The sequence below is a fragment of the Rosa chinensis genome, chromosome 1, assembly GCF_002994745.2.
Source record: "Rosa chinensis cultivar Old Blush chromosome 1, RchiOBHm-V2, whole genome shotgun sequence".
Lineage (NCBI taxonomy): Eukaryota > Viridiplantae > Streptophyta > Magnoliopsida > Rosales > Rosaceae > Rosa > Rosa chinensis.
Genome location: NC_037088.1, coordinates 65707414 through 65777885, shown reverse-complemented (window position 1 = coordinate 65777885; position 70472 = coordinate 65707414). Strand labels below are relative to the sequence as shown.

At 38.8% G+C, this 70472-nt stretch overlaps 7 protein-coding genes and 2 pseudogenes across 8 annotated transcripts; 7 read left to right on the top strand and 2 right to left on the bottom strand.

Annotated features, from left to right (window-relative positions):
- Nucleotides 1-5068: 5068 nt before the first annotated feature.
- Nucleotides 5069-11013, top strand: LOC112172481 (annotated as a pseudogene).
- Nucleotides 11014-20772: 9759 nt separating this feature from the next.
- LOC112172472 (ubiquitin carboxyl-terminal hydrolase MINDY-1) lies at nt 20773-22524 on the top strand. Its single transcript, XM_024309831.2, has one exon. The coding sequence runs from the start codon at nt 20773-20775 to the stop codon at nt 22333-22335; it is 1563 nt and encodes a 520-aa protein (XP_024165599.1). The 3' UTR covers nt 22336-22524.
- Nucleotides 22525-29736: 7212 nt separating this feature from the next.
- Nucleotides 29737-30765, top strand: LOC112182465 (eukaryotic translation initiation factor 2 subunit beta). Its single transcript, XM_024320960.2, has one exon. It carries the CDS (start codon nt 29862-29864, stop codon nt 30591-30593), a length of 732 nt encoding a protein of 243 aa, XP_024176728.1. The 5' UTR covers nt 29737-29861; the 3' UTR covers nt 30594-30765.
- Nucleotides 30766-34986: 4221 nt separating this feature from the next.
- On the top strand, nt 34987-41804 carry LOC112182455 (ABC transporter C family member 10). Its single transcript, XM_040512455.1, has 12 exons — nt 34987-35280; nt 35935-37969; nt 38115-38435; nt 38512-38598; nt 38797-39384; nt 39471-39635; nt 39747-40041; nt 40123-40337; nt 40418-40723; nt 40798-40861; nt 40940-41179; nt 41272-41804. The coding sequence occupies exons 2-12, from the start codon at nt 35945-35947 to the stop codon at nt 41382-41384; spliced, it is 4419 nt and encodes a 1472-aa protein (XP_040368389.1). The 5' UTR covers nt 34987-35280; nt 35935-35944; the 3' UTR covers nt 41385-41804.
- Nucleotides 41805-42837: 1033 nt separating this feature from the next.
- On the top strand, nt 42838-48814 carry LOC112182446 (ABC transporter C family member 10). The gene is made up of 12 exons (XM_024320943.2): nt 42838-42977; nt 43147-45213; nt 45344-45664; nt 45747-45833; nt 45990-46577; nt 46674-46838; nt 46947-47241; nt 47328-47542; nt 47625-47930; nt 48025-48088; nt 48168-48407; nt 48500-48814. The coding sequence occupies exons 2-12, from the start codon at nt 43186-43188 to the stop codon at nt 48610-48612; spliced, it is 4422 nt and encodes a 1473-aa protein (XP_024176711.1). The 5' UTR covers nt 42838-42977; nt 43147-43185; the 3' UTR covers nt 48613-48814.
- Nucleotides 48815-48888: 74 nt separating this feature from the next.
- Nucleotides 48889-51000, bottom strand: LOC112182476. Its single transcript, XM_024320971.2, has 2 exons — nt 50571-51000; nt 48889-49220 (listed from the first exon to the last, which is right to left on the bottom strand). The coding sequence occupies exons 1-2, from the start codon at nt 50933-50935 to the stop codon at nt 49115-49117; spliced, it is 471 nt and encodes a 156-aa protein (XP_024176739.1). The 5' UTR covers nt 50936-51000; the 3' UTR covers nt 48889-49114.
- A 2442-nt stretch (nt 51001-53442) lies between these two features.
- On the top strand, nt 53443-55866 carry LOC121049923 (annotated as a pseudogene).
- On the top strand, nt 55663-61775 carry LOC112182429 (ABC transporter C family member 10). 2 transcript variants are annotated; one of them, XM_040512454.1, is made up of 12 exons: nt 55663-55845; nt 56110-58179; nt 58310-58630; nt 58713-58799; nt 58944-59531; nt 59621-59785; nt 59904-60198; nt 60286-60500; nt 60582-60887; nt 60982-61045; nt 61125-61364; nt 61457-61775. In XM_040512454.1, exons 2-12 carry the CDS (start codon nt 56149-56151, stop codon nt 61567-61569), a joined length of 4425 nt encoding a protein of 1474 aa, XP_040368388.1. In that variant the 5' UTR covers nt 55663-55845; nt 56110-56148; the 3' UTR covers nt 61570-61775. The 2 variants fall into 2 exon arrangements, with proteins under 2 accessions (XP_040368388.1, XP_024176702.1); XM_024320934.2 differs by having other exon boundaries at nt 55663-55953.
- A 406-nt stretch (nt 61776-62181) lies between these two features.
- On the bottom strand, nt 62182-66645 carry LOC112172455. The gene is made up of 3 exons (XM_024309809.2): nt 66631-66645; nt 63809-64044; nt 62182-62521 (listed from the first exon to the last, which is right to left on the bottom strand). Exons 1-3 carry the CDS (start codon nt 66643-66645, stop codon nt 62416-62418), a joined length of 357 nt encoding a protein of 118 aa, XP_024165577.1. The 3' UTR covers nt 62182-62415.
- Between the last annotated feature and the right edge of the window lie 3827 nt (nt 66646-70472).

Below are 70472 nucleotides of genomic sequence, written 5' to 3'. Positions count from 1 at the left end.
AATCAATCAATCATACTATAGTCATACACCGAATTGAGAGAAAAAACTTATGAGTTCATTAGATATTTATGACTCAATTCGAGAACATGCAATCTATCATACAAAGTGCTATCAGAATTGGTTGATATGATAGGATATGCAGCAAGAATAAATCTACTGAGATGTAGATACTTACTGGAATACATGCTAGTAACAACTTTCATTATCACCAATTAAAATTGACTGCCTAAGTTCATAAACATGCTTTCTCTGCACTTGGAAAAAGGAACAGAACAACTTCATGAGCAAGAAAGCACAACTCATAAACATGTTGATCCAATTTATAGATTTTCTCTCTTTTTTTCTCGTTCAATTTATGCACACATTAGCATACAAGATGCTTTATTTATAGAATGCTAACTAATTATATAGATCTCCCTGATTTAGTAGTTTTTTCACTTAGTCAACATAACTGGTGGTTTCTCCTCAGGGAAGTACAAGAATCACAAAGTCTATACTGCTGGTCAATGAAAAAAATTTCAAACCTAAATAACTGTGATTATAGTAAGCACATGGTACTACAAAAAAGACATTATTTCCAATCGTACCTCCAATACTTCATCAAACTCAACCAGACTCTTTCTTCAAGTATTTGATTTTATTATAAAACTGATATAGCAACAAGAAGTGAGAGCTTACCCTAAACCTTGTTTCTGCTCCACATATGACCAAATTTGCAGGCTTGTCATGTTAGATATTCGGGAATTGATCATGTTATATTGCAGCTTCTTAACATCCTGCAGTATAGAGCAAAATGCATAAGAAAAATGATTGTTATGAACTTCTGGATTATTCTAATTAGAAGATACCAAAACTATAAAGATGACTCACAATTATTGCATGTTTTTCATGTTCAACAAGTTTGGAAAAACTGAGCTCTCTCTGGTTAAGTCACTGATTACTCTGCCTCATAATAAGAAAGACAAAAGCCTATTTCAGTAATGATCTTTCAAAGCAAAGAAGGGAAAGAATGTGAAACTAAGATAACTGCTAAGTTATAAGCCACGACTCACAAGTATGTCATATTACTTAAGGCAGAAAGAGTAGAAGGAATGGGCCCTTCAAAGCCACTCTCTTGCATCTCTCTGGCGAAAATATTTTATAGCAATTAATATTACACATGAAGTGTTTGTATACAATTAAAAAGTATAGCAGAAAATTAAAGATCTCTTACATAGAATCACTTCAAACACTTGAAACCATATGCATTTTGATACAAAAATGTATAAGAACTTACACACAAAATTGGGTCACACAGAAACTGAAAGAGAAGAGTTAGTAAAAGTACCAAGTTGGCTTCAAATTAGCAGCAATGAACAACCAATATCCAATAGTCCTAGTAATCAAAGCATTCTTTGGTCCCAGTTTCCTAACCACCGGAGACAAGTACCAAGCGACGTTGTTCTCAAATCCTCCTCCTGATACCAAAACCCATATAAATTTAGCTACAAATCAATCAAAATGTTTTTTCAGTTCACCCCTTAAATTCGAAAAGACAAACTCACAATGTTGATAGTGCTTTCTAGATTCTAAGTGGCATCGTAAACAAGAAAGATCAACAAAAATGCAGAGATGATAACATAAACATCTCTGGTATGACTACTTCCCTCCTTGACCGGCATATCGTCGGCGATGAAGAGAGTCACTATCTGATGAACATAGCGTCGTGGACCTTCTTGTCACTGGCCCAACACAACGCCGCATCATCGAAACAGCACAGCACGTTCGCCTCCGCCGTTACGAACACCTTCGTCTTTTGTATCACTTCAATTGACCCTAGTTTGAGAGCGAGGAGGAGAGAGAAAGTGGATCTGGGGCACTCTATCTCCTTCATCGCTAAAGAGGAAGATGAACAATCTAAGAGAACAGAACCCTAAATCTAAGAGAAAGGTAGAGATAGATAGGGAACTAGATTCAAAATCTACCTTTAGTCTTGGTTTCTTGATTATCTTGGAGGGCGACTCTGTTCATCCTCAGCCATTAGATTGAGATTGAAAATTTAAGGGTACAAAAGGAGAAAAGGAAAATTGAAATTGGAAGAGTGAGAGATGAGAATGGTGGTTGGCAAAGCTGTTGAGAAGTTGAAGAAGAGATTTCAGTGCTAGGTGATTCAAAGACATCGATTTCGAAGAATAGAGTGAGGATTTAGGGAGAGAGTGATAGAGGGGGAGAATAGAGAGGATGTCGAGTCCAAGAATAGAGAGAGTATCTAAGTTTGTAAAACTGTGGAGTAGTGGATGACATATCCTATCCTTTTTTTTTTTTTTTTAAGTCTATGAGACAACGTATAATCAAAGATCTGTTGTATGAATGTAAAATTTTTTGACAAACAGGGGGAGGGAAATTTTGCCGCCTGTGTCTATGTGGGTTTCATTTGAGTGAAACTTTGCCGCCCGCAATTTTGCACCTTGTTCAGACAACAGAACTATAACAATCTGTTGTACAAACTTGTGCATCTTGCACTAGGTACACCTAGTAGGATTTCTCAAAATTCATACAACATTTCGTTATACAACAGATAATAAAAAACTGTTGTGTGGATAGTTCTAATTCCATTTTTGTGAGCTTGTTCTGGGAGGGAATTATGTGCTCATTTCCTTCCATTCTAGGCCTCTGATTTACACAACAGAAACTTCTTAACTCTGTTGTGCAATATCTTCCTAAAAAACAGGTTTTCAATTTGATTATATTCACACAACAGAAATAGATTTTGTACCGTTGTATGATAGAGTTTGTGTTAACACACAACAGCAGATTTGTGTTCTGTTGTGTGATGGGTGTTGTGTGTTTCTATTTTTGTAGTAGTGTATATTCAATCATATTAACTTGGAGTTCATCTTCTCAGACATGGATTGGGATCTCACGTGGAGAGTGTAGGACCATATTTCATATAAATGTTTATGTTTATGTTTCTGGCAGGAGCGATTCTTTGTTTTAAATACCGCAAGCACCTGAGGTTTTACCAATCCTGTTATTAATTGGTTGCACTATACGTGTGTGTAAAGAATTCATCAATATGTTAACACTGTAGAGATGGAGAAATTAAAGTCGACTTTCTAGTTGCCTGGCTCCCAAACTTGTTTGTCCGGTAGTCTCTATCTTCAAGATCGCATAAAGAAACAAAGCTGAGAGAAAAGACAGAGAAAACAAGTTGAAGAAGAGGAAATGATGATGGAAGAGCCGTTAGTTCCAGGATGAGTGCAGTTATATATTTTTGTACTTGATCCTAAACCATATTTTTGACCGTTCCTGTTTTTTTTTTTTTTAATCCCAAATTCAATACCCCGACACCTAAATCCCGTAATAAGGCTGTCACTCGGTCCGTTCGAATCTGTTATAGGTATTACCAACTTCAACCAAAGCTTTGGGTTTCAAAATCGAACTACCAATTACGTACCAACTAAAAGTTTCGGTTTTTAATCATATCTACTAAATTTGATATTTTGATTTTCGGTATTACCAACTTTTTTTATTTTTATAGAAAGTAGGTTCATTCATTAATATTCAGCAAGCAGTACAAAAACGAAACACCCTTATGGGGTCGATAGAAAGAATCGTTCCTTAGAACCTCCTGAAATCCTATTCTAGCATAATAAACCCCTAACAAATCCCGAGTACACCCACCTTTTACGAAATCCACGCACATTTATTCTAACAAAAACCAAAAACCTCGAAGCACACATAAAAGAATTCAACTAAGGCACTGGTTTTTGAAACCCAAAACAAAATTAAATTAAACTAGCCCTAGAAGGTCACACGTCACCTTCCATCTCTCCCTATGTACTAGAAGGATCCTTCACAGCCTCGTCCTCCCCCATCTGCATAGTACCTAGCTCCCTAACAACCGCAGTATCTGATGCTTCAATTAATTATTAGTCAAAATTTAAAGTTTTCCCCCTATGCTTATACTCGCATATCTCCTTCCTGTTCTGTTCATCTGTATTATTAACCTTATTTTTGCTACCCTTGGGGCGTCCACCTTTCTTCTTCTTTGATGAAACCAGTAACTTACCATTCTTATGTTGTAAGATCAAGGAAACACTCTCACCAACCTCTAGCGTCGAATCGGGGAAAGCCAAGTACTTCTTCCCAAAACGATCCAAATGAGACACAAGCCTTTCTTTTCCTTCCCTCCGGCACCATTTGCATGGAGGAAAACTCCACTCTAGCACAACTAGAACAACTATAGAATAATTAGAATAAACAGAGTTAGGTTTTTCAATTTTATAATCGAAAATTATGCAGGTGAATTAAACCAAAACGGAGTAGGCTGGAATGAACCAAAAGATTTGTAGACCAACACATGTCGTCACATTACATTGACCGCGTCAACCCGCATAGGACAGGGAAGTTGAAACTGTAAAGAATCCCTAATCAAATCATCTTCCTCACACCGCCAAATGGATGCAGGTTTCTTTTCTCAGCTTTACCCAATTGTTTTTTCGTTTCAAGTATTGCAATGATTTACGTTCATCTCTATATTTCGCTTTTCGTATTCAATTCTGCGCATAGCTTGTGGGTGATCGATTATATTTGGTTTTTTCTGGTTTCCCTATCGAATTCCATTCCGGGGATTTTATATAGACTAGCTAGTTAACCTTTATTCAGATGCATAAACCAAGGCTTATTCATCCCCCATGCTACATAGTTTGCCTTTCAATTTCAGCCATTGTTTTGTTTGCACCATAGAATTAGATTTCCCTTGGATGCTATAATCTAGCAATAACAAAGAGGCTTTTCAGGAACTGAATTGAACACAGATTTTTCGAGAGCACAAGCCAATTAGACTACAATGAATGTAACATTGTTCTAGGTAGCCTACATTTCAATCAAGTTCCCTGTCAGTGAAATTCTGAGCACATTTTACCAGCCAGTCAACACATTGTGTTGGTTCAGATGCTAATCTTAGCTTTACAATAATGAGTGTTCTGCATAAGATCGAGAATAGGTTACCTCTTCTTTCACGCTTTTGCACCTTCTAGTTTGCTTTTGATTTCCTCTTGTTTTCCGATACCTTGTATGGTTGCTGATGAGGAAAATTGAAACGGGGCATTTTTGTGTTCAGAGTGCTTGTAGTATGAGGCTGGTAGGGATGGAGGACACGGTGGAGCTGTTGGAGAAGAAGCTAGTGTCAGATGAGCTTAGAGGAGGCACTCACTCTTGCTCGTGTTTTCAGCCGTTACCTCAATTTGATGGGCATTGCTGAAGTTCATCACAGGTCACTCAACGACTTCATCTCTCTGTATTATTTTCTTTTAATACTAAATTTTTTGTTTTTTGAAAAGAAAAAAAAAGGGTTCAATTTCAGATATGTGCTGTGTGTGTTTATACTTGTTTGGAAATGAAATATGAAGCACCAGAGCTTCAGGAAATAGTAGTGTCTATCAAAGATTGACTTCTAACTTTGGTTCTACGGTTAAAATTGTGACATTCTTAGCTTCCGAAAAGATAACATGAAAAAACAAAAATTGGTTGAAATTCTTTCTGCTGTGAATTTTATAAGCATTTTGGTGAATTTAGAGAAAGTTGTTGATTTGTGCAGGGTTCATAGACAAAAGAATGTGGCATCCCTATCAAAATCTTGTGATGATATTTTTAATCAGCTTCTGCAGCGTGATGTTTCCCCAGACCACCTTTACGATACCGTTTGCAAGCAGGTTGGGTCTTTTCCTTCTATCCTTTGTCTTGATTTGTATGCCTAGACAGAAACTAGTGGGGAAAATATATCACTCATGTTGTTTAGGTTTCTGTAAAAGATAAAACTCAACCAATTAAATAATCTTGTTTTAATGAGATCAAGTTGTTGCTTCATTGACGTTGCCTCGTTTTATTAGCACACTGTTAAACATAAGATATGTGTGTGTGTGTTCTTAACCTTTAGTTCTTCTTGCTGCAGGAGGTCGAGATTGCTCTTACTGCACACATCCTACACAAATTAATCGCGGAACCTTACAATACAAACATATCAGACTTTCTGTTAGTGGCTAGTGACTTTGCTCAAATTTTAGGATGTTAAACATTATGATTAAAAGACGTGTTGAAAATTTGTTTAGACTAATAATATCAAGTTACTTGCAGCATCTTTTAAATTTAAGAGACCGATCTGATCTTACTAGTGAAGACAGAGATATGGTGATTGAAGATCAGGTATTGTTTTTCTAACCTTATTCTCTTCTTCCAAAACCACTTTACTGGGGCGTGGGGGATTGCATCTTAATGACATTGATATAGCGATATTCTCTAATTTTCCTTGTGTTTTATATTTTACTCTTGCTTTTATAGGTGCGAGAGATAACTTCTGTACGGCAAACAGATGAGCTTAGGCACTATAAACCCACACCAGTTGATGAAGCTAGGGCAGGTAAACCACTTCAACATTAGATTCATTGATATTCACATGCTTTGGCTCTTTGAAATCGTGTGTATCACTTACAGACAAAATAAAATTGTATATATTGTTTACCACAGGTTTGAACATTGTGGAGCAGTCCCTTTGGAAAGCTGTACCTCATTATTTACGTCGTGTCAGCAATGCTTTAAAGAAGGTTTGTCTTCAAATTCGTTTCTGGTATTGATCTGTTTCTAGTTCTTTATATGCAGATACTACTTTCTGCCTTTCTATACATCTTGTCATAATGTTTTCTTAATTTATTTATCAGCACACTGGGAAACTGGAAAACCACTTCCGTTGAAATGCACACCAATTAGGTTTGGGTCTAGGATGCGGGGTGATCAAGATGAAAATCCCAATGTGACAGCAAAGGAACTCATGGGTCTTATTGATATTTCATTCATAAATCTTCTCCTAGTGGTATTATTTACTCTCTTAAATCTAGGAGAGGCATTTCATGTCAACAAAAGACCTGAAGCATGAACTAATCATAACTTTGGGATATATTAGATCTGTGTTATACATAACTTAGTTTACTATATTGGTAATGGTGTTGGTAATTCATGGGGTAGTAAATCATGTTTTGAGGGGAATAAAGCAAGCCCGCGTACTTAGAATCAATTACTTAGTTGTACGGAGACATTGATGGATAAGCATGACTTAGTTGTGTAGAGTTTTAGACCATCAGTTTAACTTTCATTTATGCTATCCCTTCCCTGTTCTTTTCTTTAGGGTATGAGAGAGGAGGTTTCAGTTTTAAGGATTCCAGTTTGCTGCCAGATTTCATGATTAGATTGCAAACTTAAGATTATTGTTTATGTAGAATTTATAATGTTGTCAGACTGTCTAGCTCTTCTACACAATTATATCAACTTGCCTCTTTCTATTGCTTCAGGTCACAAAAGATGTCTCGCTTTTATCTAGGTGGATGACTATTGATCTCTATATTAGAGAAGTTGATAACCTGAAATTTGAACTATCCATGAATTGGTGCAGCGATAGCTTGTCAAAACTGGCACAAGAGATTCTAGAGCACGGTATGACATATTGTAGTTATTTTCAGTGGTCATTAATTTTGGCTGCTTGGTATCATGTGGAGACTACCAAAGCATAGCTTCCATTGTTTTTCTTTGACAATTTCCTTAACAGGTTACTCCTATGTTTCTGATTTTTTTTTATTGCTTGAACTTTAGTTTTAGGGGCTGGGATTATGTTGTTCTAAGACTCGGATCTTATTAATAGAACAATTTAAATCTCTAGATCACTTCTGTGTATGCAGAATAAAAAACGTTGAAAGACATATGAACACTCTTACTTTATGTTCTGCCAGACAGGATAGACCAGATGGTTAATTAGTGAAAGTAATTGAGTGAAAAAACTGGAGTCATAGTTTACAAAATTCTTTGTGTTTTATGGACCTATGGGAATTTGACTTCTCTTACCCCAACTCTTCTATGCGTAAGTACACACTGGTCATCCCTCCTGGTTTCTTAAGGTTTCAATTTATTTTTAATAGATGATGAATATACTTGTGAATCAATTTATAATGTTAATGTAATTGAAATTCTCTCTTCAGAATCTGCATCTGAGGATCACTAGAGTTGGGATCATCAGTGTTATAATAGGAATCAGGTAAAGTAACAACCTGCAACACTTCCAACACAACTTCCAGCTAGAGCTGATCAACCCTCTTGCACTGGTGAACATCCGATTATCCTCTTAAAACTACTTTTTTAAGAAAAAGCTTATAGAAAAATTGAGGATCTCAGAAGTTGTGTTACTCTTATATTATTTTTATATGCTGCCATCCCTTATTGCATAAATGAGAACTTGCTCAAGTATGTTACAAAGAGAACTGACATCAGTTCCAAAAAAGGCAGTGTGTATCACATGAGCCCTTGTAGTTATTTCCTTTTCAAATATGGAGGGAATCAATTTTCATAAATAAAATCTTAATTTAGCTGTACAATAGTGAGCTAGAGCTTTCTTTCCACCTGGAATCTCTATTAGCAGTTACTTTTTTTTCTCTTTGATTTTTTGCCTTCCTGAAGTGTTTATGTACCAGCTCCTAATGTATTCTATGACCAATGGTACTCATGGTTTCTCAATTCTTTTAAACTTGCCTCTTCATGCAGAATGCAATGTTGGTCATCTTCACTATCCCAGAATTGAAATGTTGGTCATTTTAACTGAAGATTGCATTTGGGCAGGAATCTGGTAGACATCCTGAATTCTGAAACACTTAATGCAATTACCAAATATTTGGATATGGGCACATACAGTGAGTGGGATGAAGAAAAGAAACTGGAATCTCTAACAAGAGAGCTCAAAGGAAAAAGACCACTAGTCCCACCTACACCTAGCATGGAGGTAAAGTAGTAGTGTTAGGACTTGGGATTACTATGCTCCAAAGTTCAGAATAAGTTACTTCTACCAGAATTTTTTTTTTAAATAAATAAATAAATCTGACAAGAATTCTTTGCTATATATCTAATGTCTCTTCATTACAACAATTAAATGAATTTATGGTGGTCATTATTTACCTACAGGGAATGAACTTTAAATAAGCACAAGTTGATCTAGCATGATGGAGTTATTTACTATTCCCAAAAGTTTAAGCTGTTAGGATTAAGGTCAACAATTTGTTTTATACTCTCAAACTCACTTCATAGCATGCGTTCAACTTAATTGAGAGTTTTTGCAATTGCAAGAATTCCAACTCTTCTTTTCTGAGGAGAAAGTCTTGGTTTACCACTATTGGCCAAAATCTTAAACTATAAAGGTGTGTTCAACAACTGTTTATACCTAGCAATTTCAAAGAGAAATGTAGATTTGAAAATAGAATTTGTAAAGTACCTGGTCTAAAAATTTGGAAATATAGTTCTGCCGAACCCAAATCCATTTTGGAATTTACTCCTAAAATGGATATTAGGTCAGTTTTAAGGTGTTATTTTCAAGAATAAAAAAAGCCAAGTTTTCTGCTCAACGACTTAAATGTATAGTGCTTGTAAAATCTTTCAGGGTACTCTACGATTAACTGAGCAAGGAGAAATGGTACAGTCAGAATTTGGGCTGCCACAGATTGCACTCAGACAGCTAGAGGTGTATTGCTTGCAACGTTGCGTCCACCACACCCTCCTCGAGAACAAAAGTAGTGTAACCTCATGGAGCAGATCTCAAAGATCAGTTGTCAGAATTACTGGAGCGTAGTCTACGAAAATCCAGAATTCCTTACTTACTTCTAGGAGGCTACACGCCAGGCTGAGCTTGGCTTCCTCAACATAGGAAGCCGCCCCTCAAGAAGAAAGAGCTCTACTGGAATTGGACATCTTCGGGCAATTCCATGGGTGTTTGCATGGACTCGAACCAGATTTGTTCTTCCAGCTTGGGTTGGAGTTGAACCAGCTTTAAGGTGGGGTTTGTGAGAAGGGTTTTATTTGAAACCTTTGTTAGAATCATTAGTATTCAGATCTTTGGTTGATGCCCTACTGACCCAGAATGTTGATGGGAACTCACATTTTTGACTGCTAGTATCATCTGTGGAGCGTAATTGTCTGTTGTTGTATCAGATGAATTCAATTCACCATGCCCTGCCGAAGAGATTTCTGCTTAAAGTTTTCATTTGGTAGAAGCAAAACTAGTATATCTGGAATGAGAGTAGCAGAGTCTAATTATGCTCCACCTTGTACGAGTTTGTAATTACTTAGGTCATTGCATATTTTTGACAAGTGCTGCTACTGGCCATTTGTTCTGTTGGATAGTTTTGGTGTTTAGCAGTAGATAGTAGTTTGGATGTTTAACAGGAGCTGCTATGCCATCTGTTCTGTTTCATTTTTATGCTCTCATCTTAAAATTGAGTTAAGTATATTCATCTTTTACACATTTCCTGCAATGCGATAACGCAATTATTTCATGGTATCTGCACAGCCATACCAAACAGTCATAGTGGCAGTCATTCATTGTTTTGCGATACATCATGTGTAGAGCTTGTCTGTGAGTTTCTAATTGTATTTGTTCATTTCAAGGTCTCTAATACATCATGTACCCTACGGACCAACTACTTGTATGTATTCTATGTCATGATCTCATTCTACTGTGCGCTAGTTCTTCAATCTTCATACTGCTTGCACTGGTAGATTTTTCTTGGTTTGAAAAGAAATTCAAAATCATTATTCTAGTTTTGCAATTGAAATTTAATGCTCACATCCAAATGTTGAAGCTTAAACTCCCAAGGTATGGGCATAACCAAGTTTCATCAACTTGTCATTCATATAGCTAATGTGTGCATGCCCGGTGGAATTGGCAGAGCACAATGCCATGCAGTATTTCATGGGGAAATAATATGGAGCTCAAGGAGGTGATGAGATTGAGCAGTGTAATTGAATGGTTGGGTGAAGCTGAATTTCAAATGAATAAAGACATTATAGAGCATATTTGTTTTCTTCAATCCTAACCTCATCTACTACAGTAGTAGGCACACTCAACACCAACAGGGTCTATGCCCATATATCTAACAATAAAAACCATAGATAGCTTCTGTTCCATCGACAAGCTTCATAATGTTGAATAGCAGCTCAAAACGCTCAACTATAGTTACCTAACACACTTGCCCTAAAGCTAGATTACGCATGCAAAATGAGATAATGAAGAGGATGGTGTATTATAGTTGATGGGTATGATTGATATGCTGTTTGAAATTGATGACTCAATCAGTGTCCATTTAACTCAAGTTTAAGACAATGGACGACAATAGGAATTAAAAACTGTATGCATAAATTGACATTGTTACACTCTAGAGTCTAGATACTTACATATCAAGCACAGAGAAACATGTGTGTGCATATGTATATACCTATCCAGCTATCCTATGTGATGTAAAAGCTTGATTAAAAGAAATCTACATACCTTGAAACAAAATTAGTACTAGAAATCTTGAAATACGGAATGCTTATGATTAAGTAAATAAAAGGGCTTACCGAGAGATGGAGTTACAGCACAAAGCAACCACCCAAAAAGATAGAACGAAGTTCCTCATTCGAGTAGTACTCGAACAGGCGATGACCCAGGGCTTTGACAGAGAATATTCCAGAAATCGAATAGGAAAATTCGAAGGTGAACACAAGAAGAGTTAGCAAATGCACGAATGAAAAGCATACTCTTCGACCTCCAAGATGAGCACAGCTGTATGAAGTTGCTAAAAAATCATCCAAGTTCTTAAACTCATCAGGCAAATCTATCTCATCTAGCGGTTGAATACACTTAGGTTCACCTTCATTGGACAGCTTCATGCTGGAGACTCGTATTTGGCAATATTCAAAATCATAAGTAAACAGTAGCTTCTCACAGTCGTCATCCTCCAAGTCTAAAACTAAAACCTCGTTGTAAAAGTCGGGGAAAACACTATGAAACTGCCACCAGGGTGGTTCTTCAACTGTAGTCCATGATCTCTCAGGGTGAGCCACGTCGAAGCAGAGCATCTTGACTACTCCCACCCTAGACTTTAACGGAAGTGTGATCAAGATCTTGGTGCCCACAACGGCACACGAGGATAAAGAAAGCCCTTTAGTCTCAATTGGAAGCTTCCTAATTTGAAGCTTGGGGAGAGGAGCCCATACATGGTCGGTTTTGGGGTCAAATACCTCAAAAGCCGCATATCCTATGTGATCGCCAGAGAGAGCGTATAGCTTGCCGTCGATCTCCCGCATCCAGGGACGAGGTTTTTCCGGTTCCAATTCAGGAATCATATAGGGGGTTTTAGGATTAGGAGTACCTCTGGTGCTGATGAACCTGGGGTTGGGTTCCACACTTTGATCAGTCTCCAAAACATATGTTGGTTTAGGTTTGTGTCCCATCCGCATATTGAGAAACCAGCCGCCGGCCAAAACAATTCGAGAGCCCAAGACACCAAAACCCATATGGCCGGGAACGTGTTCGCCGTCTAAAAAAGCAAATTGTCGTAGCACCTCGGTGGAGTTAGATTTGGGGGCTTGAGATTTGGGGCCAAATATAGTGATGGGAGTATCGAAAGGAATGAACAAGTCGCTCAATCTGATGACCTGGACACGGTATCCGGCTAAACCTCCACGGTAGATCTCGAAAGTGCATAGATACAGTAATGGTTCAGCCTCGTCGGGTTTCTTCCTTTCCCGAGCCTCGTAGGCTTTCCTACTCTCCTCCGCCCTCTTCTTGGCCCTCGCCCGAGACCTTGCTCCTCCGCCCATCCGTACGTCTATCCTTCGAAACCCTAACCCTAGATTCTGATTTCTGCTCAGCACGGCTTAAATCGGGCAGCCTTTAGAAATAACAAGCCAAACAGGTTACCACTGCATTTTCGACTTCACACTATTTATTTATTTCAGTATCTTCAATCCTCCCCGTCTACCTAGGTTATCTTGTACCTACGTACTCTGCTACTCCTTTGTTTATGCTCGACATCAGTGGCGGATCTACTAACAACAGCCCAACCCATACTTTTAAAATATAATATGTACCATATGGTAAATCTTTGTCTAAGGAGCATAAGCTGTAGTTCGTAACTTGGTACGTACTTCCCACATATTACTCCCATATTTCCAATATTTCCCTTTACCAAATATTGGTCTTAGACTCTCAGCAACTGAGTTCTTTACTATCAGAAATTTGCTCTAAATTTTCCTCTTATCGTTGAATCTGATTGTATACAAGCTGTATCTCCAGTAAACAAGAATGAGGACTGTTTCAGCTGATTGAGTTATATATTGTCTCTGAGATTAGGAGTCTTCTTACTTTGCGTATGGGATTCCCAGTACGTTCTTACCTTGCAGGTGAAGATAGATATGTTACTTCTAAGCAAGAAAGAGCATTATGATCTCTTTTGAGCAATGCAAGTGACATGATGATCTCATCACTGTAATGCATTTCTTTTAAAGATATATATGAAATTTAAAGATATAATTACTTGTTAATGACAACTCCCTGTATCTGGGTCATCTAGCTTACCAGTTTTTATCCATGGAAAATTCCTTATATTCCTCATGTATTGGAACCCCAAAAACAACAACCGTCTAGCTAGATCTAGAGGCCGGTTTCCTTTGTCTCCCAATCTTCAAAATTCCTTAATATTTTGTTTTGAATGTTCAACCTGTCATTTTCGATTAATTGATAACACCAATACCTCAAACTGTTGAAATTTGTCACTTCTCCAATGTGGGATCTTTCCCCTCCAACAATTCCCTCATCTACTTCTCCTCAAACTCATATCCTCCTAACATCTTTGTCCTATAAACATCTTCTCCCAACTTCTAACTCCTAGACACATTGTCCTAGCCCACTACTATCTAAAACTTCCGCACCAAATTACAACAGTGGTATCAAAGCCACAAATTCTAACAGAAACAACTCTTGATTCTGAACACAATGACCACTGTAAACCAAGCAGATAGCAAGGCACACAAAACCAGGATATATAGAACCAGAATGAAACAGATCAATAAGTCATCCGGCTTCTCTTACAAAAGCAAATTTGGAAAGCAAACCAAAATGAATACAGAAATTACATTTATATAAGCACATTCAGCTATTTGCACTGCAAATTTAATTGATCATCTACTTAAGAATGATGATGAATCCACATATGAGATATACGTTTTTCTAATCTTCCCGAGAAACACAGGGTGAAATAATGGGGTGTGTTTGTGTGTAAGGTGGTCCTAAATTCTAATTGGACGCTATAATTTTCATTGCTACATCAATTCATGTGAATATATGCCTCTCAACATGCAATAATATTGTTCTGGGACCAGTGAGTGTTGCTCAATCTCAAATCCTCAATGACTTTTGGTAGGTCTGAAAATAATAATTAAATTCCATATCTATACCATAAATCCATTGTCTTACTTGTCCTGGGACAGGTGAGTTGCTCAATCTCAATAACTTTTATGTTACCCTCATACATTTTTTATTTTTCTATCATGTTTCATGCTGTTCTATGTTTTTAAAGCTTTAGATCTGCCTTCAGCAGTAGTATGTGCATATTCAGTGATGTTTGCAAATTTGGTATCAGTCTTGATTCTGAATATTTACCTTGGGCTAATGCGCTATATGTTTGTATGCAATAGATAATCATAGATATTACAATGACCACTTTAAACCAAGTAGATATGCACACGATACCAATGTATGGAATCAGAATGAAACAATCATGAATAAGGTCTCAGAATCAAGAAGTGAGGAGATAGTGTTTGAGCCCAAAAGTAATTTTGGCAAAATCTTTTAGTGGGTTTGAGCTAGTGGGCCGATACCTGCGGCCCAAAAATGGGACTATACGGATTTGGGATGTGGTGTTGCTCATCCCGTGTTTCATAAGAAAGTATCGTCCTTAATTGAGCGCTTGTGGGAGCATAAAGATATATTCGCAATTAATACGTGAGTATCCTAATGCTCGCATCCAGCGATCGTATCGAGGATTTTCACAGAGGCAATTAATCCTTGCCTATATTCTAGCAGCGATAAAAGAGGATAGTTATCACCCATAATAGTATCAATGCTATCAAGAGTTGTGATTTAATTCAAGGCCAATAACTGTGGTCCAAGATATAGTATTCCATTCCCATTAGGGAAGTGAATCTACAATGAGCCTATATATAGAGGCTAAACACGATACAGAAAAGGACGTCTTTCGAATCAATCAATCCCAGCGATTACAAAGCCTCCCCGGAGCAAACCCTCAACCTCGTTGAAACCCGGTGACCGCCTGCCAGTCCTAGTCTCCTCGCGAGCCGACTGTCAGCCTCACCAGATCAACCCGGCGACCGTACTTCCAGTCCCAGTCTCCCCAGGAGCCGACTGCGAGCGCAACCGCCATTGTTACTTCCAGCGAAGCAAGGGTAACGCCCTCGCAACCCAGCGAAGCTAGAGTCACGCTTTAGCAAACCCGTGCTTCTCTCAACTTCCCAGTGATTGCTCTGCTTAGTCTACAACACTAAGTATCGATTCAGTGAACGCAAAGAGACCACAACCAAAGCCCTTACCCGCGTAAGGCAAAGAAGTCCTTTTCCGAAGGGCAAGAAAAGAACCCTGTGACGAGGTTGGTGCTCTCCTCGTCCACAGCGCTTGAAGAAGAAGTCAGGTCACGGGACTACCCCAACGACTGCACCCCGCGGTGCTGGCACGCCTGCGCAACCACTCGTCCAAAAGAGACTGTTTGCACACCAGCTGGTTTTGGAGCCAAACAGATAGTATTCATTTTCATACGGCGTTTGTGCAATGGTGGTTGGCAAAACTCAATTGGGTTTTGGTCAAACTGTGCCTGCATCCATGTGTACCTTCTCTTCTCTTTCACTTGTATATACGTACAATAATTTTTGACAAATTATTAAAAGCTAAGCAATTGTGACTTGTGAGTTAGAAAGCCAATTGATTATGGGACTGGATATGTGCCATTGATTCTTTGTGTGCTGGAAAGAAATTGCTTTCCAAACAAATTAAAGATTATTTGGCAAAAAAAAAAAAAAAAATTTTAAGATTATATATATTGTATGTTCATTAGAGCCATATTTGAATCTCCCTCCAAAACATGTTTTCTCCCACAACTCACTTAAGTGTGGTACTACAAAAGATCTATTGCATTGGTATAGAATTTATGATTTTCATACCTATTAAGTCACTGAGATTAAACAATATCATTATCGACAGGTGTATATATATATTTCACATGAGTCTATTTAGGATTGAAATTTATAGCCTCCAATTAAGCCAACCTTAGTTTACCCTGTGTTTTTTTAGAAAAGTAGTTTATGTCCACCATTTTAAGTATCTGATCATTTTACAATGCAATTAAATGGCTGAATGTGCATGAAGGCAAATTTGCTTTTGTACTGAGAACTTATTGATGACTGTTTCATTCTGGTTCCATACATTGGTATCGTGTGCATATCGATCTGCTTGGTTTAAAGTGGTCATTGTAATATCTATGATTATCTATTACATACAAACATAGCGCAAGGTAAATATTCGGAATCAAGACTGATACCAAATTTGCAAACATCACCGAATGTGCACATACTAATGCTGAAGGCATCTACTAAAGCTTTAACAACATAGAACAGCATGAAACATGATCGAATAAGAAAATGTATGAGGGTAACATAAAAGTTATTGAGATTGAGCAGCTCACCTGTCCCAGAACAAGAAATGCAATGGATTTATGGTATTGGTATGAAATTTATGATTTTCAGACCTACCAAAAGTCATTGAGAATTTGAGATTGAGCAACACTCACATGTCCCAGAACAATGTTATTGCATGCTGACAGACATATATTCATATGAATTAATGTAGCAATGAAAATTATAGCCTCCAATTAGAATTTAGGATCACCTTGCACACAAACGCACCCCATGCCATTATTTCACCATGTGTTTCTCGGGAAGATTAGAAAAACGTACATCTCATGTGTGGATTCATCATCATTCTTAAGTAGATGATCAATTAATTAAATTTGCAGTGCAAATGGCTGATTGTGCATATATAAGTGAATGTAATTTCTGTATTCATTTTGGTTTGCTTTCCAAACTTGCTTTTGTAAGAGAGGATGACTTATTGATCTGTTTCATTATGGTTCTCTATATCCATTGGTCTTGTTTGCCTATCTGCTTGGTTTACAATGGTCATTGTGTTCAGAATCAAGAGTTGTTTGAGGTATTAATCGAAAATGACAGCTTGAACATTAAAAACAAAATATTGAGGAATTTTGAAGATTGGGAAACAAAGGAAACCTCTAGATCTAGCTAGACGGTTGTTGTTTTTGGGGTTCCAATACATAAGGAATATAAGGAATTTTCCATGTACACATGAAAAATAAGAACGTACTGGGAACTCCATATGCAAAGTAAGAAGACTCCTAATCTCAGAGACAATATCTCAATCAGCTGCTTAACAGTCCTCATTCTTGTTTACTAGAGATACAGCTTGTATGCAATCAGACTCAACGATAAGAGCAAAATCTAGAGCAAATTTCTGATGGTAATTAAAGAACTCAGTTGCTAAGAGTCTTATGACCAATATGTGGTAAAGGGAAATATTGGAGTAATATGTGGGAAGTACGTACCAAGTTACGAACTAAGAGCAACTCCAACAGATTCCCTATATTTTGATTTTTATCTACTTTAGGGAAAAATAAGCCTCTTTTGTTCCAACAGATTCCCTATAACTATCTCTATTTTAGAGAAAGTGAGGAGAGAGAAAACCAAATTCCCTATGTTTACACCAAACTCCAAAATTTTAAAGAATAATATGGAGATTTTATAGATTACTTTAAACTAGGGAATCTGTCAGAGTTGGAGAAGAAAAATAGCCTAAAGGTTTGACTTTTGCTTCTCTATAATACAAAAATTATAGGGAAGCTGTTGGAGTTGCTCTAAAGCTTATGCTCCTTGGACAAAAGATTTACTATATGGTACATATTATATTTTAAGGATCCGGATCCTCTTCTAACCCAACAATCTACTTAAGCTTTGAAGGAGGTAACGCCACGTGGCTATAATGAGATCCAACGGTAATTAATGCAACAAGCTTACATGATTTTTTTTTCTCATATTTTTGAATTTTATTCTGTCTGTAGCTAAATTGTTGCTTCTCTATATACTTGTCTTCCTCACTTTCGTTCTTTTTTTATTGTTTCTTCTCTCCGTACTATAAGGCCTTTGGGAGGGAATACAACAAATCTTTCCTCAAAACCCATCATCAAGGCCTGAGCAACTCCAATGCTATCAGAAGATTGACCGCCGCCGCATGGTCAAAGAAGAAAGCTTGAACAAGATGTTCTGTGGAATTGATGATCAGTCTGGGTTTTGGCCATATGTCTGGAATCCCATCAATTGAATCCTAGTGATGCCAGGATCGCTGGGTTTGCCGGTGACCCGCGATCCCAATCGCCCGATCCGCAACGCGATCCAAATCGATAACTCCAGCGATCCCATTGTCTCAGCGCATCAGTTCTGGGTTTCACTCACCGAAAATATCCACGAAGCCTGGAGGCCATGAGGGCGGCGTACTGCATCGTCGCGACGGAGTGCACGGTCAAGTCTTCAAGAATCAAGACCAGTGATCAAGACTTCGTCAGTTCGTCGGTGTTCTTGATCAGACGATCTAGATTCTAGATCTATGAAAGCATCGAATCATGATTCGCTTTCGCTGAAAAGATTCAAATAATCCCCAACAGATTTCAAAGGAAACCATGGAATTATGGAAGCATTGAATTATTATCAGACCTTCATCGGTGGTGTTCTTGATCAGGGCTCCGATGATGCTGAGCTTTTTTTTTTTAGTTTATCCTCTTTTCGTTTTTGTGAAGAGATTTCATTATACTATTCCGAATTTCTGATAAAAAAGAAGAATAGAATATTTTCTATCCTAATTCCTAATTACCTCTGATATCTAATTTTACTTGTTTACCCTTTCACATTGATGTAGTTTTCATAGTACATGTATAAGGGTTATTTACGTCAAAAAGTTATATTATAATTCCTAATTACCTCTAATATGTAATATCTAATATGATTATCTATTTATTAATTTTTTTTTCATAATTATATTTATCATATGTAATTTATTTTTAATTAAATTTTTAACTAATATATCCTATTGTACCACGTACTATAGAGAATGGCGTTTCGCGTACCCGTACCGCAACTATCCGCGATCTTGGTAACAGATTCCTAACCAATCCAAGAAGAAAAATTTTCAACCACTAAAACCCATAAAGACGAGTCAAGAATTTAACAAAGACCATAAAAATTTGAACCGAAGTGGAACAGAGTGGAAGTAAAATAAAGTTAGATTTGGTCCATCAAAGAGCTAAGGAGATTAAAGATTAGAAGAGAGAGAGAGAGTGAACAGGCAAGGTCTTGTGTATTGGTTTTTGATGTCAATCACTACGTGGGGCTATTGTGGACCATTAGATGTTGTTTTTACACTTGTCATTACGTGATTAAAAGCTTAGGTAGATTGTTGGGTTAGGAGAGGATCCGGATCCATATTTTAAAAGTATGGGTTGGGCTGTTGTTAGTAGATCCGCCACTGATATCGAGCATAAACAAAGGAGTTGCAGAGTACGTAGGTACAAGATAACCTAGGTAGACGGGGACTCGGGGAGGATTGAAGATATTGAAATAAATAAATAGTGTGAAGCTGAAAGTGCAGAGGTAACCTGTTGGGCTTAGACTAACAAAAAAATTTCTAAAGGCGGTCCAATTTAAGCCCGCCTAGGAGCTATAAATACTGAGCAGAAATCAGAAGATAAATCTAGGGTTAGGGTTTTGAAGGATAGACGTACGGATGGGTGGAGCAACAAGGTGTCTGGCAAGGGCGAAGAAGAGGGCGGAAAAAGAAGGGGAGAGTAGTAGGAAAGCTTACGAGGCTGAATCATTGCTGTATCTTTGATGATCTCTTGGATGCCAATGGAGTGAAGATTAAAATTGTACCATGTTTTAGCAAAGTCTCACTTATATTAATGAACTGATACTTTAAGGTAAAAAATTAAAAATTAAAAATTAGTTCGATACAAAGGTAGAGTAGTCCCAAACTAGTTCACCAATTTATGGTGTCACTACCTCTGGATCGAACTAATTTATTTAGTATATAAGAGTATCTTTAGCAATGCTAGCCAATTTTAGCTAAAGTAGCTAAAATGTCATTTTGGCTAGCCACTTTAGAAGTACGTCTGTATCAGTGCTCTCTATTTTAGTTAATTTTGAATTTATATTATTTTTTAAAGAAATATTAAATAGTGTAAATGTATTTATAAATTACATAAAATAACTCAAAATGAATATTTTAAATTATAGAGAGTCTTATCTCACTTTCTATATTTAAGAGCGAGATAGCTAAAAATTATAATAGAGAGTCACTTAGTAGTCTGATGCAGCTATTAAAATAGATAAAAAACTAAACATGCTCTCTAAAATAGCTAACGAGCAAAAATAAAGAGTATGCTAAACATACTCTAAATACACTTATCTATATTATATACCTCGTACATAAAAGTACCGGATATAAATATTTACTACTCTCTTAACTCCATTACCACGGTCATTGATTTCAGTCTCATACATGAAAAAGATTTTACTCTTGAAAAGAATAAAACGATCCCAGGAGAAAAGATCCTATTCCTAAAATACATCGCATCCAATTGTGAAGGCACCACGATTCCTTGTGAATAAAGGATTGATTAATTACTTGTGCGTCAAGTATAGGAGTGTGCCTATTTAACTTTGCATGTTCTGTCATTCTCAGAAACTCTCTCTCTTGTTCTATCTCTTTCTCTCACCAAAAAAGCGCATGTAATCAATTTTGGGATTACAGCCATGGCTTCATCGTCTGAGGAACCACCACAGCAGCCACAGTCAGTGAAGGACTGTCTTTACAAGACCAAGCTCATTCAATTCTTGGACCGCACTGCCCCTATCGTCCTCCAGAACGACAATGGCCCCTGCCCTCTCCTCGCCATCTGTAATGTTCTCTCCCTGAGAAACAACCTGAACTTGAGTGCAGACACTACAGAAGTCTCTCAAGAAAAGTTACTCACACTCGTTGCTGAAAGATTAATTGATTCTATTGATAATAAAGATGCTGTTGCCGATGCTATCGATCTACTCCCTCGCCTTGCAACCGGAATCAACGTCGACATAAAATTCACAAGGATAAGTGATTTTGAGTCTACTCCAGAACGTGCAATATTTGATCTGCTAGACATCCCACTATATCATGGCTGGATAGTTGATCCCGTGCTAAATGAGACTGCTAATGCAATTGAGTCCAAGTCCTATAATACTCTTATGGGGGAGCTTGTTGCAATGGAAACACAAAGTATGACTGCAACACTTGGTGTACCTTCCCCAAGCCTTTCTAAAACTAGATATCTTGTTGAGTCTCCACATTCAGCTTCTTCTGATGAACCAAAGGTAATTAAAGCAGGAGACCGTGAAGAAGAAGCAGAGTTGTTAATGGCCTTACAAATGTCTATGGGTGAGCTTTCAACTTCAGTGGGTGATCCTGAATGCAGTAATTCTCATCAGTCAGAACTGTCTGTACAACAAGGGGAATTGATCAGGACTTTTTTGAAGAACAATGCTAGTCAATTGACTTACTATGGCCTTTTCTGCTTACAAGATGGCCTTAAAGAGCAGGAGCTCTGTGTTTTCTTTCGAAACAACCACTTCAGTACCATGTTTAAGATCAATGGAGAAGTTTATCTTTTGGCAACTGATCAGGGTTATCTGAATCAGCATGATTTGGTGTGGGAAAAGCTTAATGAGGTGAATGGAGATACATTGTTCATGACTGGCAATTTCAAGGAATTTAAAGTTGATAACCAATCACATGAAAATTGGACCACTGCCGACTACCTTGCCAGCATTGATAGTGCAGCTTCAGCAGGCTTCGATATAAATTCCGATCTGCAATTGGCAATTGCTCTGCAACAACAGGACAACTGTAGCGGAAATTCCACGAAGCTTGACGATGGAGAAAAGAGTGGTCTAGTTCTGACTCCTCCTCAAGTTCTTGAAGGGTCCAAGAAAAAAACTGTTCTTGTCAATTTCATGGAGTACTGTAGGGCTATGGTTAGGGAGCCGGATCATGTAATGAGTTTCATGCTTGCGGAATTGGACACGAGTGGATCGCTTGATGAACAGCTGAGGTTAGTTGTGAAGGGAAGATTTTTGCCTAAGAAGTTCGGAGCAATCTTGCGGAAATATGTCAATCAATATGTGATTTGCTTCGCATGCAGACGTACAGACACTCGACTTTCGAAAGAAAATCGGCCCAAGTACCATCTTATATGCGAGTGGTGTTGTGCTTCGCGATCAGTTGCTCCTATTAAAGCTGGTTTTGTTGCCAAAGTTGGAAACAGGAACAGTGCGGCATGATATGTTCTGAGACTTGATTATACTAACCAATGGCTATTACTCTTAAATCAGTTAAGAGCGAAATTTGAGTTTGAGTGAGGATCTAGTTTTGGTGTTTAAGTTTTAGTAGATTAAACCTTTGTTTACCTATTGTTATTGATCAATAACATGCAAGTGTGCGAGTATCTTTCTAATTTTTAGCTTTCGGTAAATATTGCTTTTCCAAACCTCTTTGGTTTGGTCACCCTCTTTGTATTTCTTGTTTTATTCTTGAATAAATGTTGAGAAATTATATTTGCACATAAGCTGAATTTTTGTTTCAAACGGTCATGGGATCATCATGATATTCTCTCTGTTCTGCCTGAATATAATTCATCTAGTCACTACTCAACTAGTGCGCGGTCGAGATCAGTTGCTTCTTATAGTGGTAGGAAGGAGACTGCTGTTTATGCTACCGACGAAAATACTGGCATGGAGTCGTGATTCGGTGCAAAGTTTTTATTGACAAACTTTCCAGAATCCAGATATTTCTTAGTTCTGTTAAACTCGACTTAGATGGGCTTGCCACTCTTCAAGTCCATGCCTTTGATAATGAAGAAAATGTGTTTTCGTCACTGGTGGGATTGCAATTCATGTGGCAGCTAGAAACCAATGAACCACTGCATCACCTTGTTCATGTTCCTCTTAAGGACTCTCCCCTGAGTATTGTGTGGAGACCTAGATGTCCAAATAAAACTTGAAGATAGTGGTGTATTCTCTGACATGTATGTTGTAAAAGGAATCGAAATTGGGCATGAGACTGTTTCTGTGCATTTGCTTGAGCCACAATACAAGCACATGGCTGATAAGATTGTCCTGACTGTAGCAGAAGCCATGTCACTTGATCCTCCCTCACCTGTACTTGTCCTCGTTGGCGCTGCTGTTCGTTATAATCTGAAAGTTATTCGTGTGAACAAGGCTCAAGTGCTAACTTGACCGTCTCCACATCATCAATGGTTTCATCAAACTCTTCAGTTGCTCATGTTGACTCTATGACAAACGCATTGAGCCTAGGGGTAACAAATGCCATAGTTGAAGATACAAGGGTCAATGACGCTGCTGTAACAACGAAAGCATCAAATGGTGCCTACCTTTATAGATGTGATGCATTCAGTTCCTTGATAAAGTGGAAAGTAGAGAGTGGGCCTGTCATCATTGTCAAAGGGGGGGGGGGGGGGGCATCTAATTTACACATGTTGGGAATGCTGAGTTCCATACATCAAGTTATGGTTCTCCATGTTCATGGGCAGATTTATATGCTTCCGCTTCTGGTGGAGCTACTTTTCATGCTACATTGCCTAATGAATATCACAACTTTGAAAGCTCTTTTCATGGACCTATTGTCTTAAAATCATCTTCACTTATTGCGGCATATCCACCACTGAATGGTCGTCAGGCTGGTGATGGAAATCATTATGGTGGTTACTTTTTTTATTTGACTCTTAACAGCTAGAAACTGATAATCCATTGGTAAAGTTGGATAAGATGTGCCTTGTCCCTGGAACGCATCTGGATGTCATGCTTCTTGGTGGTCTCGAACAGTGGAAAAATGGTGTTGAGTTTGTGGAAACTGTGGAGATCTTAAATAAAGAACATGGTCACATTGATGATGGTGCTTGTGTGAAACGGTTATCTGAGACCTATAGGAGTCTGTACAGAGTTTCACGTGAGATGCTTGGAACCTATAGTATTGTTTGTGGTAATCTGTTGGGGATGACCATCCTATGCCTGCAGTACGTGGCTGACGTGTCGTTGTCTCTTATATGTAGCATTCCTACCTCATCAATTGCTTTGATAGCTGATGAACCCGTAATTCAACTTGAAGTTATAAGAACAGCAATCCAGGCTGACCGTAGTTCAGGGAGAATTCGTGTCACTCCCATTACTGTGGCTAATGAGCGCACCATTAGATTAGCTGCAGTTGGCATCACTAGTAATGGAGAAGTGTTAGAGAGACTAAATCTTCTCCTGAAATCAAGTCATCTAATTCTTCTCCATTGATTTGTTCATAGGCTGTTTTGATACTGAGCTATAATTGCTTATCAGTTTTTATTCTAGCTGTAAATATAGTTTATTGCCTGCATTGTAACAGCAGCTTACTACTGCTATATATGTGTACAATTGTAAACATCAACTTAAGGAAAATCACTTTCTACATGGTATCAGTAGTTTTGGTTCTTACCTGATCCTTCTCCTCTGTCTCGATCCTATGGCTGCCCTCACCCCTTCCTCTGCTCCCTCTCCCAACACCTCCAACTTCATCAAACTCACCGAAACCAACTATTTGGTTTGGCTTCGTCAACTCAAACCATTCCTCAATGGCAATAATCTTTGGGGCTATATTGATGGCTCCAAATCTGCACCTGCACCCACCATCATGTCCACTCCCTCTGACACTCAACAAGCCACTCCAATTCCCAACCCTGAATATACAAAATGGTTTCAACAGGATCAGCTCATTGTCAGTATTCTCACTACAACGTTAACTGAAAATATTGCCCAACTCACCATTGGTTTCGAAACTGCCAAAGACATATGGGATTGTCTTGCTCGCCATTTCTCTCAGCGCTCTGTGGCTAGCGCTGCCAATCTAAAATTGCAGCTACTTGATCTTCACAAAGGAACCCAATCCGTTGATGATTATCTTCGCCATGCCAAATCTATTGCTGATTCCTTGTCCTCCATCAACAAACCTGTTCCGGATGAAGACTTGGTACTTGCAACCCTCCATGGCCTTGGTCCTGACTATCTCATGCTTCGTACTGCTCTCACGCAGAAATCTCCTCTCCCTGACTTTACAGAGCTGCGTGCCCGGATTCTTTCCTTTGACGCTTCTCAATCTCGCCCCTCTGATTCCACTCCGGTCACTGCTCTCTATCATCAAAGCCAAGTTTCTTCCCGTCGTGACAATCGCTCCCACACTGGCAGAAATTTTCCCAGAAACGGTCGCTCCAACAGTGGGCGCTCCTACCGTGGTCGTCCATCTCAGATTGCGGCTTCCTTTCCTGCGCAACAGATGCCCGTGCCCTCTCTAGGGCCATTTACATCTCCTGCTTGGGCTGTGCGCCCCTCTCCATCAAATGGGCTTCTCGGCCCAGCTCCAACGTGGTGTCCCAATTGCCATACCAACCAACATGGGCTGCATCAGTGTCCCCATCGATTTCCTGGGCCATCTACTACTGCACCTTTTGCAGGAGCCCATTTTGCTGCTGATCCGAATTGGTATCCGGATACGGGTGCAACTCACCACATGACCGCTATGCCTCTCAATCACTCTCAACCATATGGTGGCCCTCATAATGTGTATATGGGTAATGGGGATTCGATGCCCATTTCTCATACTGGTACCCTTCCTTTTTCCTTAGGATCTTCTCAATTCTCTTTATCTGACGTCTTCCGTATTCCCTCCATTCGTAAAAATCTGTTGTCAGTTGCTCGTTTCACAAAAGGCAATCGTGTATTTTTCCTTTTCGCTCCTGATTTTTATCAAATCTATTGCTTACTTACTGGTCGTCTCTTGTTTCAGGGCCCCTGTAAAGATGGTCTCTATCCATTAGATCTGTCCAGTGTGTCTCCTACTCCCCATGCTCTTACATCCACTCACTCCACCATCTGGCACAACCGTTTGGGCCACCCTTCGTCGAATGTTTTCGCCCGTATAGGGTCTTCTATTGGTTCTAAATTATCTTTTCGGTCATTTTGTAAAGATTGTGCTTTAAGCAAATCTCATCAGTTACCTTTTCAATCTAATAATGCAACTGCCACTACTCTATTTCACATAATTCATAGTGATGTTTGGTCTTCTTCTACTTCTTCAATCAGTGGTTTTAAGTATTATGTACTCTTTACTGATGAATTTTCTCGGTATACTTGGATTTATCCCATGCGTCGCAAAAATGAGGTTCTTACTCATTTTCAAACCTTTGTTGCTATGATCCAAAATCTGTTCCACCTTTCCATCAAATTTCTACAAAGCGATAATGGTACCGAATATGTCAGTTATGCTTTCTCTAACTATTGTAACTCCTTGGGAATCCAACAAAGGTTTTCTTGTCCTCATACTCCACAACAAAATGGCCTTGCCGAGCGTAAACACCGCCACATTGCCACCATGGCTCGTGCTCTTCTTCTTACTTCGGGTACTCCACATAATCTTTGGGTTGAGGCTGTCTTAACATCGGTTTATCTTATTAATCTTCTTCCTACTCCTGTCCTTGATTGGGATACACCTCATCGACGTCTCTATGGTACTCCGCCTTCTTATTCTTCTCTTCGGGTCTTTGGTTGTTCATGTTTCCCTCATCTTGGTCCTTATGTCTCGGATAAGCTCTCTAGTCGTAGTCTTGAGTGTGTTTTCTTAGGCTACAGCCCTAAACATAAAGGCTATCGGTGTCTGGATCCGAAATCTGGTCGTGTCTACGTCTCTCGGCATGTTTTATTTGATGAAACCAGTTTTCCTTACAGAAAATTGCAGGACCCATCAGTTCAAGTGTCAAAGGCTTTGGAGTTAACTCAATTAACCGGCCCTGTTCTCATCCAAGATGCCCACTTGCCCAGCGGCCCAAACGCTCGGCCCACCTCGTCTGTTCAACATCAATCCTCGACTTCACTTGCGTCAGACTTGGTCGCGCCTCCTCCATCTAATCCTCCGTTATCTCCACCGGTAATCACATATCACCGCCGACCCAGGCCTCCCTCCGCTGTTCCTGCTCCGTCGCCGCCTCCCTCCTCTGTTCCTGCTCCGTCGCTGCCTCCCTCCGCTGTTCCTGCTCCTCATGGCATCACCGGTCCTCCCATCAACACCACCGCTACATCGTCGTCCACTGTTGCTCCTGATCGGCTTCCCACCGACGGCCCTGCCCACCGGTCCAGTTCTCCCCCTCCGGCTACCAATTCTCCTTCCAGACACCAAATGGTCACGCGCCTCCAAGATGGTACTCAAAAACCCAGAATCCCAAGTGATGGCACAGTGCGGTATCCCATTCCTCGAGCTCTCCTCACCATGGTTGACTCGGTTGAACCTACTTGTTACTCTCAAGCTTCAAAGAAGGCTGAATGGCGTGCTGCTATGGTTGACGAAATCAATGCTTTGATGAAAAACAACACTTGGTCTTTGGTTCCCTCTTCTCCCACACAGAACACTGTTGGCTGCAAATGGGTTTTCAAAGTCAAGCGGAATCCGGATGGCTCCGTCGAACGCTTCAAAGCTCGTCTTGTGGCCAAAGGTTTTCACCAACAGCAAGGTATTGATTTCCATGAAACCTTCAGTCCTGTTATCAAACCTGCTACCATACGTACTGTTATTAGTCTTGCTGTGTCTCGTGGTTGGTCTCTTCGTCAATTAGATGTCAAGAATGCTTTTCTCCATGGTTTTCTTACGGAGGATGTCTACATGACTCAACCTCCTGGTTTCATTGATCAGTCTCACCCCACTCATGTCTGTAAACTCAACAAATCCCTCTATGGCCTTAAGCAGGCTCCTCGGGCGTGGTTTCAGAGAATGACATCTTTTCTGTTGTCTATTGGGTTTACCCAAAGTTTGGCAGACTCATCCTTATTCATTTTTTCTCATGGTCCGCACACTATTTATTTTTTGTTGTATGTGGATGACATTGTGGTCACGAGTAGCAATGATCGCCTTCTTCAAAGCTTCATTGATGCTCTTTCCCGTGGTTTTGACATTAAAGATTTAGGGCCACTCCACTACTTTCTTGGTCTGCAGGTTCACACCTCCTCTCATGGCCTTCACCTTAATCAAGTCAAATATGCTCATGATCTCCTTTCTAAACATGATATGTTGCTTACCAAGCCCATGAGTACCCCTATGTCTACCAAGGATTCTCTCACTGCCACTGATGGTGCGTTACTTGATAATCCCACTGAATTCCGGACACTAGTCGGTGCTTTACAATACCTCATGATTACACGTCCGGATATTGCTTTTGCGGTCAACTCGGTTTCTCAGTTTATGAGTCAACCTCGTCTACCTCATCTTATTGCCGTGAAGCGCATTCTTCGCTATGTCAAAGGCACACTTGGTCATGGTTTATCCTTTGCTCCTCAACATCAGCCAGTGCACCTCTTCGCCTACTCTGATGCGGATTGGGCGGGCTGTCCCGACTCCCGCCGGTCCACGTCAGGTTATCTTGTGTATCTTGGTTCGAATTTGATCTCTTGGTGTTCCAAGAAGCAGCCCACGATTGCCCGCTCGAGTGCCGAGTCGGAATATCGTTCCCTTGCTCATGCCTGTGCTGAAACTACTTGGTTGGGTTATCTGCTCTATGAACTTGGCGCTCGCATTCAGTTTCCCATCTTATTGCATTGTGATAATCTTAGTGCTACCTACATGGCGTCCAATCCTGTATTCCATGCTCGAACTAAGCATATCGAGCTTGATTATCATTATGTCCGCGAAAAAGTTGCTCTTGGTAGTCATCGGGTCTGCTTCATTCCCTCTGTTGATCAGCCAGCTGATCTACTCACTAAACCACTTCACAAGTCACGTCATCTTCTCTTTTCAAGCAAACTTGTTCGTCCGGAGCCGCCAAGTTTGAGGGGGGGTGTTAGAGAGACTAAATCTTCTCCTGAAATCAAGTCATCTAATTCTTCTCCATTGATTTGTTCATAGGCTGTTTTGATACTGAGCTATAATTGCTTATCAGTTTTTATTCTAGCTGTAAATATAGTTTATTGCCTGCATTGTAACAGCAGCTTACTACTGCTATATATGTGTACAATTGTAAACATCAACTTAAGGAAAATCACTTTCTACAAGAAGCTTTTGCAAACTCATCATCTCTTCATTTGCAGTGGGAACTTAGCAGTTGTGATGGGATGGCCTATTGGAATGATGCTGATAATTTACAGAGATCAAAGTACAGTTGGGAAAAAATTTTGAGCCTGCAAAATGTGTCGCGCGCGCCTGGGTATTGTTCGTGATACTGTTATTGGTTTCCACAATACCATGGTCAACATAATTGAGAGTTCAGAGAATGTTCTTACAGATGCTATTCGTTTGCAGCTTGTTTCTGGATTGAGGATTAGTCCAGAGCTTCATTTGGTAGTTCTTAATCCCTATGATAAGGTAAATGGTAAAACTGATATATATGGTAAAACTGATATGTGTGTGTGTGTGTGTATTAAAGATGCACTCGAAAAAGTCTGCCTAGCTACATGAAGCTTACAATGGCTATAATGAAAAACATGTAGAAGTTGTAGGCAGCAGCCAACATTGACCACTGTTTTCCTCTACTTCCAACATACATAATAGAAGCTTTCTTAAGACTCAAGCTAGCCAGTGAAGGCACTACGATTCCTTGTGAATAAAGAATTAAATAATTACTTGTCCGTCAAGTATAGGAGTGCCTATAAATAGGCAACAAAATAAACAGAGCAAATTAGCAAAGCAAAATTGAAGCACATAACAAAACAATGATGAAAACAAATTAGAAGCAGCAATATGCAGCAAAGCAGAGGCAGAAACATGCAGGGAGGAAAAGATCACAGAGATGGCAGCATTGAGAGAGTTTTGTTCAAGATCAAACATGGAAGACAACCACAATCTGAGAGAGCTTTGTTTCAGATCAAACATGGGGGATAACAATCTGAATGATAAGAAGGATAAGGTGGCTCAGGCTGCAGCCACCTTCGATCCTACAAAAAAGAAGAAAAAGAAGAAGGCAATTGCGATTGAGGAATCGAGTACTAGTACTGATGATTCCTCCATGAACAGCTCGGCTTTAGAGAAGACAAAAACTGGCGAGGCTGACTACGAATATGAAGAACTTCTTGATAGGTTGCTGATGAAGCTTCGTGACGACAATCCGAAGCTTGCGGATGGAGAAAAGTGTGGTCTAGTTCTGAGTCCTCCTCAAGTTCTTCGTGAAGGGTCCAAAAAAACTGTTCTTGTCAATTTCATGGAGTACTGTAGGACTATGGTTAGGCAGCCGGATCATGTAATGAGTTTCATGCTTGCTGAATTGGGGACGAGTGGATCGCTTGATGGACAGCTGAGATTAGTTGTGAAGGGAAGATTTTCGCCTAAGAATTTCGGAGCAATCTTGCGAAAATATGCCAATCAATATGTGATTTGCTTCGCGTGCAAACGTCCAGACACTCGACTTTCAAAAGAAAATCGGCTCAACTATCTTAGATGCGAGAGGTGTTGTGCTTCACGATCAGTTGCTCCTATTGAAGCTGGTTTTCTTGCCAAAGTTGGAAAAAGGAACAGTGCAGCATGATCTGTTCTGAGACTTGATTATACTAGCTACTAGCTATTACTAGTAAATCAGTTAAGAGCGGAGTTTGAGTTTGAGTGAGGATCTAGTTTTGTTGTTCAATTTTTGGCAGATTTATCCTTTGTTTACCTATTTTTATTGATCAATAACATTAAGTGTGCGAGTGTTTTCTGTACTTCTATTTTTTTTTTTTTTAAGAATGGAGTGGTTTCTCGTACTTGATACTTACATAGATGTAGAGATAAAAATAATATTGTATCCAAAATGAGGATCTCCATCCACTCATAGATACAAGATTACAAGTGAAGTTGACGAACGTGAAAAAATTGTGCAGAATTGATAGCATGTGCACTATAAATTTCCTAACAAATTAATATCCCATAAATAGGTTTCCTCTGCTGCTCTGCAAATCTCATTGATGGGAGCAATGATGATTTTCTCAGCAGCTTGATTATTAATATATTAAAAAAGTTTGCACTGTCTTGTTGTGTGACTTGTGTCTGATAGTTGTTCTTGGACTTGGTTTAATTGAGCTAGAAGACAAGGTGATATTCAATTGATGTACTCCTCTTTCTCTCATAATGCAGAGTTTGGTAGTACTTGGATATGATGCTGCAAGGGCTCATTGGTTTAATTATGAAGCATGGCGATGGTGGCTCCTTTTACATGTTGCTGCATAGTCACCTATAGTTCCTTAATTATATGGTGGACTTGTGACACTGGTGTAGTTTTTCAATCTCTTGGTTTGTTTCTCATGGCTAGTGCTAGCATATGCGGGTGTTATAACTTACAACTGCTATAGCCTACTACAGCCTTGTTTTGCTTTTTCTGTTAGTTTTTTCTCAGCTTTTATTTCACCTCTCTGGGAGGGGGTTTTGGTTGATGTCTCCCTCTCCATTTTTGTATTTTCTCTTATTCTTTTAATAAAATTTTAAATACAAAAAAAAAAATCCCATAAATAGGTGAAGGAGAACCACTGAAGTAGGCTCCTGCTGATTCTCATATTACTCATTTTGTTCTTAGAGAATTGAGAGGTCCAACATTTTGGGTTCTTGGCTCGCCTCGCTCTTATCTCTGGCGGGCCAAGTCCATAGATGAGCAAAATTCTACGACACAAGTTCTTGACATACGAAGACTCGATGAAAGGGATACAAAACAAAATGATCGATGATGATGATCTTTCGGTGGCGGTGTAGCAATTTGGCACTGACTATGACTATGACTTTGGGTCTTTGGCGCTTAATGGTCGAGTAGTCGACAAAGTAGTGCTAAATAATATACCACAAGATTTGATTGTCACAGAATGACAACTTGAACACGATTATTAGTTTTTTACAGAGACCGGCCGGGCCAAAAGCTAAAGAATGGTGTGCTACAAGCAGAAAAAACAAGACCATTGCATGGTGGAGAATAGATTTTGATCGATTGGGATTGAAAAGACGAACAATATTAATCAGCTTGTCTTTGTCGGGTGATGCGATAGGTATCAAACTGTCAACTCGTTCACGTTTCGATGGATCCGCGTGCAATGTGATGGTCTGATGGACTCCAAGTCTTCTGCCCGTGAGTCATCGCATGTTGAATAACATGCATCTACCACGTACTAAATCTGTTGTTCAGAATAATAATATGTGCTTGGTTGACTGGTTGCTATTTGCTGATTGATCGCGGGGGATGACGTTCGATCTGTTGTCATTGTTTTGTGGTTCTTTTCTACTTGGATATATGCGCTAATTGATTGTTTACTCAACTGCTAATATGCTTTTATGCTTATTACGTGCCAAGGTAGATCGATACTATTTTTCTATGGCCAAAAACAAATGATCGAGCCACCTGTTTGAGAAGGGTCCGACCTGCTTCAATTCTCAAGCCTCAGGCAGGGCTCTCCTCATTGGAATATCTAAATATCACTAAAAATATAAGATTCTATACTCCGACCATATAAGTGAACTAGCAAATTCAGCGGATCTCAGTCGCTGATGTTTATTAATAATTTTTTTTATAATAATAAAAAAATATACTTAATGTTATCTAATCTTCAATTTCTATTGATGTAAGTACACGTCAGCAGTGAATATTTTCTCTCATTAAAATTACTAAGAAGAAAGCTAGTTGATCCACTGAGGTTGATATATCCCATTACTCCTCCTTGATTACCCTAATTTTTTTTTTTTTTTCATTCATTGAACTTGAAAAGTGAGATGCAAAGGTGTTTGCTTTTTGTCACATCCATCCATCTATCAAAATGTTTATGGGAAAGTATTGATTATTACAGATTATTGTGTAAAATTTCATAGATTATTAGTGTTATTGTCACATTCACATGTATGACAGCGTGAAAAGTTATTGTTAGAGATGACTGTGTGAATAAAAATTATTTTTCAAATTATAATTTTGTTATTTTTGACAGATATCTGTGTATAAATAATTTATATAATATATATATATATATCAATAAAAATCAAAATTTTTGGTACATATAGAAATTTGTGAGAAGATCTTGCCACACTTATTTCAGTGATTAATAGTGTGAGCATGTTTTTATGTACGACTAAGTAATTCAGTTCATACAAATGTTTATATCTAACTACTTTTTTTGATGACACTGTATCTAATTATCTACAAATTTAAAATTTATTGATCTTTTATCAGTGTAAAAGTATATATGTTAAAAATCTGTCGGTGTTGCTCATTTGGCTAATAGTGACCCTCAAATTTAAACAAAAATAGAAGTAACTATAATCATTAAGTTTTCATCATAAAATAATTAAACGACAATGTATGCCCCACAAGTTATTTTTCTGTTTTGGGAAGTGCAGTTGGACCGGGCCCTTACTATATAATATGATGAAGACATGTGCCCACGTACATCTTCTTTATATCTATCTTGGGCTCAAAATGATAACGGTGTGACATATGGTTTGCTCACTTTCCACATGCACACTAATGGTACAGCTTTTCAAGAAAATATAATTATAAATTTGGTATTATGATTCTATACAAAGTTAGAAAACTAAAAACAAACAGCATGTATAAAATCTGCTTCTCGCGATATTCAAATCAACAGATGATATTTCTGATAAAGTTACTAATCTATACCATGTTTAAAAGCATCGATTCTATTTTTTTTTTATTGTTTGAGAATGAGAAACAACTTTTATTTAATAGACCGAACGATTATAAAATATGAAAAAAAATCAGTAGTGGAGAAAAGATCCCTAGCTTCAACTACCAATTATAGCTGTCAGTGGTGGGGCACACTGGGTCCCGTGCTCTAGTAAACTTTCAGATAGATATATATAATTAAGTGATCAGGTAGCACAGATGGTTTGAATAGTGCAGTGGTCTGCCATGCTACAGTTATATTACAGGTCCGGGGTTCAAATCAGGCTAATTGCAGAATTTTTTATTTAGATTTTTTCCAAGGTTTAATTCTAGCTTGCAGCACTAATTATTATTACTATTACTATTTTTTTCTATTACTATTTTTTTCATGTGGCTTGCTAGACATAATTTTAACAATATTCTTATCTTAAATTAATCTCAGTACTAGATTATAATATTTCTATCAATTTTTTTTAATCGGAATTTTCATTAAAAATTCTTATATATAATTCGAGTTCTAAATTTTTTCTTCTCAATTTCTAAAGGTCCTTACCTAGGATGAAATTCTAGCTTTGTCACTCGGTGTTACTTTTTGGTGATTTAGAAAATCTCCTAAAATAGAAAAGCATAGTTGCAACATGTATCGACTCTCAACTCAATCACAAATTTCTTGTTATTTTTCAAGATTTTTTTTATATTTTGATCTTATTATTTTATTTTTGTGCCCCAGTAACCCTATGTTTCTGGCTCCGCCCCTGATAGCTGTGATGATTGATGCAATCCATGAATTAATCGGGACCAATCTCAAGCCAATTATGACACTCATTCAATCAAGCTACAAAATCAGCAATGACATGAGACGCACAATTAGCTACTCGAGGAACATGAGAAAGGTTTCGAATCCCAACTGTAGTAAAAAACATTCTCACCATATCCACTAACTCTCCTTCGGTCCTTCCTCTGCAAAAAAAATCTTCATCTCCACTCGCTAACTTTTGACAGCTTTAAGTCAGCCTCCGGCCCCAAGCATCAATTCTGTTTGCCATAACTTAAAATGAGAAATATTACAAGGTATTTCATAATATTTTAGAGTATCAATACTTTTGAATCGTGTGAATCATTAACTTAGTTCCCGCTATGTATTAAACTTTCGGAAAGAGGAAAGAGAATTAGAGAAAATGCGGTTTTCTTTTCCAATAATTGTCCTCTTTCATTTATAACACGTGGGCACCTGATTTGCCCCATTGGAAGGTACACAGTAAAACCTGCGGGGCTGCAAATATAGAAGAGAAGAGAGAGACGTGAGCCATGACGCCATCTGATTCCGACTACGATCTTCATCGCTTTCAACCTCGTCCTCTGTTCCAGTCGGGTCAAATACTCTCACCTAGTCTCTCTGTTCTCTTCAAACCACCAAAGAGAATGAAACTTCATCACCTTCATCAACCTTCATTGTCTTAGAAATTAAAACAAACAAACCCAGACAAGAAAAAAAAGAAGGAACAAAGATTACAGATATTCTACATTCCTCTGTTTCCAAAGAAAGATTTGGTTGGTGAAGGCTTCGGGTATCTTGGGATTCCTGGTTAGTCCCAAGCACACCCAATTTTTTATTACTATTGCTTCTTCTTTATTATATTATACGCTGTGTATAAAGTAGTTGGTCTTGCTTTGAATGCTAGCCTCTGTTTTATTCATTGTTGTTGTTTATTGGTGCAGAACAAAAACGAGATTGTTTTCTTTCTCTTATTTTAAACGAAAGAAACGCCGTATGGGATATTTGATTTAAGCTTCGTGTGTAATGTGGGGCTGCTTATAACTTGCCCATCTCTGTTTCTTTCTTTCTTTCACATTCATTAGTATGGTTGAATTTCTCAGCTTCAACATTGCTGAGTGATGAATTGGGTTGCTTTGTAGGATCATAGTTTCTGCTTCTGTTGCTTTGTTTGAAGTTTTGAACTAGTTGAGCTTCTGGTTCTTATTCAGGTGCATACCCTTTATTATTTTTTTTAGCTTATTTTGATATAAAGCTAATGTGTTTCTGTTTTTTTTTTTTGGGTTGTAATTATGATAAACAATCTAGTTTTATGCCTCATCTGTAAAGTTCATCGCTTTTGTTTGGCCTTTTCAATTCCCACCCAAAAAGGCAAAAAGCTTATCTCTGGGGTTCTTGGGTTATTATATGTTTGTTAAGGCAAATTTTCTTACTTTTCTTCTTTAATTGCATGTCTTCTTACAGGATTAGAAGGATGATGGAGGATTTGTGGGTTCTGTATTGTGGGGAATCTGCTCCTTCCAATTTTGACTTTCTGGGCCATCCTTCTTCATGCACCAATCACTTGTTGATAATTTGCTTGGACATAGTTCTGTTAGTATTGCTCTTGTTCACTATGTTTCATAAGTCATCATCATCCAAATCAGCTCACATTCCAGCCCGGTTTCGAGGCTTTTCCAGTTTGCAAATAGTGTCTGCCATTGTCAATGGCTGTCTTGGATTTGTGTACTTGTGCTTGGGAACCTGGATTTTAGTACAGAAGCTGAGGGATTCAGGATCTGCTTTGCCTTTGAATTGGTGGTTACTTACTTTGTTTCAAGGGATAACATGGCTGTTGGTGAGTTTGAGTCTGAGCATCAGGGGAAAACTCCTTGCAAGGCAACCTTCGAGACTGTTGTCTATCCTTGCATTCCTGTTTTCTGGAATTGTCTGTGCTCTATCGCTCTTTGCAGCCATTTTTGGAAAAGAAATATCTGTGAAGATAGTTCTAGATATCCTATCTTTTCCAGGAGCAGCATTGTTGCTGTTCTGTGTTTATAAGGGTTATATACATGAAGAGGGTGATGAGAGCCTCAATGGAAATGGCCTTTATGCTCCTCTTTATGGTGAGTCCAATGTCACTAGTAAAGGTGAAGATCATGTTACTCCATTTGCCAAAGCTGGATTTTTTAGTAAAATGTCACTTTGGTGGCTGAATTCATTGATGAAAAAGGGTAGAGAGAAAACACTTGAGGACGAAGACATACCAAAGTTGCGTGAGGAAGATCAAGCAGAAAGCTGTTATCTGCTGTTCTTGGAGCAACTGAGCAAGCAGAAAGAAATTGATCCATCTTCCCAACCATCAGTGTTGAAGACGATAATCATATGCCACTGGAAGGAGATTTTACTATCTGGCTTCTTTGCTTTACTTAAGATAGTCACTCTCTCTGCAGGTCCTTTGCTTCTCAATGCCTTTATTTTGGTTGCTGAGGGAAATGAAAGTTTCAAATATGAAGGTTACGTGTTAGCCATAACACTTTTCTTTTCAAAGACCATTGAATCTTTCTCACAAAGGCAGTGGTACTTAAGATGCAGGCTTATTGGTTTGAAAATTAGGTCTTTGCTATCAGCAGCCATTTACAAGAAGCAATTGAGATTATCTAATGCTGCTAAGTTGACACACTCTGGTGGTGAAATCATGAATTATGTTACCGTGGATGCTTATAGGATTGGAGAATTCCCATTTTGGTTCCATCAGACTTGGACAACTAGCCTCCAGCTTTGTTTTGCTTTGGTGATTCTTTTCCGTGCAGTCGGCCTAGCCACATTTGCATCATTGGTGGTGATAGTTTTGACTGTTGTTTGTAATGCTCCACTTGCTAAGTTACAACATAGGTTTCAAAGTAAGCTTATGGTGGCACAAGATGAAAGACTCAAGGCATGTTCAGAAGCTCTTATAAACATGAAGGTACTAAAACTGTATGCATGGGAAACCCATTTCAAGAATGCAATAGAGAAATTGAGGAAGGAGGAGCATAAATGGTTATCTGCTGTACAGCTAAGGAAAGCATATAACACCTATCTCTTTTGGTCATCTCCTGTTTTGGTCTCTGCTGCAACATTTGGGGCATGCTATTTTCTCGGAATTCCATTGCATGCAAACAACGTTTTCACTTTCGTTGCAACTTTGCGCCTTGTTCAGGACCCCATTCGATCTATACCTGAGGTTATTGGGGTTGTCATTCAAGCCAAGGTTGCATTTGAGCGTATTGTGAAATTCCTTGAGGCACCAGAGCTGCACTCTTCAAATGTCAGGAAGTGCAACATGAAGAATGTAGCACATTCCATTGTTATTAAGTCAGCTAGTTTTTCATGGGATAATTTATCAAAGGCCACACTGAGAAATATAAATTTAGAGGTTAGCCCTGGTCAGAAGGTGGCTATATGTGGAGAAGTTGGCTCAGGAAAATCAAGCCTCCTAGCTGCAATTCTCGGAGAAATTCCAAATGTTGAAGGAACTGTAAGTTGCTATATTTCTTTCCCTTTGCAATTCCCACAGGCTTGTATTCTATTATCACAGTGACATCTCTGAATGCAGTCAATCTAGTCTTTTATTTTCTTGAAAAATAGATAAACATTGTAAAGTACTCTTTATTGACTTTCAGATTCAAGTTTTTGGGAGGATTGCATATGTTTCTCAAACAGCATGGATCCAGACAGGGACAATACAGGAGAATATTATATTTGGTTCTGCTATGGATAGTGAAAGATACCGAGAAACACTTGAGAGATGTTCACTTGTAAAGGACCTTGAGTTACTGCCCTATGGTGATCTCACTGAAATAGGGGAGAGAGGGGTCAATCTAAGTGGTGGTCAGAAGCAGCGGATTCAACTTGCTCGTGCTCTCTATCAGAATGCTGACATATATCTCTTGGATGATCCATTTAGTGCTGTTGATGCACATACTGCTACTAACCTATTTAATGTAACTACACCTTGTCACTTTCCCTTTTGATTAAGTACTTCTGGCTTTTGGTGAAAGCTAACTTTCACATTGGCAGGAATATGTTATGGAAGCACTTTCAGGGAAGACAGTCTTACTTGTGACCCATCAAGTTGATTTCCTGCCTGCATTTGATTCAGTCTTGGTTAGTCTAATACTCTAATTTCAAATCCAAGCTATTTTTCTCTAAAATCTATTACTCTTATGCTTGAATCAATTTAATTGAAATTTATATATCGTCAAAGGCTAGTCATTTTTTGTTCTATGTTTAATTTGTTGAAGATTACGATTAGTAGAAGCTATTGGTCCAAGACAATAATTTCATGTTAAATATTGTTCACAGTTGATGTTGGATGGGGAAATCCTTGAAGCAGCTCCTTATTATCAGTTATTGGCCTCGAGCCAAGAGTTTCAGGACCTTGTCAATGCACACAAAGAAACTGCTGGTTCTGAAAGGCTTGCAGATGTCCCTTCTGTCCAAAATTCTGGAACATCATCCAGAGAGATTAAGAAGGCTTATGTAGAGAAGAAATTGAAAGGAAACAAAGGTGACCAGTTGATTAAGATAGAAGAGAGAGAAACAGGAGACACTGGTTTGAGGCCATACAAACAGTATCTGAGACAGAACAAAGGGGTCTTGTACTTCTCAGCCGCTGTTCTTTTACACCTGACATTTGTTATTAGTCAGATAGCACAGAACTCTTGGATGGCTGCTAATGTTGATAATCCCAATGTTAGCTCATTGCAATTGATCGTGGTTTACCTGTCGATTGGATTTTCTGCAACATTTATTTTGCTGTTCAGATCTCTGTTAACAGTTGTTTTGGGTCTTGAGGCATCAAAGTCTTTATTTTCTCAGCTACTAAACTCTCTATTTCGTGCACCCATGTCTTTCTATGACTCAACGCCTCTGGGAAGGATACTAAGTCGGGTATGCATTTTAACTAGGAACTTTAATTATAGACTGCGGACTTAAAAGAACCTAATTGTTTTATGTACTGCATTTTGATTGTTTAGGTTTCATCTGATCTAAGTATCGTAGATCTTGATATTCCATTCAGCCTGGTCTTTGCTTGTGGAGCTACCATAAATGCTTACTCCAATCTTGGAGTACTAGCTGCTGTTACATGGCAAGTCCTGTTTGTTTCCATACCAATGGTCTTTCTGGCAATTCAGCTACAGGTATGCTATTTGAGCTTCTTTTATATCTTGTTGGAATTTGAAATTGAAGGAGCAAAGCATGTTCTTTTTCGTGGAAACTTCTTTATATGACACAGTATGTCTTCCTTTCAGAAATATTACTTTTCCACTGCAAAGGAGTTGATGAGGATCAATGGAACAACCAAGTCTTTTGTAGCAAATCATCTAGCAGAGTCTGTATCAGGCGCCATTACAATAAGAGCTTTCAATGAAGAAGAGCGCTTCTTGGCAAAGAATTTTCACCTCATTGACACAAATGCTAGCCCATTTTTTCATAGCTTTGCAGCAAATGAGTGGTTGATTCAACGGTTAGAAATAATTTGCGCAGCAGTTCTCGCCTCTGCAGCACTCTGTATGGTTTTGCTTCCAACTGGAACTTTTAGCTCTGGTAAGTTTTCCTAAATTTTTCTGGAAGCCAGTGATTGGACTTATAGTTATTATTCTTATATAAATTGCTACGTAACTGCAGGGTTTATTGGAATGGCGCTTTCTTATGGTCTTTCATTAAACATGTCATTGATCTATTCAATTCAAAACCAGTGCACTATAGCAAATTACATAATTTCGGTTGAAAGACTAAATCAATACACACATGTACCAAGCGAAGCCCCTGAAGTTATAGAGGGAAACCGTCCACCTCCCAACTGGCCTGTTGTAGGAAAAGTGGAAATACAAAATTTGCAGGTAAAACTGGTGTCTTTAGCATTGAAAACCAATCGTTTATGTTGACGAAGGTTACTGAGACTTATTTGATGTAAAAACAGATAAGATATAGGGATGACACACCACTTGTTCTTCGAGGGATCAGTTGTGTTTTTGAAGGAGGACATAAGATTGGTATTGTTGGCCGGACAGGCAGTGGGAAGTCTACACTAATCGGTGCTCTATTTCGTCTGGTAGAGCCAGCCGGAGGGAAGGTTATAGTCGATGGCATTGACATCTCTACTATAGGACTTCACGATCTGAGGTCAAGATTTGGAATAATACCTCAAGACCCTACTCTCTTCAATGGGACTGTGAGATACAATTTGGATCCCTTATATCAACATAAAGACCATGAAATATGGGAGGTATTACTCAAAATTATTTTGCTTGTTTTCTGTATTCCTTCTTGGTTGATTATTCTAATCAGGAAATTTTGAAGGTTCTTGGGAAGTGTCAGCTTCGGGAGGCTGTTCAAGAAAAAGAAGGCGGCTTAGACTCTTTAGGTAAGGTTTTGGTGTATCAGTTTTGCTTTTGAAATTGTGATCAGCAACATTAAGTGATGACCTATTTGCCTCCTTCAGTTGTGGAAGATGGATCAAACTGGAGCATGGGGCAAAGGCAGTTGTTCTGTTTGGGCCGTGCTCTTTTGAGGAGAAGTCGGGTATTGGTGCTTGATGAAGCAACAGCTTCCATCGACAATGCAACTGATATGATTTTACAGAAGACTATACGGACTGAATTTGCAGATTGTACAGTTATTACAGTAGCTCACAGGATACCGACTGTGATGGATTGCACAATGGTCCTTGCCATTAGTGACGGTAAGTTTCATTGGTTTAATGCACAGCTAAAGAAACACAATGTCTATTTACCTATTACTGATAGCGACTGCGAATGTTGTAAATCATTGCAGGGAAAATAGTGGAGTATGATGAGCCAATGAACCTAATGAAAAGAGAAGGCTCACTATTCGGGCAGCTTGTCAAGGAATACTGGTCTCATCTTCAGTCTGCAGAATCACATTGAACGCGACAATATTTCTTATGGACCCTTTCTGCTATATATGGTAAACCAGGAAGCAGGATCAATGTAAACTATAACAGCAATTGCTCGATTGAAAAAGCGAGGCTGGGAGAGGAATGGCGAGCAACCTGAGGATTAGGAGATCATATTCTGGGTTGTTTGAAGAAGGTTGCGACTTGCGAGTAGTCACTACCTCATTCCTACAAGGCCGATGACAAATAATCGGCTCTTAGCAGAGATCATTGCTAGTTAGAAACTCAAATCACTTATATATCAGCTCATAATCAGTCACCAAAAACAATGTAATCTCCAGTATATAGTGTATCCATGATGAATTGTATTGTATCATTTAATTTTACGTATCAAGAACCATGATGAAGAATGAAAAATGTAAAAGTATTTTTGAAACATTACATAGTCCTACAAATATAATACGAGTATCATGCCCCCTTGATCGAAAGTATTATGCGTGAATTAACTGAGCTAACATATATATTAAGCAAGTGATTAGAGACTCCATTCTATCAAAACTGAGGTTGCACCTCCTCACTAGAACAAGTTTTTAACCACGGTGAATGCTTCTCGAACCACTCTGTCTATTACATCATTTGAGACCCTGCATATTTTCGAGACATAATTTGCAGAGAAAAGAGAGAATATGACGTATAAATGCCGGGACATACGTAGGCCATGACGCCATTTGTGATTCCGACCCGGATCATCGTCGCTTTCCAGTTTTGTCCACATCGGCGACTCACTAGAGTACAAGCTCTTTATGACTAAAACAGCAACGCATGGCCACAAACCCAGACCCTATTCACCAATCCGTGTCATGATCGATCAGCCTCTGGACCCAATAACAATTAATTGTTTTGCATGAGCCAAAAAACTGAGATCCTCTTCAACAATTTGATTCGTTATTGGCCCTCACATGTTTGGTGAAATGATTGTCCCCTCACACATTTCTTCTTATTTCTTCTTAAATTACATAGAAATTTACTAGTAGTCTTTCAAGTTAGGTTTCATGTCCTCCCCTCTCTAGTTAGTCATTTTTTCTTTCTTCTTTTTTAATAAATCCGGGGGATGGATTTGTTCTCTCTCATTAAAAAATACTAGTTCAAGACGTAAATTCTTTGACTACTGAAAACTTGGTTGTCAAGCTGAAGCATAATAGTGGCATTTCTGGTAATAAGGACACCCACTTCTCAACTAGTTGTGTTATTTGTGTATTACCATATTGTCAAGTCGTTTGATTCGTTTTGAGTGCTTTGCCATATTGTCATGTTGCTGTAATTATTGGTACAAAACAAAAGCAAGTTTTGTTTTTCTTGTATTTAAATGCCGACTGGATCTTAACTCATTTTCACGTGTGTATTGTGGAACTTTTTTTTATAATAAGTTACTGATCTGGGTTTTCTTCCTCATTTGTAGCGGATGGTTGAATTTCTGAGCGGTAGAGCTGTTGAGGTCAGAGAGTTTGCTGAGTGATAAATTGGGTTACGTAGTAGAATCATAGTTTCTGACTTTCTGCTGCTACTGCTGCTTTGTGTGGCCTAAGAGAGATGACCTTCTGTTCTCTTGGGCCAGTTCTCTTTGGTATGCTCTTGACATTTCTCTACTCATTATGATAAAACGATACTGTCTTTGATGCTCTTTGGTTTTAGTTTTGATAACAAGCTTTCATGCTTTCTGGGTTGTTTTGGTAGTTTTGAGTTTGTCATGCAAATTTTCTTTGGTGTATTTTCTTGTGTTGCATACTATGCAGAGTAAGAAGAGCACTAGAGGTCTATAGTAACTGAAAAGGATGATGGAGGACTTATGGAGTGGATTTTGTGGGGAATCTGGAGGTTCTGAGGGTTTGAGTTTTCGGTTTCTGGTTCATCCTTCTTCATGCATTAATCACGCTTTGATAATTTTCCTAGACATAGTTCTTCTTGTGGTGCTCTTGTTCAGTATGTTTATCAAGTCATCAAAAAGAGTTCATGTTCCAGCACGATTTCTAGGCTTTTCGAGTTGGCAAATAGTCTCGGCCATTTTCAATGGCGGTCTTGGATTTGTGTACTTGTGCTTGGGAGCCTGGAATTTAGAAGAGAAGCTGAGGAATACACATACAGCTTTGCCTTTGAATTGGTGGTTACTTGGTCTATTTCAAGGCTTCACATGGTTGGTTTTGAGCTTAACTCTAAGCATCAGGGTGCAGCAACTTCCAAGACAACCTTCAAGACTGTTGTGCATCCTTGCTTTTTTGTTCTCTGGAGTTGTCTTTGCTCTATCGCTCTTCGCTGTCATTTTCAGAAATGAAATGTCATTTAAGATAGTACTAGATATCCTGACTTTCCCAGGAGCAGCATTGTTGCTGCTATGTGTTTTCAAGGGGTATAAGTATGAAGATGGTGATGAGATCAGTGACAATGGCCTTTATGCCCCTCTCAATGGTGAGTCCAATGGTATTAGTAAAGGTAATGATCATGCAACCCCATTTAGCAAAGCTGGATTGTTAAGTAAAATGTCATTTTGGTGGTTAAATTCATTGATGAAGAGAGGTAGGGAGAAAACTCTGGAGGATGAAGATATACCGAAGTTGCGCAAGGAAGATAGAGCAGAAAGTTGCTATTCGATGTTCTTGGAGCAACTGAGCAAGCAGAAACAAATTGAGCCATCTTCCCAGCCATCAGTATTAAAGACTATAATCCTATGCCACCGGAAGGAGATTTTACTATCTGGTTTCTTTGCTTTGCTGAAGATACTCACTATTTGTGCTGGTCCTTTGCTTCTCAATGCCTTCATTTTGGTTGCGGAGGGAAATGAAAGTTTCGAGCACGAAGGTTATCTGTTAGCCGGAGCACTTTTTGTGTCGAAAACCATTGAATCCTTGTCACAAAGGCAGTGGTACTTCAGGTGCAGGCTTATTGGTTTGAAAGTTAGGTCTTTGCTGACAGCAGCCATTTACAAAAAGCAATTGACATTATCTAATGCTGCTAAGTTGACACACTCAGGTGGTGAGATCATGAATTATGTTACTGTGGATGCTTATAGGATTGGAGAGTTTCCATTTTGGTTCCATCAGACTTGGACTACTAGCGTCCAGCTCTGTTTTTCTTTGGTAATTCTTTTCCGTGCAGTCGGCCTAGCTACATTTGCAGCCTTGGTGGTGATACTTTTGAGTGTGATTTGCAATGCTCCAGTTGCTAAGCTACAACATAAGTTCCAGAGTAAGCTTATGAAGGCACAAGATGAAAGGCTCAAGGCTAGTTCTGAGGCTCTAGTGAACATGAAGGTCTTAAAGTTATATGCATGGGAAACACATTTCAAGAAGGCAATAGAAAAGTTAAGGAAGGAGGAGCACAAATGGTTATCTGCAATGCTGTTAAGAAGAGCATATAGTACTTATCTATTTTGGTCAACTCCTGTTTTGGTCTCTACTGCAACATTTGGGGCATGCTATTTTCTCAAAATTCCGTTACATGCGAACAACGTTTTCACTTTTATCTCAACTTTGAGACTTGTTCAGGACCCCATTCGAACCATACCTGATGTTTTTGCGGTTGTCATTCAAGCCAAGGTTGCATTTGGTCGTATTGTGAAATTCCTTGAGGCACCTGAGCTGCAAACTTCAAATGTCCGGAAGTGCAACATGAAGAATGTAGCTAACTCCATTGAAATTAAGTCAGCTAATTTTTCATGGGAAGAGAATTTATCGAAGTCCATACTGAGAAATATAAATTTAGAGGTTAGACCTGGTGAAAAGGTGGCTATATGTGGTGAAGTCGGCTCAGGAAAATCAAGTCTTCTAGCTGCAATTCTTGGAGAAATTCCAAATGTGCAAGGAAATGTAAGTTGCTACTTTTCTCTGTTCTGTTAGCATATCAATCTTTCTAAATGGAGTCAATCTAGTTGTCAATATCCTTAAAAAGAACAATATACGTAAATATAACCATAGCATTTTCTTTATTGACTTTCAGATTCAAGTTTATGGGAAGATTGCCTATGTTTCTCAAACAGCATGGATCCAGTCAGGAACTATACAAGAAAATATTCTCTTTGGTTCTTGTATGGATAGTCAGAGATACCGAGAGACTCTTGAGAGATGCTCACTAGTAAAGGACCTTGAGCTGCTTCCCTATGATGACCTTACTGAAATAGGGGAGAGAGGGGTGAATCTAAGTGGAGGTCAGAAGCAGCGGATCCAACTTGCACGCGCTCTCTATCAGGATGCTGATATATATCTCTTGGATGATCCATTCAGTGCCGTTGATGCGCATACTGCCACAAACTTATTTAATGTAAATTTACTTTCCAAACTTTGGCTGTGCCTTCTTTGATTTACTTATTGCTTATACTGAAAGCTAACTTGTACATTGGCAGGAATATGTAATGGAAGCACTTTCAGGCAAGACAGTACTACTTGTGACCCATCAAGTTGATTTCCTGCCTGCATTTGATTTCGTTTTGGTCAGTCTTCTCTAACTCTAAATCTTTTGTATGCAAAATCAATATATTAGTTGTTGAGGGCTAGTCGTGTCCTGCATGTTCTGTGTTATTCATGCATGTTATCATTAGCAGAGATGTTGGCGAATGCAATGATTTTAAATTGAATTTTGTTAACAGTTGATGATGGATGGGGAGATCCTACAAGCAGCTCCTTATCAGCATCTATTGGCTTTAAGCCAAGAATTCCAGGACCTTGTCAATGCACACAAAGAAACTGCTGGTTCCGAAAGGCTTTCAGATGTCACTTCTGCTCAAAATTCTGGAATATTATCTAGAGAGATTAAGAAGAGCTATGTTGAGAAGCCATTAAAAGAAAACAAAGGTGACCAATTGATTAAACTAGAAGAGAGAGAAACAGGAGACACAGGTTTTAAGCCATACATACTGTATCTGAAACAGAACAAAGGGTTCTTGTACTTCTCAATTGCCGTTTGTCTCCACTTCACTTTTATTATGAGTCAGATTGCACAGAACTCTTGGATGGCTGCTAATGTTGATAATCCGAGTATTAGCACATTGCGGTTGCTTGTGGTTTACTTATCGATTGGATTCTCCGCAACATTTATTTTTCTGTTTAGATCCCTTGCAGCAGTTGTTGGGGGTCTTGAGACATCAAAGTCGTTGTTCTCACAACTACTAAACTCCCTTTTTCGTGCACCCATGTCATTCTATGACTCAACACCTCTGGGAAGGATACTTAGTCGTGTATGTATTTCAAATAGAAACTGTGGTTTATGAAGTATAGACTATGAGGCATAAAAGATACTAATAGCTTTATGTACTGTATTGTTTCATGTTTAGGTTTCATCTGATCTGAGTATCACAGATCTTGATATTCCATTCAGCATAGTATTTGCTTGTGGAGCTACCATGAATGCCTATTGCAATCTTGGAGTATTGACTGTTGTTACCTGGCAAGTCTTGTTTGTCTCCATACCAATGGTCTATGTCGCAATTCAGCTACAGGTGAGATTCTTTCATATGTTATCTAAATTTGAATTTGAATTGAAAAGACCAGAGCGATTTGTTTTGTCTGAATAGAAGATGATTCATCATGACATTTCTTATTTTCAGAAATATTACTTTTCCACTGCAAAAGAGTTGATGAGGATCAATGGAACAACTAAGTCCTTTGTAGCAAACCATCTTGCCGAGTCTGTATCAGGAGCCGTTACCATTAGAGCATTCAGTGAAGAAGAGCGCTTCTCAGCAAAGAGCTTTCACCTCATTGACACAAATGCTAGTCCTTATTTCCACAGCTTTTCCGCAAATGAGTGGTTAATCCAACGGTTAGAGATAATCAGTGCATCGGTTCTTGCCTCTGCAGCACTTTGTATGGTTTTGCTTCCTCATGGAACCTTTACCTCTGGTAAGCTTCTCTAAATTTTTCTGGAAGTGCCTGGAGCTTAAGCTACTGCTTTTTTGAGAGTTTTGGCATTGACTATGTTACTGCAGGGTTTATTGGGATGGCACTTTCTTATGGTCTATCACTAAATGTGTCCTTGATCAACTCAATTCAGAACCAGTGCACTATAGCAAATTACATCATTTCTGTTGAAAGACTAAATCAATACATGCACATTCCAAGCGAAGCCCCAGAAGTAATAGAAGGAAACCGTCCACCGGCCAACTGGCCGGTTGTAGGAAAAGTGGAGATACAAAATTTGCAGGTAATTTACTAGTGTCTTTAGCATTCAAAACCAATCGTTTATGTTGAAGAAGGTTACTGAGACATATTTGATGTCAAAACAGATAAGATATAGGGATGACACACCACTTGTTCTTCGAGGGATTAGTTGTGTTTTTGAAGGAGGACATAAGATTGGTATTGTTGGCCGGACAGGCAGTGGGAAGTCTACACTCATCGGTGCTTTATTTCGGCTGGTCGAGCTAACTGGAGGGAAGATCATAGTCGATGGCATTGACATCTCCACTATAGGACTTCATGATCTGAGGTCAAGATTTGGAATAATACCTCAAGACCCTACCCTCTTTAATGGCACTGTCAGATACAATTTGGACCCCTTATCTCAACATTCAGACCAGAAAATATGGGAGGTGAGAATCAAGTTCTGTAATGCTTGTTTTCTGTAATATAGCTTTTCGGTTGTTTATTTGGACTAAACCGAGATTTATCGTGTGCATTTTGAAGGTTCTTGGGAAGTGTCAGCTTCGAGAGGCGGTTGAGGAGAAAGAAAAAGGCTTAGACTCGTTAGGTAAGGTTATGTTGTTCTATTAGTATCAGTATGTGGTGTGTACCTTTTCTTTGTAAATCATGATCAGCTTCTCTTTCAGTTGTGGATGATGGATCAAACTGGAGCATGGGGCAAAGGCAACTGTTCTGCCTCGGGCGCGCTCTTCTAAGGAGAAGTCAGGTGTTGGTGCTTGATGAAGCAACTGCATCCATCGACAATGCAACTGATACGATCCTGCAGAAGACTATAAGGACTGAGTTTGAAGCTTGTACAGTAATTACAGTAGCTCACAGGATACCAACTGTGATGGATTGCACAATGGTTCTTGCCATTAGTGATGGTGAGTTAATTCGGTTTAATGTTCATCTAAGAAAATCGATATCTTTGCATCCGTTAGTGTTAATGAAGCAAATGTTTTCCATTGTTTTGCAGGAAAAATAGTGGAGTATGATGAGCCAATGAGGTTGATGAATAGAGAAGGCTCGCTGTTTGGGCAGCTTGTCAAGGAGTACTGGTCTCATCTCCAGTCTGCAGAATCTCATTGAATGAAACAATCTTTCTTATGTAGCCATGAAAATAGTGAACCAGGAAGCATGATCAATGTAAACTATAGAAATAAAGCACAATGGTTAGAAGGTGGATTTAATTTAGGAAGATCATATTCCTAAATTAAATCTTATGAAATTGGTTAATTTTGGGGTAGTGAAATTCACATTCCCTATGTTATAAAAGGAATACTGACTGAGATGACCTGCAGAATCACATTAAGAATTTCTCGGCGCTATCACCGAGTAGCAAGTAGCAACAACACAATTCATAAATAGCACAAATAGAAAGATCATATTCCTAAAAAAGCTGCCTTCTAAAAGGACAATGTTCAAGTATCCCTTTTCACCCAAAAACATATTCTATAATTAATAAGCTGATGGGCACTTTCACAGGATTAGAAAGTAACTTTCACACAAGTACAATAACGGAGTAACCAATGAGGTTAATTAGTGCCTTCAGAAGCAAAACAAATACCAGAAAGAATACTATTTCTTGTTATCAGGGACCTCCAAGCACTGCATTTTCGATGTCCTCTCTGCTCAGTGCATAGCTAAACCTCCTCTCCATATCCTTTTCAAGATTTCCAGGTCCGGTCTTTAGATACCTACATCACAAGTGCACTCTTCAACATTCCGAACATTCAATATAGTAGAACAGTCTAAACCATCAATTTCAATCAATGATATAGAGCACAGGTATGAAAACACAGCAGGGGAGCGTTTTCTATAGATAATATGATTAAGACACGGTAGTCATCAAGAAAGGAAATTGTGAGCTGCCTCAGGCAGTAAGAGACTAAAGCATCTTTATTCTGTTTTTTTTTTTCCGGTCTGAAAAGCATCTTTATTCTCAAATTCTCTCTTTTCTGCAATTATTACTAGGTCATGCGGAATAGAAATACTATACAGAGTCCCAAGGAATGGAATCAATTATGGATATCTTGATTCTTAAAGATCATGATTATGTCCTTTGTGAGAAGTTAAATCCCTAATCTACTGAATATGTATCATTTCAATGTTAAGATCATTACATAACTTCTCAATCATACTTGCAGTAATATGAACAGTGATTCTAAGACAAGAAATTATAAGTGCACAATGTGTTGATGATATACCATACAAACCTTACTGAACACAATTACCACACTTGCGTTCACGAATGACTGACCCTAGCTCGAGCTCATAGAGAGACTTGAAATCAATATCGTGTACTGCATTTGTTTCCTTTTCCTATGACTAAACTAAATATACTGTTGCAAACACCAGTATAGGCATATACAGCATACTATGTATTGTATCAACCAACATGATCTTCCTATTTGATAATAAGCTAGTAACAAACTCAATCCTCAAAAAAGTGATCAAAACTCCACACAGAGCCAAAACAACTTATTAAAATCATAAGAAATTGCTTTTCTTTCTTTTGTTTTTCTGGAAAGTTTCCCCATTTTCTACGATAAAGAATTGAAACCATGTCTTGTAGTAGTTACGCTTTACAATCTAACCTGATCAAGCTTTTATGAAATTCAAACAAAAGTGCTATATTATTCCTATTCTACGTCCTCCAGCTTAACTGATCAGCTAGGTCAAGCTGATATAGTAACTAACCCACTCACACAAATTGAAAGTTCCAAACTTGAAACTGTAATCCCATTACCATCAGCAAACTATGATTTAAACATACACATTTAAAATAAAAACTTAACATCATCGTGACTAATTTATCCCGAAAAGAATACTATTACTACAGCAGGTAGCATTTGCTGTTTTACACTATTCGAAACCGCAACACAACACCTCCGATTCTTAAAAATTTCAACTCAAAACCTCATCGATTTACCACCTTTTCTAAAAAATTCAAACAAATACGAACACTAGTACACTACATCCCTAACCACCAACTATCAGCAATCCAAAAACTTAAACTTAGAGAGATTGAGAGCAGAAACCCTAACCTGACATAGAGATCGGTAACGTCGAGAGAGAGCTGGGCATGCCACTCGGGCTTTTCGATCAGCCAAACCGCCCGGTCCTCTCTGCTCTGGAAAAACCCCAAGCTTCTCAGCCAGGCCTCAATGCAAGGAAGACTGTGAGAGTACAAAGGCTTCTTCTTGTCCGGTAGCCTCTTCAGCCACTCGTCCTCCGGCGCCGCCGAGACCTCCTCCGCCTCCGACGACTTCGAAAACACCGGAGTCGCGAGCCTTCTCGGAGACCGAACGAGCCGAAACGGCGTCGCTTTAGGAGAAATTGAATAGCGAACAGAGTAGTTTGGATTTGAGAAGAAGATGAAATTCGAAACGGAGAAGAAGACGGTCGACATTTTTCAGAGAGAGAAAGCTTTCAGCTTTGAGCTGAGTAGGATAATAACAAACTCGTTATCTAAAGGCAGTTATTAATATCAGCCGTTGGATCATATATAACGGCCGAGCCAAAACGAATATCAAGGTGATTAAATTCGGCTCAATTACTTTTTATCGAGTTTGGCTCTTTTTTTTTTTTTTTTTGAGAAAGAAATTGCATATTATATTAAGCAACTTAGATACAAACATCAGAAGTCAGTACATCGGAGAGCCATTGTGGCCCTTCCTCTACCCAAACTTGAAATGCATGAAACAAAAGCGTTTTCCTAACTAACATATGCGCTGCCTGATTACATTTCCTAGGGCAATATGTACAAACAACTGAATTGAAGAGGTGAAACAAATTCTTCACCTCTTCTACAAGACAATTTTCTACAGATAGGTCAACTTCATTTTTAGTGAGATCAGAAATCAATTACTTTATCGATTTTGAGCGGAATTTGGGACAAGCTCGACTCGACTTGAATATTATTTTTTTTTTTTTTTTAAGAAACTCGAGCTTGGCTCCGTTCGGTTTGAGTATTAGACGAATTCGAGCTTAAATTAGAGTCGGCTAAATTTAGCTAAGTTAACTCTAAATTAATAAAGTTAAACAAGAAGGAGAAAATTTTAAATCAAATAATAATATAAATTAGTAAGTTATAGTTTGATTCAATTGTTGCACACATCTAATTAATTAAAGCACAAGTGTTGTCATTTTCTATTACACAGCTATGCTTAAATTTTCTTTGAATCGAAAAGAAAGATAATAAAAAATTGTTGATTTTTATTAGAAAACTCGGCTCATTTTCTTGTCAAGCTTAAATTTGACTCATATATCTTATGAACACGAGTCAAGCGAACTAAAAACAAGTTGAATACAAATCGAATTCGAGCAGTATCGAGTCTATTAACAGCTTGATGAGTATAATATTATGAACAAAACACGTTATCTAAAGTCGGTTTTGATATCCGCCGTTGGATCATATTGTAAGGCGGTGATTTGAAAACCGAAGTTAACCCGCCAAAGACCGTATTCCCAATTTTCATTTCCCACCAAAACCTCCACGACGTCGTTTTGCTTCGATCCCACTTCTTCTTCAACCCCATAGTTTGCTATTGCTCAGTGAGATTTGTGTTCAGATGGCGATGGCGGCCGATTCAAATTCCGGCGACCCAATCTCCGACTACGGCCGAACCCAGCGGATCGTGCTTCTAATCGACCTAAACCTACTTCTCCATCTCCAAGACCCAACCCCATTTCTCACCTCTCTCCTCCGTCAAAACCCTAACCTCCTTCCCTCCTCTCTCTGCGATGATGATGATCTGCGATCCGGCGACCGGTACGTTTTCGAATTGTGGTGCTTTGAGGTCTGATTTGGTCATCGAAATTTGTGAGTGAGTTGTTGAATGTGGGAGTGGGTGATGAGTGTTTGGGAGATTTGAATGGGTTTTGTGAGAGATTTCGAGAACATTCAATTGAGTTGGGGTTGATGTGAGGTATGAATTGGAGTGTGGTGAGAAAGAGGCTAGATTGAAATGTGGTTTTTTCGAAAGGGGGATTAGCTCCTCTGATTCGATTGTGCTTGGTTCGGCTCTTCTGTTTATTTTGGATGAAGGATTTCACCCTCACAAAAAAGGGAATGGCATTGGTGCAGGGAATGTGGGTCAATCTCGTCCAAAGATGAACAATGAGGTATGCAAACCCGATGAAGATTACTGAGGGAATGTGGGTCTTGAGGCATCAAAGTCTTTATTTTCTCAGCTACTAAACTCTCTATTTCGTGCACCCATGTCTTTCTATGACTCAACGCCTCTGGGAAGGATACTAAGTCGGGTATGCATTTTAACTAGAAACTTTAATTATAGACTGCGGACTTAAAAGGACCTAATTGTTTTATGTACTGCATTTTGATTGTTTAGTTTTCATCTGATCTAAGTATCGTAGATCTTGATATTCTATTCAGCCTTGTCTTTGCTTGTGGAGCTACCATAAATGCTTACTCCAATCTTGGAGTACTAGCTGCTGTTACATGGCAAGTCCTGTTTGTTTCCATACCAATTGTCTTTCTGGCAATTCAGCTACAGGTATGCTATTTGAGCTTCTTTTATATCTTGTTGGAATTTGAAATTGAACGAGCACAGCATGTTCTTTTGCGTGGAAATTTCTTTATATGAAACAGCATGTCTTCCTTTCAGAAATATTACTTTTCCACTGCAAAGGAGTTGATGAGGATCAATGGAACAACTAAGTCCTTGTAGCAAACCATCTAGCAGAGTCTGTATCAGGCGCCATTACAATAAGAGCTTTCAATGAAGAAGAGCGCTTCTTGGCAAAGAATTTTCACCTCATTGACACAAAGCCCATTTTTTCATAGTTTTGCAGCAAATGAGTGGTTGATTCAATGGTTAGAAATAATTTGTGCAGTAGTTCTCGCCTCTCGCCTCTGCAGCACTCTGTATGGTTTTGCTTCCAACTGGAACTTTTAGCTCTGGTAAGTTTTCCTAAATTTTTCTGGAAGCCAGTGACTGGACTTATAGTTATGATTCTTATATAAATTGCTATGTAACTGCAGCGTTTACTGGAATGGCGCTTTCTTATGGTCTTTCATTAAACATGCCATTGATCTATTCAATTCAAAGCCAGTGCACTAGAGCAAATTACATAATTTCGGTTGAAAGACTAAATCAATACACACATGTACCAAGCGAAGCCCCTGAAGTTATAGAGGAACCGTCCACCTCCCAACTGGCCTGTTGTAGGAAAAGTGGAGATACAAAATTTGCAGGTAAATACTGGTGTCTTTAGCATTGAAAACCAATCGTTTACATTGAAGAAGGTTACTACTGAGACTTATGTGATGTCAAAACAGATGAGATATAGGGATGACACACCACTTGTTCTTTGACAGATCAATTGTGTTTTTGAAGGAGGACATAAGTTTGGGATTGTTGGCCTGACAGGCAGTGGGAAGTCTACGCTAATCGGTGCTCTATTTCGTCTGGTAGAGCCAGCCGGAGGGAAGGTTATAGTCGATGGCATTGACATCTCTACTATAGGACTTCATGATCTGAGGTCAAGATTTGGAATAATACCTCAAGACCCTACTCTCTTCAATGGGACTGTGAGATCCCTTATATCAACATTCAGACCATGAAATATGGGAGGTATTACTGAAATTTATTTCACTTGTTTTCTGTAATATTGCTTCTTGGTTGATTATTCTAATCAGAGTTATCTTTTCATTTTGAAGGTTCTTGGGAAGTGTCAGCTTCAGGAGGCTGTTCAAGAAAAAGAAGGCGGCTTAGACTCTTTAGGTAAGGTTTTGGCGTATCACTTTTGCCTTTGAAATTGTGATCAGCAACATCAAGTGATGACCTATTTGCCTCCTTCAGTTGTGGAAGATGGATCAAACTGGACTACTGGAGCATGGGGCAAAGGCAGTTCTGTTTGGGCCGTGCTCTTTTAAGGAGAAGTCAGGTATTGGTGCTTGATGAAGCAACAGCTTCCATCGACAATGCAACTGAGATGATTTAACAGAAGACTATACGGACTGAATTTGCAGATTGTACAGTTATTACAGTGGCTCACAGGATACCGACTGTGATGGATTGCACAATGGTCCTTGCCATTAGTGACGTTGAGTTTCATTGATTTAATGCACAGCTAAAGAAAAACTATGTTTCTATATCTATTACTGATAATGAAGGAAATGCTGTGGTATATTATAGGGAAAATAGTGGAGTATGATGAGCCAACGAACCTAATGAAAAGAGTAGGCTCACTATTCGGGCAGCTTGTCAAGGAATATTGGTCTCATCTTCAGTCTGCAGAATCACATTGAACACAACAACATTGCTTATGTAGCCTTTCTGCTATGGTGAACCAGGAAGCAGAATCAATGTAAACTTTAACAGCGATTGCTCGCGTGAAGAAGTGAGGCGGGGAGAGGAATGGCGAGCAACCTGAGGATTAGGAGATCATATTCTGGGTTGTGTGAAGAAATCGCTGCCTTAATACTTGCTACCATATTCCTACAAGGCGATGACAAATAATAAACTAGTTAGCAGAGATCATCGCTAGTATCACTTATCTCAGATTCTCAGCTCATAATCAGTCACCAGCAACAATGTTATCTCCAGTATAGTGTATCCATGATGAGTTGTATTGTATGTATCAGAAACCATGATGAAGAATGCAAAATGTGAAAGTATTTTTGAAACAATACAGTCCTACGACTATAATTTGAGTATTATAGTACAGTCATACCCCCTTGATCGAAAAAATTGCGAGTATTATGAGTAAATTAACTGAGCTAACATATTATGCAAGTGATTACAGACTCCATTCCATCAAAACTGAAGTTGCATCTCCTCATTTGAACAAACTTTTAACCACGGTGAGTGCTCCTCGAACCACCAGACATAATTTGAAAAGAAAAGAGATAATATGCCGACATATAATTGCCGAGACTACTTGTTAGTCGTTTTTTCTTTCAACTTTTTAAATAAATCATTCCAATATACTTGTAGTCTTTCAAATCAAGACGTAAATTCTTGACGAGTGAAATGGGACACCAACTAGGTTGTCAAGCTTAAGCATCATAGTGGCATTTCTGGTAATAAGGACGGCACTGGTTGTGTATTTCCATATTGTCAAGTTGTTTGATTCGTTTTGAGTGCTTTGCCATATTGTCATGTTGCTGTAATTATTGGTACAAAACAAAAGCAAGATTTGTTTTACTTGTATTTAAACGCCGACAGGCTCTTAACTCATTTTCACGTGTGTATTGTGGAACTTTTTTTTAATAATAAGTTGATGATCTGCGATTGCTGTTTTCTTCCTCATTTGTAGCGGATGGTTGAATTTCTGAGCAGTGGAGCTGTTGAGGTCAGAGAGTTTGATAAGTAATGAATTGGTTTACTTAATAGAATCATATTTCTGCAGCTACTGCTGCTTTGTGTGGCCTAAGAGAAAGAGGACCTTCTGTTCTCTTTGGTATTCTCTTTACATATCTCTACTCATTATGATGCTTTGATGCTTTTTGGTTTAGTTTTTGACAACAAGCTTTTATGCTTTCTGGGTTGTTTTGGTTGTTTTAAGTTTGTCATGCAAATTTTCTTACTATATTTTCTTGTGTTGCATCCTATGCAGAGTAAGAACAGCAAGAGAGGTCTAGAGTAATTGAAAAGGATGACGGAGGATTTATGGACTGGATTTTGTGGGGAATCTGAAGATTCTGAGAGTTTGAGTTTTCGGTTTCTGATTCATCCTACTTCATGCATTAATCACGCATTGACCATTTTCCTTGACATAGTTCTTCTTGTGGTGCTCTTGTTCAGTATGTTTATCAAGTCATCAAAAAGAGTTCATGTTCCAGCACGATTTCTAGGCTTTTCGAGTTGGCAAATAGTCTCGGCCATTTTCAATGGCGCTCTTGGATTTGTGTACTTGTGCTTCGGAGCCTGGAATTTAGAAGAGGAGCTGAGGAATACACGTACTGCTTTGCCTTTGAATTGGTGGTTACTTGGTCTCTTTCAAGGCCTCACATGGTTGCTTTTGAGCTTAACTCTAAGCATCAGGGCGAAGCAACTGCCAAGACAACCTTCAAGAGTGATGTGCATCCTGGCTTTTTTGTTTTCTGGAGTTCTCTTTGCTCTATCGCTCTTCACAGTCATTTTCAGAAATGAAATGTCGGTTAAGATAGTACTAGATATCCTAACTTTTCCAGGAGCAGCATTGTTGCTGCTATGTGTTTTCAAGGGGTATAAGTATGAAGATGGTGATGAGATCATCAGTGACGATGGCCTTTATGCCCCTCTCAATGGTGACTCCAATGGCATTAGTAAAGGTAATGATCATGCAACCCCATTTAGCAAAGCTGGATTGTTAAGTAAAATGTCATTTTGGTGGTTAAATTCATTGATGAAAAGAGGTAGGGAGAAAACTCTGGAGGATGAAGATATACCGAAGTTGCGCAAGGAAGATAGAGCAGAAAATTGCTATGCGATGTTCTTGGAGCAACTAAGCAAGCAGAAACAAATTGAGCCATCTTCCCAGCCATCAGTATTAAAGACTATAATCCTATGCCACCGGAAGGAGATTTTACTATCTGGTTTCTTTGCTTTGCTGAAGATACTCACTATCTGTGCTGGTCCTTTGCTTCTCAATGCCTTCATTTTGGTTGCAGAGGGAAATGAAAGTTTCGAGCATGAAGGTTATCTGTTAGCCGGAGCACTTTTTGTTTCAAAAACCATTGAATCCTTGTCACAAAGGCAGTGGTACTTCAGGTGCAGGCTTATTGGTTTGAAAGTTAGGTCTTTGCTGACAGCAGCCATTTACAAAAAGCAATTAAGATTATCTAATGCTGCTAAGTTGACACACTCAGGTGGTGAGATCATGAATTATGTTACTGTGGATGCTTATAGGATTGGAGAGTTTCCATTTTGGTTCCATAAGACTTGGACTACTAGCGTCCAGCTCTGTTTTTCTTTGGTAATTTTTTTCCGTGCAGTTGGCCTAGCTACATTTGCAGCCTTGGTGGTGATACTTTTGGGTGTGATTTGCAATGCTCCAGTTGCTAAGCTACAACATAAGTTCCAGAGTAAGCTTATGAAGGCTCAAGATGAAAGGCTCAAGGCTAGTTCTGAGGCTCTAGTGAACATGAAGGTCTTAAAGTTATATGCATGGGAAACACATTTCAAGAAGGCAATAGAAAAGTTAAGGAAGGAGGAGCACAAATGGTTATCTGCAATGCTGTTAAGAAGAGCATATAGTACTTATCTCTTTTGGTCAACTCCTGTTTTGGTCTCTACTGCAACATTTGGGGCGTGCTATTTTCTCAAAATTCCGTTACATGCAAACAATGTTTTCACTTTTATCTCTACTTTGAGACTTGTTCAGGACCCCATTCAAACCATACCTGATGTTATTGCGGTTGTCATTCAAGCCAAGGTTGCATTTGGTCGTATTGTGAAATTCCTTGAGGCACCTGAGCTGCAAACTTCAAATGTCCGGAAGTGCAACATGAAGAATGTAGCTAACTCCATTGAAATTAAGTCAGCTAATTTTTCATGGGAAGAGAATTTATCGAAGTCCATACTGAGAAATATAAATTTAGAGGTTAGACCTGGTGAAAAGGTGGCTATATGTGGTGAAGTCGGCTCAGGCAAGTCAAGCCTTCTAGCTGCAATTCTTGGAGAAATTCCAAATGTGCAAGGAAATGTAAGTTGCTACTTTTCTCTGTTCTGTTAGCATATTAATCTTCCTAAATGGGGTCAATCTAGTTGTCAATATCTTTAAAAACAACAATATACATAAATATAACCATAGCATTTTCTTTATCGACTTTCAGATTCAAGTTTATGGGAAGATTGCCTATGTTTCTCAAACAGCATGGATCCAGTCAGGAACTATACAAGAAAATATTCTCTTTGGTTCTTGTATGGATAGTCAGAGATATCGAGAGACGCTTGAGAGATGCTCACTAGTAAAGGACCTTGAGCTGCTTCCCTACGGTGACCTTACTGAAATAGGAGAGAGAGGGGTGAATCTAAGTGGAGGTCAGAAGCAGCGGATCCAACTTGCACGCGCTCTCTATCAGGATGCTGATATATATCTATTGGATGATCCATTCAGTGCTGTTGATGCACATACTGCCACAAACTTATTTAATGTAATTTTAGTTTCCAAACTTGGGCTGTGACTTATTCTATTTACTTCTTGCTTATACTGAAAGCTAAATTGTACATTGGCAGGAATATGTAATGGAAGCACTTTCAGGCAAGACAGTACTACTTGTGACCCATCAAGTTGATTTCCTGCCTGCATTTGATTTCGTTTTGGTCAGCTTCTCTAACTCTAAATCTTTTGTATGCAAAATAAATATATTAATTGCTGAGGGGTAGTCCTGTCCTGTATGTTCTGTGTTATTCATGCAGAGCTGTTTGGTTGAATGCAATGATTTTAAACTTGAGTTCTGTGAACAGTTGATGATGGATGGGGAGATCCTACAAGCAGCTCCTTATCAACATCTATTGGCTTTAAGCCAAGAATTCCAGAACCTTGTCAATGCACACAAAGAAACTGCTGGTTCCGAAAGGCTTTCAGATGTCACTTCTGCTCAAAAATCTGGAATATCATCTAGAGAGATTAAGAAGAGCTATGTTGAGAAGCCATTAAAAGAAAATAAAGTTGACCAATTGATTAAACTTGAAGAGAGAGAAACAGGTGACACAGGTTTTAAGCCATACATACTGTATCTGAAGCAGAACAAAGGGTTCCTGTACTTCTCAATTGCCGTTTGTCTACACTTCACTTCCATTATGAGTCAGATTGCACAGAACTCTTGGATGGCTACTAATGTTGATAATCCGAGTATTAGCACATTGCGGTTGCTTGTGGTTTACTTATCGATTGGATTCTCCGCAACATTTATTTTTCTGTTTAGATCTCTTGCAGCAGTTGTCGGGGGCCTTGAGACATCAAAGTCTTTGTTCTCACAACTACTAAACTCCCTTTTTCGTGCACCCATGTCATTTTATGACTCAACACCACTGGGAAGGATACTTAGTCGGGTATGTATTTCAAATAGAAACTTTGGTTTATAGGCTAGGGGGCATGAAAGATACTATTAGCTTAATGTACTACATTGTTTCATGTTTAGGTTTCATCTGATCTGAGTATCACAGATCTTGATATTCCATTCAGCATAGTATTTGCTTGTGGAGTTACCATGAATGCCTATTGCAATCTTGGGGTATTGACTGTTGTTACCTGGCAAGTCCTGTTTGTCTCCATCCCAATGGTCTGTGTCGCAATTCAGCTACAGGTATTGCTATATGAGGTTCTTTCATATGTTAACTGAATTTGAATTTGAAATAGTAGAGCAATTTTTGTCTAAACAGGACATGATTTGACTGTTTTGACATGACATTTCTTATTTCCAGAAGTACTATTTTTCTACTGCAAAAGCGTTGATGAGGATCAATGGAACAACTAAGTCCTTTGTAGCAAACCATCTCGCAGAGTCTGTCTCAGGAGCCATTACCATAAGAGCTTTCAATGAAGAAGAGCGCTTCTCGGCAAAGAACTTTCACCTCATTGACACAAATGCTAGTCCTTATTTCCACAATTTTTCTGCAAATGAGTGGTTAATTCAACGATTAGGGATGATCAGCGCGGTGGTTCTTGCCTCTGCAGCACTTTGTATGGTTTTGCTTCCTCATGGAACTTTTACCTCTGGTAAGCTTTTCTAAATTTTTCTGGAAGTGCCTGGAGTTTAAGCTACTGATTTTTTTGAGACTTTTGGCCATGACTATGTGACTGCAGGGTTTATTGGGATGGCACTTTCTTATGGTCTATCATTAAATGTGTCCTTGATCGACTCAATTCAGAACCAGTGCACTATAGCAAATTATATCATTTCTGTTGAAAGACTAAATCAATACATGCACATTCCTAGTGAAGCCCCGGAAGTAATGGAGGGAAACCGTCCACCAGCCAACTGGCCTGTCGTAGGAAAAGTGGATATACAAAATTTGCGGGTAAATACTGGTGTCTTTAGCATTCAAAACCAATCATTTATGTTGAAGAAGTTTACTGAGACTTATTTGATGTCAAAACAGATGAGATATAGGGATGACACACCACTTGTACTTCGAGGGATTAGTTGTGTTTTTGAAGGACGACATAAGATTGGTATTGTTGGCCGGACAGGCAGTGGGAAGTCTACACTCATCAGCGCTCTATTTCGGCTGGTCGAGCCAGCCGGAGGGAAGGTCATAGTCGATGGCATTGACATCTCTACTATAGGACTTCATGATCTGAGGTCAAGATTCGGAATAATACCTCAAGACCCTACTCTCTTTAATGGCACCGTCAGATACAATTTGGACCCCTTATCTCAACATTCAGACCAAGAAATATGGGAGGTGAGAATCAAATTCTGTAATGCTTGTTTTCTGTAATGTAGCTTTTCGGTTGTTTATTTGGACTAAGCCGAGATTTATCTTGTGCATTTTGAAGGTTCTTGGGAAGTGTCAGCTTCGAGAGGCTGTTGAGGAGAAAGAAAAAGGCTTGGACTCGTTAGGTAAGGTTATGTTGTTCTATTTGTATCAATATGTGGTGTGTACCTTCTCTTTGTAAATCATGATCAGCTTCTCTTTCAGTTGTGCATGATGGATCAAACTGGAGCATGGGGCAAAGGCAACTGTTCTGCCTCGGGCGCGCTCTTCTAAGGAGAAGTCGGGTATTGGTGCTTGATGAAGCAACTGCATCCATCGACAATGCAACTGATACGATCCTGCAGAAGACTATAAGGACTGAGTTTGAATCTTGTACAGTAATTACAGTAGCCCACAGGATACCTACTGTGATGGATTGCACAATGGTTCTTGCCATTAGTGATGGTGAGTTAATTCAGTTTAATGTTCATCTAAGAAAATTCATATCTTTGCATCCATTAATGTTAATGAAGCAAATGTTTTCCATTATTTTGCAGGAAAAATAGTGGAGTATGATGAGCCAATGAGGTTGATGAAGAGAGAAGGCTCGCTGTTTGGGCAGCTTGTCAGGGAGTACTGGTCTCATCCCCAGTCTGCAGAATCTCATTGAATGAAACAATATTTCTTATGTAGCCATGAAAATAGTGAACCAGGAAGCATGATCAATGTAATGAAACAGAGAGTGTTTTTTCTTTTCTTCTTCTAATGGCTTCGAATTTGATTGAGATGAAGGTTCAAGAAATACAACTCAATTTGGATGTGATTATACGTACGTCTCCATATTTGGATCCGTCAATTCACCATAATTGGAACGAATTAGGAAGAAGACGGAGATAAGAGAGGTACAAAATTTATTTATTATTGTTTTTAAAAAAAAATTTAACTTTTTTTTTTTTAAACACAGATTGAGCAATGAATTGTAGAGTGTTTAGACTTAGAGAGAAGAAGACATGAGTTTGTAGAGAGACATTTGTTTATATTTAACGCCTCGTAGCCGCAAGAATTGGCAAGATCAAATTAGTTTTGGGGCAAAATAGTGGAGCATGATGAGCAAGAGAGGTTGATGAAAGAGAAGGCTCACTATTTTAGGCAGCTCATCAAGGAATACTGACTGAGATGAGCTGCAGAATCACATTGAAAGAATTTCTCGGGGAAATGTAGCCTCTTTGCTATCACCAAGTAGCAAGTAACAACACAACACAATCATAAATAGCACAAATAGTGAACCAGGAAGGAAGAAAGAAAGATCATATTCCTGAAAAAGCTGCCTTCTAAAAGGACAATGTTCAAGTAACCCTTTTCACCCAAAAACATATCCTATTATTAAAAAGCTGATGGGCACTTTCACAGGATTAGAAAGTAACTTTCACACAAGTACAATAACGGAATAACCAATGAGGTCAATTAGTGCCTTCAGAAGCAAAACAAATACCAGAAAGAATACCATTTCTTGTTATCAGGGACCTCCAAGCACTGCATTTTCGATGTCCTCTCTGCTCAGTGCATAGCTAAACCTCCTCTCCATATCCTTTTCAAGATTTCCAGGTCCGGTCTTCAGATACCTACATCACAAGTGCACTCTTCAACATTCCTAACATTCAATATAGTAGAACAGTCTAAAGCATCAATTTCAATCAATGATATAGAGCACAGGTAGGAAAACACAGCAGGGGAGCGTTTTCTATAGGCAATATGATTAAATCACAGTAGTCATCAAGAAAGGAAATTGTGAGCTGCCTCAGGCAGTAAGAGACTAAAGCATCTTTATTCTCAAATTCTCTCTTTTCTGCTATTATTACTAGGTCATGTGGAATAGAAATAGTATACAGAGTCCCAAGGAATGGAATCAATTATGGACATCTTGATCCTTAAAGATCATGATTATGTCCTTTGTGTGAGGTTAAATCCCTAATCTACTGAATACGTATCATTTCGATGTTAAGATCGATACATAACTTCTCAACCATACTTGCAGTAATATGAATAGTGATTCTAAGGGGAAAACCCTCATATGTACACATTGTTGATTATTTACCATACAAACCTTACTGTACAGAATTACCACACTTGTGTTCGTGAATGACAAAACTAAATACACTGTTGCAAACACCAGTATAGGCACACCAGTATGCATTGCATCAACTAACATGATGTTCCTATTTGATAACAAGCTAGCAACAAATCAATACTCAAAAAAGTGATCAAAACTCCACACAGAGCAAAACGACTTATTAAAATCATAAGAAACTGCTTTTCTTTCTTTTCTTTTTCAAGAAAGTTTCCCCATTTTCGACGATAAAGAATTGAAACCATGTCTTGTAGTAGTTACGCTTCACACAGAATATGAATATGGTTATACCAATCCCTTTTCTATGATTGAATCATGACTCATATCGAGCTCAGCACTCCTTAGAATGATCGAGCTTTTATGAAATTCGAACAAAAGTGTTATATTATTCCTATTCTACATTTCAGCTTAACTGATACAGTAACTCACCCACTCATACAAATTGAAAGTTCCAAACTTGAAACTGCAATCCCATTACCATCAGCAAACTATGATTTAAACATACTCCGAAAATAAAAACTTAACATCATCGACGAATTTATCCCGAAAAGAATTCTATTACTACAGCTACCATTTGCTATTCTACACCATTCGAAACCGCAACACAACACCTCCGATTTGCAAAAATGTCAACTCAAAACCTCATCAATTCAGGACCTTTTCTAAAAAATTCAAACAAATTCGAACACTAGTACACCACATCCCTAATCACCAACTATCACCAATCCAAGAACTCAAACTTAGAGAGAGAAAGAGAGAGAGGGAGAGCAGAAACCCTAACCTGACATAGAGATCGGTAACGTCGAGAGAGAGCTGGGCATGCCACTCGGGCTTTTCGATCAGCCAAACGGCCCGGTCCTCTCTGCTCTGGAAAAACCCCAAGCTTCTCAGCCAGGAAGACTGTGAGAGCACAAAGGCTTCTTCTTGTCCGGTAGCCTCTTCAGCCACTCGTCCTCCGGCGCCGCCGACGACTTCGAAAACACCGGAGTCGCGAGCCTTCTCGGAGACCGAACGAGCCTAAACGGCGTCGCTTTAGGAGAAATTGAATAGCTAACAGAGTATTTTGGATTTGAGAAGAAGATGAAATTCGAAACGGAGAAGAAGACGGTCGACATTTTTTTAGAGAGAGAAAGCTTTCAGCTTTGAGCTCAGTAGCATACTAGCAAACTCTTTATCTAAAGGCAGATATAATATCAGCCGTTGGATCAAATATACGGCCAAGCCGAAACGAATATAAAAGGTGATTAAACTCAGCTCAATTAGTATTTATCGATTGTCGAGTGGAGTTTAAACTTGAATAAATGAGTTCGACTGGAGTTCTAGAAACCTATGCATGTTAGTTTCTTATGAGCGTTAATGAGTAGAGTTTTTAATTGGCCGATTCGGTACTGTGGCTTATAAGCTCGCTTTTATTAAGTATCACTGTGGTAGCCTTAAAATCTTTTGTCTGTCTCGTTAATGATAGCGGATGAATATGTAATGACCATTTTAGCAGTAAATAGTAATGGTAATCATTTATGAATGGATTCAAAAAACTTGAATAATCATTTTCAAGCACAGGCATAAGTTTGACTTGAGTCGAATATTATTTTTCACAAACTCGGCTCTGTTAAGCTTGAATAGTAAACAAGTTCAAACTTGAATTAGGGTCGGCTTAACTTGACTCAGTTGACTCTGAATTAATAAAGTTAAACAGGGAGAAAATTTTAAATCAAATAATAATCTAGATTAGTAAGTTAGAGTCTGATTTAATTGTTGTACAAGTGTTGTCCTTTTTGTTATACGCTATATTATTTTTGAATTGAAAAAAAGATAATGAAAAATTTATTGATTTTATTAGAAAACTCGGTGTAAACGCGAAAATCTGAAAACAAACATGATGTAGACACGTATACAAAAATAATTTTATTAATTTAAGGGCGGGTTACAATCTTTGGTAATCCTCTGATTCTATCTCCAACTATAAATTTCACTCAAGGGCTTGACGCTTGATCTTGTGTTGTTCGATGGTCACGAGAGTCGACATGTGACGAATGTTTTGACTTGAGGTTGGTGAGGAACCGGCTATTTGGCAACTTGAAGGCTCTTCACACGTGCTTGGGAGGCTTCAGGAATTTTGAGAGTAGTTTTTTCTCTCTTTTTTTGGCCGAAGTCTTCTCTTGATTTGAGAAGGGGCATTTATAGTATCGGCGTCTCTCTTGATTTGGAATGCCTTGATGACACGTACTTAATTACATTTTCCTTAATAACATAATCAAATTAATCAGCGTTAATTAACTGATTTAATCACAATTATTAAGAAATTAGCCAATCAATTTGATGGCTGATTTTAATTGTATTTCATTAATAGCATAATCAAATCAATCAGCTTTAATTAATTGATTTAATCACGACTATTAATGAATCAGCCAATTAATTTGATAGCTGATTTTGATTATCAATTTAAATAAATTGACATTTAATCAGCAGAATAAATTTAATACTTGATTTGACTCAGAATCAATTGATTTAATTTGATTGATCCGCTTTAATATCAGCTGATTAAGTTGGAACAAATTTATTTATTGCCGTCAGGCTTTTTGTATGCCGCCACGTGTCATTCCCTGAGTCCGCTTGATTTTGCTTACTCATAAGCCACTTGCACATTTTGTAGGACCCACATACCGACTAAATTTGTTCGATCATAATTTCAAGTGTTGACCAAATAATTTAATGAATTTTATTTTCATGAAATTTTTTTTTTTGGTTACATATTTTCATTAAATTTTTGGTGTCTACAAATGCCCCCACTTCAAAGTGCGCCACAAACATGTTGTTACGTGTAGGAGGTGTGACTTAAAGTTTTGAATTTGACTTTTTTTTTTTTTCCCCAGTCGCTTTGACGGCTTTTCCATTTTAGCTCGTCGCAATGCATTGCTTTAACGGAGCTAGCTTGTAGAACTCCAAAGTTATAGAGATTCTCTTGGAATCTTGATTTAATTTCAATTACTCTCGCAATCATGATTTAATTTTGTAAATATGGCAAAGACTCCAAATGGGTAGGTGACAAAGCCCCTGATATAAGAGTATTTTTTTTGTTAAATATTTATGGAATAAATTCTTGATTTTTCCTAATAAAATATTTTTCCACAAAATCTCAGCAATCAATATATCTGTGCCATATGTAGCAGAAAATTTAGGATTTTTTACCATATTTTCCTAGTCTCAATTAGAAAATTAATGAAGTGAGAAACCCTAGCCTAACCTTTTAATATAAAAGGACGGCCTCCTCACACTTGATGGTCAAACCTGTCTTCTTCATTCTTCAATAACACTAACAGCGACTGTAAGGCTCGACTGCTTGCATCCCTCAATTCTTTATATCAAGCAATTAAAGTGATTTATCTTTGCTTGTTTCTTCGTTCTTCTTCGTTAGTAATCTAGATAGATGCAGCTTGGGCTTACTTTTTTTCTCTCTTTATTTTCTGACACGAATCTGCTGCTACTGGCCGCTCCTCCTGAGACCTTGATTTGACGTGAATTGTTGGCAGCGGCAAGGTTGGTAGTGCTCTGTCTTCCTCTTTTTATTAACCTTCATTTGATTATGATTTCTTTCATGTATACCGTGACCTCAGCCATGATTTATCCTTTATATATATATATATATATATATATAAATGTATATGCGTGCACTTTCTGACATACTTCCATGATTCACCTTCTCACATTAATTAGATGCACGTGCAGCCCATGATTTTTCTTTTTCCCGATAACAAGTAAAAGCATGATTGATGATTAATCAATCTTGTTCACATGTCCCTTACGCCCTTTCACCTTCTTCCCCTGATGACGTCCAAAGCATGGCTCACTCTTTTTTTTTTTTTTTTTTAATTTCTCGTACATGGGCTGCATTCCAATTAAATAGAAACTGCAGATTTTTGGAGCTAGATTACTCTTCCAACTTTGAGGCCACCAAACTTCCAGACTCTGCCTTTTTTTTTTTTTGTCGAGTTCAAAGCATGGATCCTTTTTTCCTTAATCACACTCTGTCACATGCCGTGATGTCATTGCCCCTTCTTTTTTTAGATGCCTTAGATCTTCATTTAATCTGCCTCAAACAATCTTTGTTCAAATGTGGAGTTCTGACCATATATAAATAAATGCCCCCATGTGCTTTTTGTCCTGCTGAATTTTTTTTTTTTTTTTCACTTCGTACATGCATTCTGAAACTTAGTTTTAAATATATATACATATTTTTTCCTTTCTTTTCAGGGCTTTGGTGACAGCCTTGCTGCTACTACTGTGATGCTTCTCCAGGGACCTTGATTTGAGGCAAGCTCTTGGTAGCACAAGGTAGGCTGTTTGATCTTTCCATCACTGACCCGCCTTTAGACATTATATGCATGCATGTGTAGAGCTAATCAGGCGTGATTTATTAGTTTCATGACTCATCCTTTAAACATTTTTTTTTATATGCCATGACATAATTGTTTTTTTTTTTTTTCCAGATGTTGACAATTCTGAAAATATATATATTTTTTCTCTCTCTCTCTCTTTTCATGACGTTACCCCTCTTTTTTTCTATGTCACACAATTTCGTATGTATTTCAATATATATATTGCTTTTTTTTTTCCTAGGGTTTTGGTTACAATTGAAGAACGCGAATGATCTAAATGCTTAGATTTTTCTACTTTTCGATCGTGGGAAAATCCTCTCAAAGCAGTTAGGCTTTGCATATTTGTTGACACCAAGGAGAAGAACATGAACGTCCTAAACGCTTGGATTCCTCCACCTTTGCTCGTGGTAGGGTCCACTACAAGCGGTTAGCCTTTACGTATTTGGTAGTTCACAAAGAGAAGAATGCGGACGTTCTAAACGCTTGGATTCCTCCATATTTGTGTGTGGTAGGGTCCACTGAAAGCGGTTAGGCTTCGCGTATTTGGTGGCTCACGGAAAGAAGAACGCGGGCTTCCTAAACGCTTGGATTCCTCCACATTTGTGCGTGGTAGGGTCCATTGAAAGCGGTTAGGCTTCGCGTACATCGTCAGACACTCGCGATTGTGCTTCTCGTCTTTTTGTGGCCATGGCTTTCTTTAAGTGCTTCAAGAAAGGGACAATCATCATCCTCGACGATCCGGAGGACACTCAAAGTGATGGCACTACTCTGCAGGTGTATCCATCGTTGACTGGGCCTTAAGCAATCGGCGTACCTCCTTATGACCCTTCAGCTCACATCCTCCAGTTGACTCATGTGGTACCTCACCAGCTAGCTATGTTTCGACAACCGAGATCTGGCAGAGACCAACAAAACTCGCATGTATTGTTGCTTAAGTCTTCGCATCATGATCAGAACAATCCTCAAGTGCCATTCACGCTTCTCAGCGATCGTGTACGCAACGGTTCAGTGAAGTGGAGCAATGCATTTCGTGCAAACGGGGGCTTCTCTTACACAGAATTCTACTGGGAATGGGTAAAAGATATCTTAAGCAGGAATGGCAACCTTACTCGGGTGACTGGTTTCTATCGAGCGATATTCGCCTCACTATTTAGCTATGACCGTGTTGCACCTGTCATAGGGGCTTTCTGCGAGTACTGGTGCCCCACGACTAGCGGGGAAATGTCCATCTCCCTCTGGGATTTGGACCAACTTGGAGGTTTTCCCATTGCTAGATGATTTGATGATGAAGTTGTTCCAGCTGCTGAAGAGCTTTCTACAACAAGCAAAGGGAGTCGACAGAGCTGCCGCTATTTGTTTCTCGCCTACCATAAGCTCTGCAAAGAAGGCCAAGGGCAGAAAGTGAAGATAACTTCATGGATACAATATTGGTATAGAGAAGCTTTGCGCTATAAGAGGCCTCCAAACAAAAGCACCCGTAACAAAAGAGATCCACCAAGAATGTGTTTAATCCATCTGGTAGGATCTATGAGATTCGACAACGTACTTCTGCATACCTCGCAGTATTTGATGACTTAGGCATTGAGAGTGAAGATGTAGAACCCACCTATTTGGCTGCCTTTCTTGCTTGTTGGTTGTGTCTGTTTGTTTTACCCAGAGACGACACTGGTTTGATTCGTCCGGGAGTATTCAAAGTTGGCAGCAAAATGTCACAGGGTGTACAATTTTGCCTAGTAGTACCAGTGTTGGCCAGCATCTATCAGGGTTTAGGTGAGATTTTTGTTTCCAGCGATCCAGGTAACTGCTCGACTGCCCTTCCTTTTCATTATATTTATGCATGGCTAGCAGAGTACTTTGGCACCCACTTTCAGTCTCCGCTTCTCAACGACCTAAGGCCCCGTATGGTTCGCTTCTCTGGAGAATTTTCAGCTAAACATTGTGGGGACTAACATGCGCTTTCTTTGTTCAATGCATGTGATAATGTGAGGATGGATGCATTTGCCAGGGTATTTTCGGAGAGCAGAGTGATTATCAACTGCGAGAACATCTCCCATTTAGACCACATATATCTCATCAGTCTTCGATCTGGGTATCTTTCTCTCAGACAGGATAACAGACGAGTCATTCAGCCATACAGTCCACACTGGTTCAGTCGACCGTTTGGTTATGTCCAGGACATTCCTGTAGCCTGAAGAATGACATTCGCACCAGCGTGTGGGCTTTGATTTACAAGCATTGGGATTCTTGCACCAGAATGAACACCAAGTGTGTGGTAACGTTGCCGATCCAGAGTGTTATCACGGAGTACATGGTTACTGGAGACTATGTCGATTGGTGGTCTAAAATGTACCATTCTACACCAGTGAAGGCAACGAAAGAAGCACCTACTAGTAGACCACTGCACAAGACTCTGAAAGCAAAAGAAGATAAGAACGTCACCCGTGCAACACCGCCTCATCACAAAAATGTGATTCCTCGTGAAGTTGAATGTAGCACCAACATCCATGCACCTCCTAATAGGACTTTGCTTCCTAGTAGTGATTTCCAGACTCATCTACTCAACACTCTAGAAGATGATGAGGACTCTTTAGATTCTCACATTGCTTTGGCTCATCCACCTAAGTTGAAAAGACTTGCCATCAAAGAAAGAATAGTGAAGTGCACTTTAAGCGTCGGAAAACTGACACCAGTCTTGACCCTATTTATTGTGATCTCAATGCTGAGTTTACTCTGAATACTGACTTTCTTGGTGACATTTCAACTTCTTCACAACCGATGTTGCAACGAAATGAGGTAACTCTTTTTTGGACTTGCGTAAGAGATTATTTATTTTCTTCTTTCTTTTTGTGGTCTTTTTTTGGAACTTGAATTGTTCTTTTCCCATATTTTCAGGGTGCAGAGATTGATGGTCATTCACTTTGGGGGAACGATGACGCCTCTTCAAACCTTATACGTGTTCCTTCTGCAGTGGAACTTGAAGCTTATGCTTTACACACGAAGGAAAATCCAACGCAAAGAATGACTCACAGCAAGTTGACCCTACAGGTACGATTCTTAACTCTTGTGTAT

Bases quoted from the DNA above. Each gene is read 5' to 3' on its own strand.
- LOC112182455 (XM_040512455.1), top strand. From the start codon at position 35,945: ATGATGGAGGATTTGTGGGTTCTGTATTGTGGGGAATCTGCTCCTTCC. The intron at 37,970-38,114 runs GTAAGTTGCTAT...ATTGACTTTCAG, and splicing joins TTCCAAATGTTGAAGGAACT to ATTCAAGTTTTTGGGAGGAT. The intron at 38,599-38,796 runs GTTAGTCTAATA...TATTGTTCACAG, and splicing joins CTGCATTTGATTCAGTCTTG to TTGATGTTGGATGGGGAAAT.
- LOC112182465 (XM_024320960.2), top strand. From the start codon at position 29,862: ATGGCAGCATTGAGAGAGTTTTGTTCAAGATCAAACATGGAAGACAAC.
- LOC112182429 (XM_040512454.1), top strand. From the start codon at position 56,149: ATGACGGAGGATTTATGGACTGGATTTTGTGGGGAATCTGAAGATTCT. The intron at 60,199-60,285 runs GTAAGCTTTTCT...ATGTGACTGCAG, and splicing joins TCATGGAACTTTTACCTCTG to GGTTTATTGGGATGGCACTT. The intron at 60,501-60,581 runs GTAAATACTGGT...ATGTCAAAACAG, and splicing joins TGGATATACAAAATTTGCGG to ATGAGATATAGGGATGACAC.
- LOC112182446 (XM_024320943.2), top strand. From the start codon at position 43,186: ATGATGGAGGACTTATGGAGTGGATTTTGTGGGGAATCTGGAGGTTCT. The intron at 45,665-45,746 runs GTAAATTTACTT...GTACATTGGCAG, and splicing joins CTGCCACAAACTTATTTAAT to GAATATGTAATGGAAGCACT. The intron at 48,408-48,499 runs GTGAGTTAATTC...ATTGTTTTGCAG, and splicing joins GGTTCTTGCCATTAGTGATG to GAAAAATAGTGGAGTATGAT.
- LOC112182476 (XM_024320971.2), bottom strand. From the start codon at position 50,935: ATGTCGACCGTCTTCTTCTCCGTTTCGAATTTCATCTTCTTCTCAAAT. The intron at 49,221-50,570 runs GTTAGGGTTTCT...CTTGTGATGTAG, and splicing joins GTTACCGATCTCTATGTCAG to GTATCTAAAGACCGGACCTG.
- LOC112172472 (XM_024309831.2), top strand. From the start codon at position 20,773: ATGGCTTCATCGTCTGAGGAACCACCACAGCAGCCACAGTCAGTGAAG.
- LOC112172455 (XM_024309809.2), bottom strand. The intron at 62,522-63,808 runs GTTAGGGTTTCT...CTTGTGATGTAG, and splicing joins GTTACCGATCTCTATGTCAG to GTATCTGAAGACCGGACCTG.